The sequence below is a fragment of the Alosa alosa genome, chromosome 4, assembly GCF_017589495.1.
Source record: "Alosa alosa isolate M-15738 ecotype Scorff River chromosome 4, AALO_Geno_1.1, whole genome shotgun sequence".
NCBI lineage: Eukaryota > Metazoa > Chordata > Actinopteri > Clupeiformes > Clupeidae > Alosa > Alosa alosa.
Genome location: NC_063192.1, coordinates 8465230 through 8537318, shown reverse-complemented (window position 1 = coordinate 8537318; position 72089 = coordinate 8465230). Strand labels below are relative to the sequence as shown.

The following is a 72089-nucleotide window of genomic DNA, read 5'->3' as shown; positions in this document are numbered from 1 at the left end:
CATTTTGTATAAGCTGTAAGCTCTTTAGACAGGTATTATTACAGCCAGCGTAATAGCATTGCAATAGTCTATCCCTGAGGTGACAAAAGCATGGATTAATTTCTCGGCATCTGGTAAGGATAAGGACTTTCTTATCTTTGAAATGTTCCTTAAATGGTAAAATGAAGTTTTGGTGATCTGTTTTATGTGATTATTTAGTGCTAGGTCCTGGTCAATTAAAACTCCTAGGTTTTTAACACTTGTGGATGAGGTCAGTGGAAGATCACTATATGTAGCCTGTGATGTGGATAGGATATCCCTCATCTTTTTAGAACCTAAAACCTTGACTTCTGTTTTATCTGAGTTCAAAAGCAGGAAATTATTCGTCATCCATGTCTTTATATCTCTTATACACGTGTCAAGTTTGGCTAACAGGGTTAATTCATCAGGTTTTATGGAGAGGTATAGTTGTGTATCATCTGCTCAACAACAGGGGCCCCAGTACTGAGCCTTGAGGCACTCCATATTTTACCATAATCTGGGTAGATGGTTTATTATGGACCTGTACAAATTGTTGCGGGTTAAGGAAGGTATGATCTAAACCAAGCGAGTGCTGAGTCTGATGCCTATCAAATTTTCAAGCCTAAGTAGTATGTCATGGTCTAAAGGCAGCGCTGAGGTCCAGAAGGACCAGTTTTGATACAGGGCTAGGTTTTTTGAGGGGGGGCTTAAAGGAATTATCCGGAGTAAAATGCACTTTAGATCGATTTACGGGTGATTGGGAGTACATACGTTGAGTTGACATCCAAATCATATCATTCGGATGTGTTTTGAGAAAGTTCGATGTTACCGTTTGCAATGTAATGTTAGCGTGGAAGTGAGAAGGGCCTATTATTTCGCCGCTACAAAACGCTATTTTTATGGACCCTTTCAAGAGAGTTCCATTATCAGCATCATAGTTGGCCCCACAAGACTTCCTTTTTAACATTCCATATGTTATCTTAATGCAGAGGAAGTAGATTGAGGCCCAAATAGAACGTTCAAACATTGTTTTTGTTTACCTTGTTGAAAGGGTCTATACCTCTTCTACAGTTCCAAACAACATTGCACTTACGTGGTAGTGAGTAGAGGGTCCCTAAAGCCAAACCGAAGTATCCCAAGGTCTTTATGTGGTCGGATAGAGAGTCCAGAATGAATTTCATCAAGCCAGTACCTTTCCGGAAATGTTGCATAGTCCAGTATTTCTTTTGAAATTGAAATGAAGTTGTATGGACTGGACTATGTTTTTTTTTTTTCATATTTATTTATTTCGTAAGTGACCTTGGTATAAACGGGATAATGCCCTTCGATGCGTCCATTATCAGAAATAAATGGACTTCGCGGAAGCAACCATCCTCCGCTTCGCGTCGGACAGTTCACGCCTCCGCGTCGTCCATTTATTTCTGATAATGGACACCTCGTCGGGCATTATCCCTTACATAATCTAGAGCAAAACATTATCCAGGAAGGGGAGAGCAGTCTTAAGAAGGTGTGTAGGAATAGGGTCTATCTAGTAGACTAGTTGTAGATTTTGATGAGGAAATTGTGGAGGTGAGATCTAATATGTTGTGTATATGTAAATGAATTAAATGTTGTTCGAGGTCTCATCTGTGATTCTGTTATGTTTTTGCTATCTTTCAGCAATGGAATATGTGTATTTGGTGAAACTGATTGGTTATTGATCTTATCTCTAATTGTTTGACATACAATCATAATACTGACATACAATCATACTGTTGAAAATAACCGTTTTGTGAACTTTATTCAACATAGCCAGTGATTTAGGCAAAATTTATGGTGTTAATTACAGTGAAATATACAATAAAAAAAAAATAGGGTTGAAACAGGTAAAAAAAATGGAGACATCATTTTTCTCCATGCTCAATGAACTCTAAAGACAGTCCAACCACTCTCCAAAAATTAACATTTCAAACCCACAGAAACCATATAGGCCCCCTGACTATGAAGCCAAAAATCAAGGCAAGGCAGGTTTATTTAGTGCATTGCATGCACATAATACTGTGTACATATTTTATTATTTTATATGGTATAACATTATTCATACCCCTGGCAGAAACATGGAATCAAAAAAAGAAGTGTTTTAATTTTCTTTTAACATTTTTATGAAAAAATGGCACGTCTGAAATGATTCAAACCGATTTTAAATAATCAATATAATAATAATAATAATAATAATAATAATAATAATAATAATAATAATAATAATAATAATGGGATGTTTTTCAACCAGTGGGACCTGGTGACCCTATCAAAGTAAATGGTAACACTAAAACAAGGGGTAAAATAAGATTCTGGTGGAACAGATGAGGCAGTTTGCCAAGAGACCTGCTCCAATAGGCATTAGACCATTAAATCACAGAATGATCCAAAACATCAGATTAGATTAGATTAGATTAGATTCAATTTTATTGTCATTGTGCAGAGTATAAGTACAAAGCCAACAAAATGCAGTTTGCGTCTAACCAGAAGTGCAAAAAAGCAGAAAAGTGCAATGTGATATACAAAGTATAGACAGGTGGTGCATAGACAGGACAGAAGAAATATAGTGCATGTAAATGTTTAGGAACTGAGGAGACCAGTTGCTAGAGTTTTGAGAGTGAAATGTTGTCCCATTACTCTCCGTCGTCCCGATATACAGTAGGATTTCAGTTGCTCAACAGCATGGGGTATTCTTAGTCATTCCATAATGCACCTAATTTGACAAATCTGGACTGCAGACAGGCCATTTTAGCCCCTGGACTCTTAACTGAACACTAAAACAAGTTGGATAGGTTGAATACTTGGATAGGCCCTTTCCTTATTAGCCCAGATGAGTCCATGATTTTAAAAAAGAATGGCAAATTATGATTGGTATAAACACAGGGCCTTTTTCCATGTTACCTCAGTCCATTTTAGGCCCAGATAAGATGGTGGTATTTTCTGTATCATGTCTCAATACAATGTTGGCTGTTTTGACTGTTACAATCTTGGCTGCAGTTTTTGAATTGAGTATCAAATTGTGCACATTGACAATAGTCATCAGAGGTTTTCCTGAGCCCCAACAATGACAGGTCTGGAAACAGGTCTGGTGTTGATGCAGTGTCATCTGAGGTCCAAAAGACCATGGCCATCCAATTTGTTTTTCAGCTCTTTCCCTTGTTTGCTAAGATTTCTCTGGATTCTCTGAATGTTTTAATAATATTATGTCCTGTAGACGATGAACTCCCCACATACTTCACAATTGCATCTTAAGAAACAATAAAAATACATTGTTTCATCATTTGTGCACACAGGTTTACACAGAGTGAAGAATACCCCTACATCTTTACTTCTAAGGGACCCTGCCTCTCTGGGATGCTCTTTTTCATATTCGATTGTGTTGCCAGTTACCTTAATTTGTTGTGAAATATTCCTCCTTTTGTTTTCTTTATCATTACACAACTTTTCTAGCATTTTGTTACCCCCGTCCCAACTTTTTTTGAAACATGTTGCTGGTATCAAATTCGAAATTAACATATATTTTCCATGAAATAGTCAAATTTGTCATTTTCAACATTTGATATGTTGTCTGTGTCCTTTTTGCAACGAAATATGACTTTAAGAAAGTTCAATTGGTTCTTATACCAAGCTCTCCATGTCTCTACAATGATTTTAAACCGCACCTTTTTAGCAGCAATCGGGGTTTTGAGGCAGGAACTATTCTTTGCTCACTTTTTTGACGGATTGAGGCCTTGTCTCTGGCTGGGCCACTCTGAAATGTTGATATTGTTCGGTAACACTTTACTTGACAGTATCGACAAGAGTGATATGACACATACACTACATAACCCTAACCCTAAACCTAACCCCAATCCTAACCCTGTTATGACAAAAAACGAATGTCACTTAATAACAGAAGCGTTCTGTCATAAACATTTATGACTTGTTTATGACACGTTCATGACTGTGTCATGTCACTCTTATGTCGACACTGTCAAGTAAAGTGTAACCTATTGTTCTCTGTTAACTATTTCTTGCCTTGTTTGTCTTATGTTCTTTCCTGCGACTGTCACCTACTGAAGTCTATGCATCCCGGTGACAACCAATCCCCCATACTATCCATCCTGCACATAAACTTATTCTTAATAGTCTTATAATGTTACTGTATCTGCACTACAATGGTACTGTAGCTGTACATACTGTACATATCTGTCTATATGGTTCATACTGAATATCCATATTATATCCAGCGTTATCCAAAAACCTGAAATGGAACATCTTCCAGACGCTCAACCACTCTAGAATTGTCTGGGACCCCAAGTCAAAGCCTAGGGGTATATTAGGTGGTCAACTGAATGTAAGAAGTCTCAAGTCAAAAGCTGATCAAATCCATCATCTTTTATTGGATTCCAATCTGGACTTCTTATGTTTAACAGAAACATGGCTTAATAAAAACTCACCTTCATCCTTATTAGATGTACAAGGTGTTTAGGAAAGATAGAGTTGGTTCTAAGGGTGGCGGAATTTTACTTTTTGTAAGAGGTAGTATTCAGTGTAATGAAATGGAATTCTCATGTAATGAACTGGAATGCATTGGACTTAACATTATTCTTTCCACCCTTTTTCTCTTCTTGCACTATATTGCCCCCCCCCCCCCCCCCTTCAAAAAATTCTTTCTATGAAAACTTTGAAAGTATTCTGAAGGAATGCAACTTCAACAAAGAGGTGATTATCATGGGAGATTTTAATATAAATTGGGAGGAGAAATCATCAAGGAAAACACTTAAACGGACCACTGACATTTTTGATCTCACACTGGACCTACTAGAGTAACAAACGTATAGTAACAAACGTATCCCAAACTCAAATTGACCTGATATTCAGTAATAAGCCAGAGCGGATCATTAAAACGTTCAACATGCTGACTGGTCTATCAGACCACAATATGAGTCTCATTGCCAGGAAACTATCTAAAAAATGGTTCACACCACAAGAGCAGGTATCATTATCCCTAAAAACAGATACGAAGGCTTTAAAAGCACAGTTCAGTGAATTAACTGGGAGGAAGTCCTGACAGGGGAAAATTTGGAAGAGGACAGTGAACAGTTTTCAATTACATTGCAAAAAATCATTGAAAAATTCACATGTAAACAAAGACATAAAAAGAAAAAATAGGGTCATTCCACGTCAATTCAACCAGGGCCCACGCACTTAGGTCTCAAAAAATTCTGAAAAAATTACCAGGTGTACCTATGTTACCCAGGAGACACACTGTAAAATTACTCTTATGTAAGATCAATACTTTCCAAGATACAGCCAGTTTTACAGGGGGAGGGGGGTGTCGATTTTTTTCGGCCTCTTTTTTTTGTCAAAGTTCACAAGCCCACAGCGCAAGAACTAAACCATGTAGAAGGCTCAAATTTTGCATGCTGGTACATAAATAGGAATAGTATGTAGCAAAATCGTCACGTTTGGTCTGGATAATCCTGCATGGTCATAGCTGTCCCTCAAAGTTGAGACAAATTTTATTGGAGTTTTTGGATGGGCTCTGTTTAAGCCTTCAGAAGACATATTTGTACTCAACATAGGCTCTTGATTTATTTTCCTTACTGAGATAAGTAGAAACACTCTCACAAAAAACAATGAACAGAAAATAAATTCCTTCAGGGTCTGAACAGTAGACTTTACAAGTCTAAAAAATAATTTTGGTTCTCATTTTCAGAGCACCCAAACACCTTGTGGGAATATACAAAGATTTTTTAAATATTTTTTTTCTTTATTCTCCATGATCTTTTCTTCTCAAAGACACCAATTTGACTTGTCTTATGCAAACCTTTCTTTTTCACTTTCCACCCTGAACATGGGCAAAATGCACCATTGACATCAATATGTTTTGTATAGAGCTACCACAGGTTACTCTATACAACCACAGGTGGCAGTGTGGTGACTCTATATAAAACATATTGATGTCAATGGGGCATTTTATATATTGTCTATGTCCTTTTTCCTGATAAATATTGGTTTACAAGACTTGTATATTGTCACATTCTGTTTTTATTTGCATTTTACACAATGTCCCAACTTGTTCTGTTTTGGGGTACCACATTGTCTTACAACCTTTAGCCATGTGGCAGTATCATTTTCAGTCAGAACAAACATATTGATCAAGAGAAAATAAACATTAAATCAATATTTGTCAGGGGTATGAATCATTTTGTTCCTAACTGTATATATATATATATATATATATATATATATATATATATATATATATATATATATATATATATATATATTACCTGACATAAAGCACAACATTACAGGTCATAAAACACACATAAAAAGCCAAGTCTGACAAGTTCTTTGGTCCTACTCCATTTAGTGATTTAAAAACAAGCAGCAGTACTTTAAAATTGATTCTGTAAGTTACAGGGACTTAAGTGTGGGAGAGATATGATCTCTGATAGCAACCCATCACCTGCTATGACAACTCTGCCCGGATTCCTGGCCCGTGCTGCCGACCCACCACATGCCCTTTGACAAGTCCTATTCCCCTGGACAATTCCAACGCTGGACTATTTGATCTTTCTGACACTAAATTAGGATTAATGCATTATCATACCAGATATGTAATTATCCCACCTCTTGTAACTTTCACCTAGGTGACTTTAAACACCATGTCCTATTCTCTACACCTGACTGTCATATGCATTTGTCATGTATACAGACCTTACTGTCCTGTATCTAACCCTAGGCAGATGGGAGTCGTGTATCTGCTTGAGATTTCTTCCTATGTATCTCCAGTTCTAGGGAGTTTTTCCTCGCCCCTGTTACCCATGGGCCTTCTTTTCTTTTCTTTTCTTTTTTCTCTGATTGTCTAACACTCTGTAAAGCGCCATGAGACATGTATAATGTTTTGGCACTCTATGAGTACAATTAAATTGAAATTGAATTGAAATTTTCATGAGAACCCTCACTGCTGCATGTTGTACAACTTGAAACCACATGGTATTTTTTGAAAGGCCTGTAAAGAGCACATTGCAGTATGGAGATAAAAACATGGATATTTTTGTCATATTGTGTTGTAAGATCTCAGTCTGGCTATGTTTTTAAGGAGATAAAAGGCTGATTTGGTTATTACTTTCATGTGACTTTCAAAGTTTAAATCACTGTCAATTATGGAGACATTTTTGAGGCATCCCGTTGACTTGCGTCAGTGCATTGAGAGAGTCAAGAGGACCATAGTCATTAGTTGATAGATAAATTATTCACACACTGGTGTTGGATTCCTTTAGCCTGGGTGAAACCAGACGAACCTGTTAGCAAATTTGAATGTAGTCTGCAGGTCCATCTGGAAAAGAGCCCAATGACGCCTGTTTCCAAATCACCAAAAACCCAAGATCTAATCACAATCGCTTATCCAGCACAGAGTGAGCTTTATATAACGACAGATAGTGCATTCAACACAACCAATGGCTGCGCTGAGGGCGACAGGGTTAAACAGATATGGACATGTATTTTCCTTGAAACAACTGCATTTAAAATGTTTGTTTACAAAAAAGATTTGATTGCTGCACTTCTGAAATGATTAAGTCTTTCCAGACCCATTGTCAAACTCAATTTTGATTTGAAAAGATGACAGTGTTAATCAGGCTATGGATTCCATACTTTACTGTAACTTCTAGAATGTTACTCCACCTACTCCTAATTTCAAATATTCTTGTCTGTCAACTCAATGAGACGTTCATTATAAATTATAAAACAAAACACATTACAGTGTAACACAAAACAAAACAGAGAGTATTTCTTTACTGTGTAACTAAAGTTTGAAATGACTGTAAGAAATAAATTGACCACTAGGTGTCTGCCTTGTCTTTCTGTAGAAATTTGAGAAATGAGACCAAACATCAAAGGCATTCCACAAAGTGGTGATGGGGCCCCCTTTAACTGTATTTTTGGCCATCAAATGTGAACTGAGGTCATTTTTTGAGTTTGTGCAAAGGCCATGCACATTGACAAGAATCTTAATAAATGCAAGATTTAATAACACCAAAGAAATTACAGTAAAAGTACTTTTGATTAATGAACTGTGTTCTTTTCAATTTCAGTCATGAGACTGAGAAAGTATGTTTAGAGGATAAGGATGTCTCTGGGTAAAGTTCAGTGTTATCCAATAATGCTGATATGCATCAACATGTCCACAAACATTACAAACTTTTAGAGATTCATGGATACAAAATGCTCACCTGGGGCAAGCTGTGACAGTCTGGACTGAAGAATGTTGTCTGCAACCTAGTAAGTCACATAAATCACTGAGACAGAGCAAATATGGTGTGCACATTCATTTTATTCGTCCTGGAACTGTGTGTTTATTGATAGTGGAAGCAGTTTAGAAGGTGGGGAGAACCTGTCCACCCCAACCCCCACCCCCCTTCTGAAAAATTCAATATTCAGCAGTTTTATGTGGCCCTCGGAGTTGTTCTTGGTCATGGAACACAGGGAGGATTAATGTCATCACCAGGATGTAGGACATCCCTGCACACCGCGGGCCGGTCGAGCCTGTGCAGCTGGCGAGGTGTGAGGTTGGCGGCTCTGAATCATCCCTTGGAGCCACAACCAAGGCCTCTGGTGGGCTTCTTGTAAATTTCGGTTTCATCAACACCCCCCCTCTCCTCCTGCTGCAGCCCCACGGCCCACTGCCGCCACCCCCCTCTGTACAAACACAGCTTGAGATGAAGGCCCACAGCTACAGACCTCCCTTGTCAGCACCACCATGATGACCTAAGCTGACGACAGCGAGAGGAGAACAAACCCAGTGTGACTCTATGATTCCTGCCACCCGACGGACACATTTTGGCCAATAAATCCACTGAGCCGTTTATCCAGGAACTTTTTGGTTTGGTTTCAACTGCATTTAAAAAAAAAGAATGAAAACAAAACAAAGGCATTCAGATAGTTAACCAAGATGCAAATGTATACATGCAGGACACAGTGCTGCCCTCCACTGCTTATGGGCAGCCGTGGCCCACTGGTTAGCACTCTGGACTTGTAACCGGAGGGTTGCCGGTTCGAGCTCCGACCAGTGGGCCGCGTCTGAAGTGCCCTTGAGCAAGGCACCTAACCCCTCACTGCTCCCCGAGCGCAGCCATTGTAGCAGGCAGCTCACTGCGCCGGGATTAGTGCTTCACGTCACTGTGTGCTGTTTGTGTTTCACTAATTCACCGATTGGGTAAAATGCAGAGACCAAATTTCCCTCACGGGATCAAAAAAGTATATATACTTATACTTATGCTATAGTGTTTGTGAATTCTATACATTCCAGTGGTTATGTAACATCCACTGCTGGCCCTTTCGCAAAGGGATTGGGGCTATCACATATGATCCGGCACAGTGCACCATGAGCTGATGTGGTCCCATGTCTTGATGTGGAAGCAACACTCGGTCCTTTCAGGATCATCCAAAGGTTTGCTGTGATTATACAGCCAAAAGTAACCGCATTTACTGCAGGAGTTCTCAAATATCGCAGTTTAAAATTATGGTGATTTTTAATCAATCAGTTGCAAATAATGCAGAAATTCTATGACTGTGCATTTGTTTTGTGTGAATACTGTGCTGCCAAAAGAAAATTGCAGCCCACAGTTGTAACTGAAATCTTTAACTTTGTGTGAATTTGTGAAATCACAAGATATATCACAAAAATCTGGAGGAACTGAACAGCTTGGCCACAGTTTTCTCACAGTGTGTGCATCCTCTGGTAAATATACAGTGTATATGTAGGGTTAGTGTGTGTGTGTGTTTGAAAGAGAGTGAGAGAGCGAGAGAGAGAGAGCAAGTATGTGTGTGTGTGTGTGTGTGTTTGTGTGTATTTGAATATGAACTGGTAATGAGCTTGCCAGCTTTGACGGGAGACTGAGCAGCCGACTGAGCAGGTGGAGATGACTGTGAGAGGATCCGCCAGCACGCTCCCTTTTCTGTGGCTGTCAGATGGCGGCTCTTTAATCTAAAGCATCAATCCCACTCACACTCCTCTCATCTGCTGCCATTCACGGCCTCTTTTGTTCTCCCATCCCCACTTTAAAAAGCTCCACAGCAGCATGGCCTTTGGATTACACTCTCTTTCTCTCCTCTGACTTCCACTCTGTCTGACTGTCATTAAATGCTGTCTCTAGCTCTGAATTTTAGCCCAAATCATGCAAAAAACATCCAGATGTCTAGAACTTAATTTTAGTGAATAATTCCTAATTGACTTCTTTATCTTGAAAGTGACTATACAGATATCAGTGGTTGTTTCATTATTCGTTTCATCTTTAATGATGCACTTTACACAGCCTGAAAAGACAGATAAAAGGTATGTCACTGAGACTTTGACATTTGGATGAGAGCTCATCTACAGGGTACAGAGATATAATCACATTGGAATGTGCACAGCTATTGAGAACAATGTGGAAGGTCTCTCCAAAATAGGCCATTATTATCCATGTGGCATTTTGATTTAAAAAAAGGAAAAGAACGGCAATCATGTTGCACGCTGTGGCAGTAACTGGTGAATATGGGCCTCATTAGTACCCTCTATCTGAATCACCTAGTTTAATTATGTCCCTTTATCTGCACAGAGTGCATTACAGAAGAATTATAAATAAATGCTAAATCGTATGTCACAGTTTGAAAAGTGGCAATTATTGCTAATTAATAATTGTGTTTGACTGAAAATGTCAGAGATGGTTCTTTGTTTAAAAGGAACATACTAATAGGTTGTGGAAATGTTTCACCAACACATATTTCAAAAGACATTGTCACAAAAAGATACATAGGCTTGAGAGGATTAGAAAAAAACTGCACACACTTTTTGTGTGCTGCTAATGGAGAAGATATATTTGTTTGTTGACACTTCTGGTGAGAAGAGACCCAATCTTCTGTTGGGCTGTCAAATCCTATGGGTTAGGAGGCACCCTCTTAGAGCAAGAATATGAATTCTGTCTTCCAGTTATCCTCTTCAAAATTACTGTAGTCATAACTTTTCCTACAAAAAGTGATCTTATCACATTTTGGCTGGCCCTTTTTGCTAGCTTCCCCTATTTCAGGCAGCAGTGAGCAATGTCTGCCATGGTGGTGCTGCAAAGGACAGCCTTTCCCTCTCTGATGTAGTCATCATATAGAGTCTAGACACACACACACACACACACGTATACTTTGGAAAAGCTTACCATTCAGAGGGAGAACAGAGTGATGCAGTATGGGTAAGTATACAGGCATTCTATGTAACAGAGACAGCTTTGACACGCTGGCAGGGTGTTCCGCATTAGACAAGGTCCTTCCACACAGAGACAGGACCACAGCTGGCGCACTGGAACACTGCAAGCTAGGGATCTCACAACGACTAATTTCTATAGTCGACAAGTTCTTCATGATAGTTGTCGGCTAGTTGACTATAGTTGTTATGTACAGTGCTAGTGTTAACATTACTGCCAGTGCTACCTGTTGGCAGTGGCTATTTCATTCAGTTATCCATAGCAGATGTGTTCTTATCATACTTTAATACTGCTGTATGTACTACTTAAATGTCACTGTGGAACAGGTCTCATCTTCAGTGAAGTACTTCCATACATATAGGAAATGTCTCGCCCATTTAGCTATTTTGTTCACAACTAGTGGACAGCTGCCCACAGCACCAACTAGATTTTTTTAATACTCACCTAGTTGACTAGTTGGTTTGTTGATGAAACCCATACTGTGAGCTTTACACATATAGTTACCAGACTGCCCAGATTCTCTCAGAGCTTAGGTCAGATCTGGCATGGGCCCATTTAGCCTTTTTAGGGTCAGAGGGGCAGACCTGCGTCCAAGTTGATTGGTGTCTGGGTCGGGTTAGAGCAGTTAGCAAAGTGAGTGGGCATATGAGAGTGCACATGTTTGAGAATATGGTTTCAAGTCCACAGACTACCAATTGAGTGGCTTTTCACATAACCAATGCTATCTCTATCTCTATCTCTCTCTCTCTCTCTCTCTCACTCTCACACATACACACACACACACACACACACACACACACACACATGCACCTACTCACTCACTCACAAACAAACACACACACACACACACACACACAAACATACTCTCTCTCTCTCTCTCCCCCTCTCACTCTCTCTCCGGTGCAACTAGACGCTGGAAAATGAGGAATTGCTCTGAAATATAAAAAAAACATGTCTCTGAACATCGTACGTGAAGTATGCAGACTGGACCCGCTGCCAAAGTCCTGACCTCTAACAGGAAAATACATCATATTTTTACAGCGTCAGAGGTCTCTTTGAAGTAAATGAACCCAGAGTTACTGAGGAAGGAGGGTTTTAGCTGAGCTCCTGTTAAAACAATATGTGCAATATGCTGAAAAGCCTTGCACAAAGAGTGAGTCTGCTTGAGCTTAGATTTAACACTTGTTATAATTGAATCATCAGTCAAATGTGGTGAGTTGAATAAAAAGTCCATCCATTTCAGTCTCAGCAATCTGTCATAGAACAGGCAATGCATTATGTCCACTGTGTAGGGTGTTCCATGTCCTTCATCAAAGGCAAGCCCTACTCTAAGAGCCACACTAAGAAACTGTGAATCGACACTGAAGTCCACTGGAAACCTCAGCTCTGGATAATGTTATGAAATATGAATGTTCGACTATTTTCAAGCTGACACCTGAATAGTAATTTAATCTTTTGAGCAAAATAAGAGGAATAACTCTGCTGTGGGGAAAATGATTAGTCTATGCGCAGAGCAAACAATTTTGTGGTAAGGATACAATGTTGTGATTTCCAGACTCTGAGACACCTGAGGTGTTATTCATTTATCAAAGTCTGCTCATCTAATCTAGCCCGCTACTGACACTGTCTCTGTTTTGACTCTGTGATGTGTTTCACTGCATATCTGATCATACAGTCCAGCACTCAGTGGAGGGTCCATGGAAACATCTGCATCTAGATCTGTCACTGACCAAATGATGCATACAGACTAATGCATGTTCTGCAGCTGTTCTTTTCCCATGAGATAAGAATATGAAAGGTTTATTGGACTGTCACTTCCCATTGATCTTTCAACCTTCAACTGTGCAGTGTTGTATGCCTGAGCATCTGTGTCTTCTGGTGTCCAAGGTTTTTAATATAAAGTCAGATCACCCTATATAGTATCAGTCCATGACATTGTCTCAACAAAATGTACAGCATATGTGTCGGGGGACAGATGCAGAGCCCCCTGATACTGTTCAGGAACAGCGGTGAGCTCTGCGCCAGCACGCTCCAGCCATTAGCTCATGAGAACCTGCAGTGGATGCAGTGCTTCATTATAGACTGAGAAGAACAACATGTTCAACAGCTGCATCTTCAGACAGGTTTCACTGCTCCAAGGGAGAGACACAATACAGGCATGGACTCAGTATGGAAGGACGGGGATTTCTGGTTTCCAACCTACCCCAACATCCCCAGGTCATGATCAACGGCTCTGAGTGACATGTAAGTAATCTCTCACTCTCTTTCTTTCTCTTCCTATCTTCCTTGCCTCCACCAGACACTAAGTAAGGTCCACTTAAACAAGCTTTACTTGTATTTCAGTTGATGAAGGCTTTGGATAACTAATACATTTTGTGAAGCAATGTTTGTGAGGGCTGATTGAGAGGCCTTACATGCCCATTCCCTCTTCTCATCTTCTTCTCTTCAGTGGCTCACCCTATCATTGCTGATTTATGACAAAAAACCAGTGTTCTCTTTTGATGACCTGGTAAAGGCATTACTGGCTTATGTCAACACCAGTGTGCTTTCACACATCATTTCACATGAAACCGACAGGCTGTCCAGGGCTAATGGCCACATAAGGACGGGACAGGAAGAATGCTCTCGGAAGGCCTCTCCTCACCAGAATAATAACCGTTCCCCATAATCTCTTGTCACCTCCTGTTCCCCCAAACTCTCAAACAAGCACAGCCGGGATTGGGATCAGTGACCACACCAAGACAGTGAGCCATGACAGTAGGGCTTATTCACACTAAAGATTTGTTTTTAAACCTCTTAAAATACAGAAATAAAATGTACCACATTCATTTCTCAAAGATGCAGTAATTGACAAGAATTATCCATGTCCAGTTAAAAGGGGATGTCTTGTGCACAACACTATGCAAGAAGGGCAGGGAATATTGTGGTGGATCTGGACTCTGGAGTGGTTTCAGTGAGCTCTTAGCTCAGTGTCAGAGTGTCCCAGACAGTTTCCAAGTGTGGTAATCCCCATTTGAAATGGACGGCTGTTTTATAACATTATTTATTTATCCAAGAATGTAGCCATGGCCATTTGGTGAGTGACGCTCGTTGCCCCGGCGACGCACTGTGAGACAAACAGAATGGGGCTTGCACGAGCGATTTGAGCACGAGACTTTGACCACCTGCTTGTTAAAGATAGTTTGCTTGACAGCTCTCTAGAGTTTTCTCTGTATGCAGACAAATGTTTCCAGCCATCGGTGGACCATGTAGTTATAATGCCGACCGCAGACAAGAAAACACCAGAGGAGCGGCCAGATGTATGACCTGTGTGGAGAGTCCCTCTCAAATGTTTTAAAAGATTTTGCCTACAGACAGTGAATTGCGATGCTTTCATTTCCACTCCAGTCAGTCACCACTGAAAACAGTTGCAAGGGAGAGGCCAAACTAAGTGTGGTGCACAGCTTGAAGTGTTTTGTGAAAGTAGTTGTTGCAAAGCTTAAAGGCGCAGCTTGTTAAAGAGACTACATTATTTCACAGTAGGGACACATTGGAGGCACTATCACACTAAATGTGTAAACTGAATTATTTGGTCGTTCTATGTAGTTTACACATTGTGAACTGAAATGCAATGAAATGTAATTAAATATTTTAAAATAAAACTGAAAGATATGCTTGCTTGCTTACAATGACTTAGTCAGACTCAGCAGATCCACATTTTCCAGACACTGTGTAACATCTAAAGAAATAAGGGTCCTCTTGTCTATAACGTTTGTGGAAGGTTAAGGGGTCGTTGAACATGCACCACAAGCAGCACTGAGAAAAAGGAAACCCCAGCTGTTTCTCACAGACTGCCGCCAACCCACAGCAGACCTTCTGGGAAACAGCTCTCCCAAAAGAAACCCCAGATTTCTCATAAATGTGTTCACAATGTTGCATTTTTTTCACAAAACTGTGTTGACAAGTCTGCTCAGTTCCTTTGCTGTCTTCATCAAGTGTTGTGTTGGACAGAGAAAGTCATAATTGAAGCTAGGTATGCACATATTTTTGTTAGATATTAGGGGAGCTGAGAGCCAAGAGAGCCAATGCTGAAATGATTTCATGGAATGAAACCGCTCCCCTAAAAACTGGTGCAATGAGGATTTGTAGATGGTGTTCCACTTGGGGCAATGAGGATTTGTAGGTGGTGTTCCAGTTGGCACATTCAATATGAATAGAGGGCATATTTTCATTGAAATATTAACCTTGAAAAGGTCAACATAGTTGTGCTGTGTGTGTGTGTGTGTGTGTCTGTGTGTGTGTGTCTGTGTCTCCAGTCTAGTACTGAAGATACATCCATCACTAGCATTGCACATTATAGGGTTAGCGATGCTGGATGATGCATTGATATATGTTTATGTTTCATAGCAGGCACTTTTGTCCAAAGCAACTTGCTATTGCTTGGCGGACAGGCTGCCCCCACTTTGACAGTTTTTTAACAGTGTACTCAAAGAAAGATATGAAGATATATTCCCTGAATTATACAAATAGTGTTCGTCTATTAATTGTCTATCAATCGTCTATTAATCATTTAGCATCTCACTTACAAATAGGCAACCCTCTCATGTAGACTATTCAATGGTATTCAGAGGGCTGTCATCAGAAGTATGGTGGCTCAGATGGTAAGGAATAGAATAGACATCATCCTGTAAATGGTATTTCGTTTTTATGGCAGAGGTTTACTGTAACGCTCTCTTAAGGTATCATTGACTTGCCTCTCAAGTGGAACCATGATGTGGCACTTGACATGCCAAATGGATCTCAGCTGCATAATATACCAAACAAGCTTGACCTGTGTAACTCCTCTGTGCACCACCATAGACAAGCCTTGAACTGGGGAGGCAGTCGAGACCCATGATTAAAGTGCAAACATGGTCTCATATGTCATACGGACATTCTGTTGTTTTTTGTGTCTTGCCAGACAGGTGCAGTTTGCTTTGCATTCACTCTTGGAGGAAACCAAAGGTAGATGGAAGCCCATTACATCATAATGCTGGCAGCAGAGAGGCTGACATTTACAGCAAATGTCACAAAGCCAAGTTTGCCTTAAACACCTGGTGCACTGAAGTAATTTTGCCACTACACTGACCTTAATGACGTAAGCCACAAACTCTAATGGTCTCTGTCTTTTACACTCTCTTGCACAATTATTGGGTTGTAAACTGGGTTGTTGACTGAGTCAAACCTGTCGAAACCTGTCAGGCTGAAAGACTAGATTTCACATTTAATTTCATAGGGCTGTGTCGATATGTTTTTAGATATCCAGAAAAGCTCTTTGTTTGCATGACTCTTACTGTGGAGCCACAAAGAACACACAGCTCTGTGCGCAGTCTTGAAATGAAGTTCATGCAAATCTCTGGGACTTTCCCCCGAATTCTTCACCACAGCCATAATCTTATGACAAACTGTCTCAAGTTTAACCATCATCAATAGACTCTCGGTATCAATGGACCCATACAGTATGGCATTTGTTTTTTTCACAAATGAGATACTATACAGCCATCATGGCTTTCTGATGTCTTGGCTAACAAGGACAATGGCCTTCATTCGTAAATGTTTTGGCTCCTCTATATTTTTCAGCGTCGACGTTCCATAGAGCTGCTTTTGTCCAGCCTGTATGAGTGTAAACCGCTGGCCCTGTGGACACACATTCATGTGGCTTCCATCGGCAAACAACTGGCCATTGTGCGTCGCGAGAGCACGACTCATAGGGAAAGTGGAAGTGGAAGGAGCCCCACACCGTCACAGTGGAGAAGTTGACTGAGGTTTCGCTGTTCATCGAGCTGCAGAGACTGACCGCAGGACTGCAATTGGAGAAGGGCCTCTGAGTGTTCACGCCCTCCCTGTACATCCCCACCCCCACCACCACCTCTATGCCCCCAGCATTCCCCACCCCATCCCACCCCCCAAAGCTGATGTCTCAGCCTCAGATCCATGCGTGTGTGCCTCTATTGTGCATCTCTTGGTAAGAGCAATTGAGTCTGTTGTCCCAGCCCTTGCCAGTGGCAACTGATTGGTTTAAGTTGTTTTCTATAATGCCTGTCAAAGGCCAAACAGAGCATGTCTTATTCGCCTTATTCACCCTTGCCCTCCCTCCGCTGCTGAACATTTAACTTGTTTACCATCCTCCGACCAATTGCCAGAGCAGTAACCTGATTTTATCCCAAACGTATGATATTCCGTCATTTGTTTTTTAGCCTGATGTAGGCCAGAGATAGTTAAAAATTGATTACACATGATATGCTTCCTATTGACCTGAATGTTTTATTTGGGGTAAATGGATTTTCTGGTGCCTGCTACATACAGTAAGGTTTGAGGTGGAAAGTTCATCAAGTCTATGAGGTCCTGTCAAGTCCATCTTCCATCATGGTCACTCAGAATGAGATTTGATCCAAATTGAGAAGATCAGGAACAGGTCCTTGAGACAGTATGCTGCCTTGTACTAGGCGATCAGGAGCCAGCCTCTTACAACAAACAACACAGTTTAGATCTCACCAGAGAGAGAGGGACAAATGTAGTATGTATTTAGTTTTCCTCAAGTTGTCCCATATCAACAGTCCTGTTTTTATCCACCCAAACAGTACATGGTTGGAGCAATGACAGCTTCTCTGTTTACAGGATTCATTTGTGCTGCTGTCACTAAATGGGCTGCAACAAACGCAGCGCCATGTGACAATCAGATGATGCTACTTAGAACTATCTTTTCTTAGAATAGATTATACTGTCTCTGGCTATAGGTCTGTGACTTGAAGTTAAGTCAGACTGTGAAGCCAGTAATGGATGATGAATCTAATTTATCATTCCTTTTCATCTATTGGTCATTCCCAAATATAATCTGAAATTGCTCTCAGAAACCACCAAGTCTGAAAAATAGTTATGGTTATTTGCTGTCAAGTGGAAGGATAAAAACTCTTTTAACAGGAATGCTCATCATTTTCTCAGAAATCTCAATTTCCTATCATTTAAAAGAGAGGATCATGGTGCTCTTCCTTCTCCATTAGCCTATCATTTAAAGCTGACAGGCTAAGAATATTGGTGACCCAGTTATCATAATTTGATTTAGAACTGAAGACGACACATTGTTTACTGTGAATCAGAGGTTTGTTAAAGACAGTGTGTGATAACTATCTCTTGAACAACAACTATTTAGTTCCAAGAAGCCCTCCTGTGTGTTAGACAACAGTTAGCCTCAGTGCCTCAGAAGGTTCATCTGACTTAATAATGAAGTTAAAGGAGAATTCTGGTGTGATATTGACCTAAAGCAGCAACTGTAATCCATGCATTTCCACGGAATTATTTTTGGAATCTGATCCCTTATCATACCTGTCATTCGTACTCGTCGCTCGACTTATCGTGACTAAATTCAAGATGGCGGCGAACGGCAAACTTCCTCAAGGTACTGTCTGTATAAATCGTCTTGTAAATAAACTACCAGTGCTTTTTCAGTTCTGAGGGCCAGATGTACTAACGCGTTTGCGCCCACTTCAGGCGTATTTGTTTCGCAACATGCGTGTAAAATCATTGCGAGGTATGTACAAACAGGCCGCAATGATGTAAAAACGCAAACTGCCTGTCGCGGGAGCTGAACATGGCTAATTGCGTTTTTCGTGTTATGCATATGCATTCATGGGAAGATCCAGGGGAAAGTGGGAGTTTAGCGTAAAAAGATGGGAGGGGAAGCGTAAAGAGCGCTTAATTATGTATTTCGTGGTATGTACAAAGACTGCTCCTGAAAGCACACGTCTATTCTGCGCCTAAATACTTCCGCCTTGTAAAAGCAGGTGTTAATCCAAATTGCAGTTCAATGCGTCAATAAGAGAACCTTTCAAAGATAACAGAATCGCTATTTAGAGCACCAGTTTTGTAAGTATTTGTACTATCAAAAGCAACCTTAACTTTCGTTGGCTTATTGAATGTCTTACTTTCACTTTCAAGTCATTCACTTTCCTACTTGCTGGATTTGATCAATTTTCCATAGCCTACATGCACAAGTACTTTGAGTAAAACTTCTTCATTCTCCCTGCTTGTTGACATCTTATCATGTATGGTATAATTTCATGATCGCTAAACATTTGATTCTTTTTAATGTTGTCATCAGTTAACTTCATTCAACTGCCTTGTATAGGCTCTGCCATTCAGTTGTGGACGTTCGTAAATTGCGTTTATGGGCGGAGAAAGGCAGAGAAAGGCACAGTTTACACTAGTTTGATAAATACGACGGAAACTTGGGTCTGACAGTGTTCGCAGTCTGCGGTTTATCTATGACGCTGATAACGCTACGTTCGCAAATGTACGAACATCTGGCCCTCAATGTCTCGTTTTAAATGTCAAGGCCCTCGGAAGTCTACCAATAAAGTATGGAGCTACTTTGAGCCTCGTAAATGGTGTAAAACAGTGAATTATTTGCATGGCTAGGCCGATGCCCGAGGCACCCCCATCAAAAAACTGTTGGTAGCATCGGCTAACTAGCGCCAGATTTCTGAGTGCAGGGGACAAGCCGAGATGAGCTATGAGACATACGTTCACACTCGGTATCATGTTTCAACACACTTTAGGTCAATATCACACCGGAATTCTCCTTTAAATATAAGTCTGTGAGGCACCATGCTTATTTTGTTTTTCTTCAGACCAGTTTGTGCAGCACAGTGATCGGATAATTTTCCTGTTATGTCACGGATATGACAATAAGATTGTCATCCGGGACAAGTAAAGGTTAATTTCCAGTCCTTTTTCCAAGAAGTACTATTCAATGAATATTAATTCCTTTAAACAGTTATCTGTTTCCATATAGAGCATGACAAATGGCAAAACCATGCAAAATTTGCCATCCCAGTCTGATGGAAATGTTATGTGGTGTGATCTGAGCTCTCTAATTGCATTTGAAATAAAGAAAAAAGGGTAAAACTTGTTCTCAAGGGCTTTTTCCTGTTATATTATGATCCTAGATCAGTAGCAAACATACACATGTACAGAGCCATTTTTCCTACATTATCATGACCAAATGCGCGTGTTGCAATTATCAATTGTACCAGTGGCCTACCTTTATGAAGGTTTACCATATCAATTGGGAGATAAAGTTAGATTTGGATTTCCCATATACCTCAGTCATAAAGCAGGATTCCATGAGTGTACAGGCGCAATGCCCACACAAAGGTGGTGACAGGAACAGCATGTTACTACAGAGGGAGGCATATTGGCTACATTCTTTGGGCACTCTCATTCCCAATGGTATTATTGAAGAAATGAATCTGAATTGTTATCTGTAATTGAACAATGGAAGCGCTTTGACGCATGGAAAGCTATCCTTGTAGATATTGTATGCAATGGTGACGTTTCTACACTCTGTACATTATTCAGGTTCATTGTGATTTGGAGATAATGTAATGGCTCCCTCTGATGGGGAACACTGGGTATAAGGTCATAGGTTAAGAGGTTAACAGGTATTTTAGGCACACCTATCTGGGCATGGGTGAAATCGCCATTATCACGTTAAAGAAGAGCTTTTACCTCGAAACGTCCGTGGGGCGATTAAACGTTTTATAAGGAACTGTGAGTGCTTTTTCTATTCATTATGCTACAGTAAGGATTCGGCAGTTTACTTTTTTTCAGAGGGTGTTGAGCGTGTTTTTCCATTGATCTACAGGTGCAATGCCGCCATTTCCACTTTATCTGAAACGGAATAGGAATCAACAGATTAAATATTCAGTGGCAGGTAGGTCTACTCCAGGAAATTACATTTGGGGACATCATCATAGAGTTCACTGAGTATCAGTGGTACAAAATTGATGTAATCTTCAAGTTTATAGAGGGGAACATTCTGTGATGTCTATATCATCTTTTTATAGATGGGTGTTTGAAATTTATACAGACTACTCCAGGGGAAGCAGGAACTCTTGAATGAACATCCCTATTTTATGATTGATTGAGCGATAATATAAAAGTTGTATGGCAGACTGAAATCTCCCATCAACACACCATAAAACCCATTACCTCACATACTGCACCCATGGAATGCCCTCTCCTTTGGTGTCTTAGGATGATAGGACTATGACCTGGATTTATAATGGGTGAGGAGACAAAGCAAATAGTAAGTATGCAATAAGTTTACTACAGGTCATGCACGAGAATAAACCTGACATAGCTCAAGTTCATGAAGTTACAGTAAGGATGACATATCAATTTGTATCAAAATCCATTTCTGCATTGTACTTTACTTAGATATTTTTCATAGTATTAAAAAGAAACAACAAATATGTTTTAGCTGGTCAACAATGAAAATGTTTATTTATTTATTATTTTTTGTCTAAAATCTAGATTATATCAAAAGTGTGCATAGTGGCCCTGACCATTCTCTGGGCCACTGTGGCATATTTTTACAATGTGACATCAGAACTATTTGTTCACTTTGACCCCTCATGCAGGCTGGCATCAACATGGCAAGAAACCAAAGGGTGACAGATATCACACAGAGACAGTGTGAGTGAGTGAATGAGTGAGAGTGAGAGAGAGAGAGAGAGAGAGAGAGAGTTTAAAACATTAGCAGATGTGCTACTGCTAACTGACAGCTCAACTCTGAACTGCTCTTGACCACCCTCACTTTCACTCACACATTCTTTCTTTTTTTTCTCTCTCTGCTGAAATGGCATATATTCATGCATTTTTTTACCGGTGGCTTTATTTATTGTCTTTATTCTGATGAAAGTGAAAAGGCTCATCAAGGTCACATTGCACCCATTATGCTCAACATTCCAAGTTTTTTTTAATTTGCTTGAATTTTAAAGGAGCTAGTTTGTGTCAAGACCAGTTTTCCCCCTTTGCTCTGATTTAATGCACACCCCCTTCTCAACTTGACAAGATAACAAAGCAAGGAAAAGAGACAGAAAGAGATAGGGGACAGAAAGAGAGAGAGAGTGTTAGATGAGGGCATACAGGTCTTAAGCTTGAGGTTTTGGGGTGTGTTCATCTAAACAGTGTCATATGTCTGAGATCTAACCGTGGTTGCCAGCTCCATTGTCCCAGGTCCAGTATAGGAGCTGCCACCTGCATGTGTCTCACATTACCCTAATGTCTTAGCACAACAGAGAAGGAGGGCTGAGCCCTGGTCGAGGTACCAAGCCATTACAAGGGACGGGCAAAATGACAAAACTAAGGATTTAACATGTTGAAGGCAAAACATTTCAGGCAAATACATTGTATTTTCAGCTTCAAAAACAATGTTCCAGAACATTTCGAAACCTTTCTGTGAAGATGCTCAAATTTCACACTGATTAATGAAATATTATATATATTATTTATTTATTTTATTTATATATTTAGCTTTATATCATTTTATTAAGCATGTGCATCAGACACTACACTTCTCTCAGTTTAAGCTTTATAGAATGAGCCGCCTATGAGAGAAGTGGAATTGTTGTCTCATAACACCCTCCATTTCCAGAGGCAAACATTCAAAACATGCATGCAGCAAGGACACTTGGAGACTGCAAAACTTTTTTCACTTCAGTGCAATGGAGTAGAGAGGCACAATTATGCCCACTGGACATCACACTGTCCTACTGAACACGAGTCACAAACATGGCTTTGTACGGGCACCAGCAGGCCAGCTGCACTTCAGCATAGTCATGCCCGCCTGCCCGGCAGGTCTGAATCACTCTGCTGCACGTCTGTTCTGTCCACGGCGGGCGAAGCGCCCCAGCAGACACGGCCACACTGTCCACCAGACTGCCACGCTGTCTCTTACATCACACCCTCGCACAGCTCCGAGGCCCTGGTATTCTCCCAGACACCGGACTGAGGGGGAAGGAGGAGGAGTGTGTGTGTGTGTGTGTGTGTGTGGAGGGAGGAATGGAATTCCACTTTAAGGAGTGAAGAAGAGTAAGTCGTGTTTAGGGCAAGCAATTCAACACGTCTCGCTAATACACTCTCTTCCTCTCACTCTCTTCCTCTCTTCCTCCGTCTCCCTTAGTTTAGTGGATTAATTTGACTAAATTACAGCATGCGGTCACCGCTGTGAAAATAGCCGAAAAACATCATGTTGTGGTGTCTGGCTGGGGCTTGTGATGTCTGGCCAAGCGGGAGAGCCGGGGACCACAGGCAACTGTGAAGAATGCTCCTCAGGAAGCGGCTTCGCTCGCATCCCAGAAAGGACGTGTGTGTGTGTGTGTGTATATGTGTCTGTCTTTGTCTGTGTGTGTGTTTCGGTGTTGTTTTCCCCCCTCTGTCTACTCTGCTTCTTTCACAGCCTTCTTTTCAGCATGCTTTTAATCACCATTCACAAAGAAAGAGAGAGAGAAAGAGACAGACAGAAGGAGAGAGAGAGACAAAGAGAGTGGGGACACTGTGTGAGGGTAGTACTGATGGAACCCACTCTGTAGTGCCAAATAAGAGTTTCCTAATGAAATGCCAGAAATAGCATCCTCTGGCCGACTGTCATTAGTGCAGGTGTTTTGGAGACTGGCTGGAAAAGCATGTTTGAGTCATGGTGACAACAACTTTTATTACCTCATTTCACAGAAATTTCTCAAGTATCCTAGTTACTTTAGAGTCTACAGCTGTGTAGGAATGAACATTCACTGAGACATTCATAATATGTGTGTGTGTGTGTGTGTGTGTGCAACAGAGAGAAAACATAATAGAAAATGTGTGTGTGTGTGTGTGTGCCTTCTTGTGTGTTCTTGGAATGAACCTTCACTGACTCATTTGTACGAATTGTGTGTGTGGGTTGGATAGAAGTTCACAGGGAGTGCTAAAAATCATCTCCTAATTACCCTGTCAGGATCATTCACCTCTCCTCATTAAAGTTCATGAACTCACTGTCTTCAATTCAAAGCCATGACTCACACATCAGACTTTGTACAGTAGCACTGGTCAGTCTTAAGACTGCACAGATAGTTCAATAAACTATACAACTATTATACTACTGAACTATCTGGAACTAATCCATATTTAGGTCCTCCACTGGGCTGCCACAGATCTCATCTGTACACGTTAGACATGTGGGTTAGTATGTCCACGGGAGGAGGCTTACTCCCCACCCTCTTTTTTAGAAGTGTCCAAGCTGTGGTTTACACCATTTAATCATCGTCTGTTAAGATTAAGCTCCTTCTTAGCAAACCCCAGACAGACGAATGAGCACATATGAGACAGAGCACACACATACACAGAGAAAGAGAGAGAGGGGGGGTAGAAACACACAAACACACACAAACAGACACACACACACACACACACACACAGGGAATACACTCCAGCAGTCACAAAGAACCCACAAGATTTCAGCACAACAAGATTTACCAAAGAAGTCGGCATGAGTGTGCTCTAATGGTGAGTGGATGGAAGTCATCTGTTACGACTGCCTGTGAGTCACTGCTCCTTTCAGATCAACCCCGAGTCAGACTCACAGCACGGCACAGCGCAAAGAGACTAGAGGAAGAAGAGCAAAAGAAAGCAAGGATGAGGAGATGAAGAAAGAGAAGAGTAGAGGAGGGGAGAGAGGCAAAAGAGAAAAAGTGTGAAGGGATGGAGGAGAGAGGGAGATAAAACCTGGGGGAAACAGAGATTCTGACAGGGCAGAGGAGGAAATATCATGCAGACTGTGTAGATGAAGCAAAGAGGTTCTATAGAAAGCTGCTGCCTCACTGCACATAGCCTGACAGTCCTGACCCTGGTCAACCCACCCAACCCCAATGCCCCCACCCCACCCTTCCGCATGACGAAGAGCTGGCATAATTGGCCGCACTAATGAGGATAAATTGACTGCCTAATTAAATAGGACGCTTAAACAAACAGCCTCTCCATTAATCAGTTGTGTTTGCCCGCTTTCCACTTCCAAGTGCACTCTGGCAGCCATTTGTGGGCAATTACACTCTTTTCTGCACCCACTGCTTGGCCACTTACGGCGCAGAAGCGCACACCAGCATTGTGCCCAGTGCCTCACCCTCCACTCCTGGGTGGTTTGCCGTGGAGATGCCCTGGAGTTGGGCATGGGTAGAACCAGACACAATACTTCAGCGCGACATTAAAGGGAAATAAATTGTCCGAGGAGCACATTATCAGCCTGCTGTGTCCCTTTAAGGGGAAAATAAACAAGTTAGTTGCCCTGTGAGGAAGTAATTACAGTCTGTGAGCACTTTGTGGGGGAAAAAAGGAAAACTCCACTACCTTCGAATTCCACATGGGCTTTGGCTACGCGGCAGGTTGAAAACGTGGAACGTGGAAATCCACATGTGCTCTCTGCACGTGCATGTCTCATTACAGAAGGGAAAAAACCTGTATTGCAGGGTATATTGTTTGTGTCATGTGCTCACAAAGAAAAGAAATACACAGTTAGTCCAGGCGGTGAAGAGTACAACATAGTGCCAAACAATAAATGACCTGCAAGCTGAAATCCTGCCATCCTGTTTAGAAGGACTTACAGAAGGATACCCCATGCTCAGTTGTGTGTACCGCTAAATGATTTACAGCAAGGTTGCGAGAAAGAAAAACTTTAGCGTGCTAGCTGCCTGGTGCTCGTCTTCTCATCCATACTTAATGCAATGAAAATGCATCCTACAGGTAAACCCTCCACCCTGCCTGCCCCACAGTCAGACTGGACAGCAGGTGATCACCTCTCTGACACACTCGCTACTGGAGAAACCCAAGATGGCAAACCCAACATTTTCAGTTGCACCAACACTGGCTTCATTGTCCTCTTGGACGACGTTAGAGCTGTGCTCAAGTCAAGAGTAGTCCACTCCAAACACATGACCAGTGTGCTAGTGATATTCACCCATCATGCCTACAAAGAAGCATGGCAAAGGTTAGCGGTGAAGTGAAGTGCAGAGCTGCAGCATAGCAACTTCATGTAGTGGATCAGCGAGGTTGAATAATCCTTAGAGGAATTAAAGCCGCTGTTGTGTTTTTTAGACTGTTTTATTTTTGTCCCTTTATAATAGTTTCTTCTGGGCTGAACACATGGCAGATATGACTTTCCTAGTGAGGGCAGCGGAGCAGTGAAGCAAAAAGACAGAGAGAGAGAAAAGCAAGCATGCATGCATGCACAGATGGGGCTTTGGTGCCAGGGCCTCCCTGCCATGAGCCCTGTGTCACGTTTCCCCGCTGGCACCTGGCTCTGGGAGGCGCTGTAACCAGCGTTAGCCAGCCATGAGGACTCACTGACCCCACCTCGGGCGTACTACTACTACTACTACTACTGCTGCTGCTGCTGCTCCGGCTGCTACGCTATGCTAGCCACACTCACCCAGCCCAGCTCTGACAAATCCCCCTCTGTTTCGCTCTGAGAGCGGGTAGAAGGATTGGATGTGTGGGGGTGTGGGAAATTGAGGAGCCCATCCAACAGGACTGCACTTCAGTCAGTGGGAATGGAAATACTCACCACCATTCTCTACCACCTGTTGTGTAATCTTCAACTAAACCTGGTCATGACTTGATCTGAAGCCAAATCCCAAATCTAAAATGATTTGTATTTCAACAGATGACTTGTTGATCTGAAATGACAGCCTATCAAAATAAAACTGGGACTGATGGCGGTCTTACTATTTTATTTATGTGTGATCAAAGGCGAGTTGTGTCTGGTAGGTTTCCGGCTGCTTCAAAGTGAGGAATCAGTTGCAGATTGAGATGATTCACCGGAGGAGCAGAGGTTCTACCCTGTGTCATATGAGGAGCATTAAACTTTATGAACCAAGAGAAATATCTCCTGTCATGTACTTACACATACACAGAGACACAGACACATACACACACACACACACACACACACAAATTTACAGGAAAACCAGTTGGACATTTATCAGCCTGGGGGTGAGCAGAATAACAGTGTGAGTTACGGCACACCATAATCCCATGCTGTTTCATCCACTGTAACATTTTAGACAAAAACTCCTCTCCCCTTCACCTGATGAAACCTGTTGTCTAGACATGGCGGGAGCTAGTGATAAGCGGACCAAATTCAGGCAGCTGCATCTGCTGAGGAAGAATGAAATTTCAGACAGACGTCCTCCTCCTCCTCCTAGAGGCTCCACATTTCTGGTAATAAATCCTAAAGGTGATTGGACAGGCCTCCCGACTTTCCATTGTGTTTCATCTCACAAAGTTCATCCACCAGAGTTAAATAAACATCTCAGACAGACAGACAGGCAGGTGGGGAGAAAGATATAGGGATATGTCAGAGCTGGGCTGGGTGAGTGTGGCTACAGGGAGTTGGGGTGGGGGTGACGAATTAGTAAAAGGAATATCTAATTCCATCCTCTTTTCCTGTAAAGAGCAATTCCATGCAAAACTGTCACGTCCACAACGGCAATACAATGCCATGGTATAGTATGCTATGAATATCCTTGACATTTAAGAATTCACTCTTCTTGGTTGTAGAACTTACATGAAAAAATGTGAAAAGAGAAAAACTTTTCATAATCATTCGCATCATACAACCATGGCATTTAGTTGGCATTATGGACGTGACAGTTTTGCATGGAATTGCCCTAAAATGTCCTGCAGCAGTAAAATTAAGGGCTGTTACATTGTGTTTTTGTGTGTGACATATTCCTTTTAATAGTAATTAGTTGGTTTCGGGGGAATGGGCAGTGAGAGGGAATGCAAAGATGGCAAAACAACAGCAGAAAGCTGGCAGAGAGAATGTTGATGGAGTTGTTTCGAGGGGCCCAGGGCTTAGAGAGGGGCATCCCCCTTTTTTTCCCCCCCAGAGGGCAAAGCCTCAATGAGCGGGCATGTTGGCACGGGTCTTGATTCGAGCATGCCAAAATACTAGCTCATGTCTGAGAGAGAAGAGAAAAAAGAAATCGCACAACACAAAACCTTCCTAGCTTCCATAACCACATGCTCCCCCAGAAAGCATGAAGTGCTGGCAGTGGACAAAGCAAACTTGGCAGGTGTGTATAGACACGGATGGCGTGTCTGGCAGGCCCGGGAACAGATATGCATTCTTCAGCGTTTAACTGGAACCGTGGGCTAACGCCTTACTTAGCTGTCACAGCAGCAGATAGACTCAGCCACTCTCAAGGACTGTGGGGACTGCAGGGATGTGCTGTTCTACTGGCAAGACTTATTGGCAACCATCTATAGAAATTAAACATTAGAAAATGTTAAAAACAGACTATAAAATAAAGATAAACTTAAGTGAAGTAAATTGACTTAATTTCTGCCGATGCAAATTATGTCTGTTAGAAAGGAAAGTGAACAGTGAACATGTTGAGTATATATTCGGTGGTGAGGTAACTTTATGGCAAATGTACATCTGATCTTAATAGATTCCATCAGGCCCAGGCTCAGTTAAGGGTGATGACCCTGCAGTGGTCCCCTGTGGGCCACGGCGAGCAGGCCAGACAGGACGTAGTCCTAGGGAACTTATCACTAGTCATCCATAGGCCACATTCCCAGCCTGTAGTTACAGGTCAGCTATGTCACAGTGTCTGCACGCACGCACGTACACACACACGTTTTGGTTCCTTTCATTTCTTTTGTTTGTTTTTCGTCTAGCTCTACCATATGCTATCACATTTCTGTCGGGTCACAGTGCAATCAACGCATATCATCATTAAGGGGTAATAATCCGGAAAGGTCTACTTGCCAACCTCCATGAAGACTTTTCCTCTCCTTTCATATGCTTGCCTCCAGGTTTCTCAGCATTGCAAGTGGTTCATGCTCCAACATCACCAACCCTCCCCCATGCCCCCCTTTCTGTCTGAGCCGCCTTCCCACTGCACCTCTTAAAACATTCACATGGTAATGATTTTCAGTGTCTGGTTTTATCTGGTACCTCTCCACTCCAGATGGAACTGGCTTGATCTAAACCAAACATTTTCTCCCGTGATTAAATGCTTGCAACCCTTTTTTTTGCCTTATTACCACTGCTCTTGTAAATGACGTGTCTGAGTTTACTGTGTATGTCCCAATGCAGCCGCATTGACTCCAGACTGAGTAAAAAACAAAATAATGACAGCAGGCCTCAAACAAATACTTTATTTCTTTACACCCCCTCATAGAAGCTTCTAGATGTTTGGCAATTATGTCAATATCAGAAAATGCAATAATATTTGCTGAGGTGACCACAGAGTCCATCAGAGGAGTGTCAGAGCTCGCACTTCGGCATAATGTACCGCGGGCATGTTCCCCCAGACAGAGGCACATACTCCTCTCTCATATCTCACACCTACTCACTAAGTCATACCGATTCCAAATTTAGCAGGGCTGCCGGTATAGCACACTTAGGAGCATCCTGCATGACCTCATGCTTTAAAGCCTACATTCTAAAACCACCACTAAATATTCAGAGGCCATTTCAGTTTGTTTGTGGGACCTAAGATTGAAACCATGAGCTCAAACCATTTCATTCTTTGGTGCTCATTTAGTGTTGTATTTCAGTGATAAACAATTGTGTAAACATGTTCTAGAATTTTCCAGGAGCTATAATCCAGTCTGCTGTACAATACTTTAATCTCTCACTTTAAACATGTCTCGACAACATTATATAAGTCAGCCACATGTAGCAGCAAATTAATGTTTTGATCTTGAAGCCTTCAACGGCTGACATGTATGCCGTTTTGGCCAGAAGAATGTTAAAAGGTCTCACCTGTTTTGAAATCTCTGACTACAGCTCCAGCTTTCGGTAAAATCTTATTCCGAATAATTACAGCATACATGCTGACACAGCAGGCAGATAAACTTCATTGTCTGTAAATGCAGACAGGTTTCTTCACCTCTCCCCAACCACAGCACTGTTGCATATTACCACAATGCTGAATTTCTCTTGACGTCATGGTGTTAGAGGAAAAGTTTAAATAAAGTTAAAGCTGACACTGAGGTACTGGTCATGTCAGTGGTTTCAAAATGAGGTCACCGGTGACAATAATTAGCTGACCTTTAGCACATTATGGCCTGGGTGTTAAAAGCTACTTTTCAAAATATGACATTTTGAAGCTCTAAGCAGAGAACCTATAAGAATTCAAATTGAATTAAAGGAAACTTTCGGTATTTAGCACTTTGAGTCCCTTTTCTGGTTTGTTTTGGATGAACTAGAGTGGTGGACACCGAAATTGTGATGATTGGTCCTGTCTCGACCTTTCTGACTCGTTTTGAATCGCCTTTGACTGCTCAGGGTGGCTTGCCAACAGGCACACTGTAGTAGGCTACTCAAAGATGTCCTAAAACAACTCTTAACGTTCGTTTTCAAAACTGTGCAACTCACCGAGTGGTTAGTGGTGTCCGTTGATGTTCCAAAACAAGTAGGGTAGCATGACATGTTTCTGTCATGTTTTATTTGGCATTTTGTAAAATCCCTCTGATTTCTGTTGGAAGACTCATTGCACGTTGATATTACTGCGCCACCGTCTATGCTTCAGGTTCAAATATTGAGCGGAAGTTTATTCACGGTTGTGAGGTGTCTGAATAAATAGTTCCACAATAGGCCTAGCAAATAAGACGGCTGGAAATCATACATTGCGCTGATATATTTGCTGTTAATAGTCAACGAACTCCACGAACCACTCGGTGAGTTGCACAGTTTTAAAAACGAATGTTAAGGGTTGTTTTAGGACATGTTTGAGTAGCCTACTACAGTATGCCTGTTGGCAGCTACCTGAGCAGTCAAAGGCAATTCAAAACGAGTCAGAAAAGTCGAGACAGGACCAATCGTCAAAGTTTCGGTGTCCACCACTCTAGTTCATCCAAAACAAACCAGAAAAGGGCCTTAAAGTGCTAAAACCCGGAATTTTCCTTTAAGACATGAAAAAAGGAGACTATTTGAAATCTTACCTGAGGTTAAACACTACTTATAAAAGTATTTGATATAGTACATATTTGTACAAAATCATTAGTACTTATAATTTAGTACATATTTGCATTTTACATCCAAATATGTAAAACTTTATGCAGCTTTCCTCGCAGTAGCATAATACAGTTAAGTTTGTGCTGAACTCTGACACTAAATTCCCTGTAGCAGCCACCTACAAGAGCAGCAGCCTCTGCATCTGTAGTCCATATTTCTACGTCTACCTTTGGAGACGCAGATCTACTTAAACAGGAAAGGACACGTCGCTCTGGCTCTCCATTGATCCACAGGCAATCTCCAACTGCCCCTGCATCTTGTGATAGTTAGTGTCCTCCTTTTCTAAACCGTTAACAGAGCTCTATACATAATGACTGGAGCAGTGTCTTATGTAAAGGCCCAGTGTGGGAATGCACATCTATCCCAACATGGTCCTCTATACATTTGTGCTATGGCTATCACCAGGCCATTGTGGGGATGAGCATCCAGCTCTTGTGATTCCACAGGGAGCTGGCACCCATAGATCGCCAACTGAAAGGAGCATCCCAGCTGGGGCAGAGAGAAAGAGCAAAAGAGAGAGAAAGACAGAGAGCAAGAGAGGAAAGAGGGAGGAAGACCGAGAGGGAGAGGGGAAAGTCTGAGTCCTTTCTCTGGGCCAGTTACATAACTCCTCAGGAGTTGCCGATTCTCAGGGAAAAGAACAGTCCTCGTTCTCACCCGCACACCTCCCCAACCTAGCTATGGGTTCAAGCTCACTATTTTTATATCAGTACTCAGGTACGAAAGGGAAAAAGTGAACAAGGCCTTGTGTCAAGCCGTCACCGGGTGGGTGAGCACTCTGCCTCACTCTGCTGGCCTTTTGTTGGTGGACACAGTTATGTTATTGTTATGTGTTATTTTAATGAAAGCAGACAGCAGACAAACTAATATCATGTACTAGGAATTATTCCATAAAGGACATCATTTTAAAATCTCATTTGTCTCTCTCCGAGGAGGTGCAGGGTGAAGGACGCCTCTCTGTGCCCTCAGATATTTAATGGGAGGTTGCTGAATTTTGCAGAGCGGAGTGGAGCCGGTCTGTGGTCCAGGCCCCAGTCCAGTGGCTGGTCCTGCAGTGAGATTTCACACCAGACGAGTGGCTGTTTACAAGAGCTTATTATGCTTGTGCACATGGATGACATCCTCTGTGTGCCATCACGCACATAAAGGCAGCCCACCTCCCTCTCTCACCCCGATGAAAAAACCCACTCACAGGGAAAGCCCTCTCTGGCCAGTGACCTCGTCGCTTACGAAATAAAAGATTGGGATTAGAAGAGTTCTTTTTTTTTAAAAAAGCCCTTGGGGAAGAGTTGCTCAGTTGTCCTCATGTGCTTTGGGGTTTTTGGTCATCAGACACCCAATTACAAAGGGAGGAACTTAGACACAAATGTGGTGTTATCTTGGTTACTTTAGTCCTCAAGACAGGTCTTACACATGGCCTGTTGTGCAACAGACTGATGAGTGCAATAGTATCTTTCTTTTTGCCGAATTCCAGTCACATCAATGGTAGCCAACAACAACCAAAAGTCCAATGTGCCTTTTCCCATAACACAGGGGCTCAGAGGTGATGAGTATGCTTACTCAAAGTGATGGGCTGGTACGAGACAGCTGTTTTCTAACCCAGGAAAAATGGCGCAAGAGCCTATGGCCCTGAACATTTTGAAACAATATTGAGCCGAAGGAATGTGCCTTGCCAGACACCCAAACACGGAGCCGTTCCAGCCAAACGGCATACTTGAAATGAATGACCTCATCTCCAAGTAGCACATCACTGTGTATGCAAACACAGCGCCATGGCAACAGGCGGCTGGGTGACGTGTGAAGCTGTGATATAAAAGTCACTCGGTGTATGGCAGCAACAGCATTACATATTCACTTTCAGGATGATTAATCAGCCAGCAGAGTTGTTCCACTGCATCATATCAACCTATTAACTATAACAAATATACAGTCGAGACAACGTTTGGTCGTGTCTGTGGGATAGCTTCTCTACTCCTCGCCGACCCCCTGAATTGTTATGTCTGCAGATAGAGTTTCCACTGTGTATATTTGAGACGTGAATAAAACAATTGGTGACAGTGCAAGTACAAAATGGAGGGGGGTCATCTCTTTCCACCAAAGGAACAATGATTCAGCCAGTCAACCGAAATAAACAGAGCTGCAACACACCATGCTGTTCAAGTGTACACAAATATAGTCTGTCTGAAGCAATATGCAGTCCCTTAGGAATGCAACAAGCAGAGATAAGTCATGAATACCACCAGGACCATGCCTCCCAAAGTGCTAAACTCATTTAGTCATTGTTAGCAGTGTACCATATATTGAAGAGCAGCCATTAAAATAATTATATGACAGGCATATTATGTCACTTAATCATAAAACACCATAACAGGGGCCATCAAAAACAAGCATGTAGAGGGGGAAGTAATTTATAATAAACTTTATTAGAGTTAACATTATCTACATCACTGAATACAAGAGAGAATGATCACCTGCAGGCAGAGAGGGGCTATAAAATGCGGCCAGCACCTCAGTCGTCCATACTCAATTACATGAACTCAAACCACAGCTGGCATTCTGCAATTTTCATTTTAAAAAAAGCCTATGAATGACAAAACAAGTCAGAGAGAGAAAGAGGAATTAAAAACAAACAAAATAAAAAGGAAACAAAAAAAACATGACTATATCTTGGCAAACGTTCACCATCTCTGCATCAAGTTTAAAACAGGCCTCTCGTATGATCACAGAAACAAGTTCCTAATCATCCAATCCCTCACCCCAGACAGAGAAATATCAAATGGCTCAAATGGATCGAGAGTGAGCCACCCAATGACAGTGTCAAAAACAAACAGAGTGCAATGTTGCCACCAAAACTCCATTGCACTGAAATAGCATTTGGTGACAAGATTGCCTACATATAGTCCTGGCCTTGGCCTATCGTAGACCCTGGTCGTATCAATACACTTTTTCCCAACATATGAAAACAAAGAGAAAAAAAAAAAACAAAAAAAAAAAAAAAAAAAAAAAAAAAAAAACACACACACACACACACTGTCTTTAGACATCCAAGATGGGCTAAATGATTAAAAATCATTGATCAAGTGATTGTACATTAATTTTTCATGACACATTAAAAAGATAAGATGGGGTGGGGTGGGGTGATGCTGGGCATGGATGAAAGCTGTGCAACTTACATCCAGGAGCGACAGGATGCTACAAATTTTCACAGTGACATAATCCTTCAATCATTCTTTTGAAAAGCACTTTTTTTTTCAAAATGGTTTCCTTAAAAACTACCCCCCTCCCAGTAATGCTCTGGTGTTACACTTACAGGCACTTATGTTGCAGTGGGAACCTGAACACTAGGGTATGGGGAGTGTAGCCAGGGGTGAGAAGGGAGTGGGGAGGGGAGAAGGAGGAAATGTCCACCCTGGAGCTACCTCATAGTCCAGAGAGGTAGGGCTAGCTTGGCCCCGTGGTGGATGAGTAAACTGCTGGGAGATTGTTACACCTCCCCAGCGCTCCCCTCCACATCTACAAACAGTTCCCCACCCACTGTTCTCATACATCTAAGAATAAGCATGATGTACTCTTTACCCTACGGTAGCTAATTTAATGCATATACAATGACAAGAGGCGTGTGTGCGTGCATCATGTCTATATGGGGTATTAAAAATGAAAGTACCACTTTTGAAAATGGCATCTTATGGGCTTAAAATTGTGTCCCAGTCCAAATGAACCATTTTTAGCCAGCAGTTTGGCATGTAGTGACCAAAAGAGACTAGCATGCCTCATAGGCATCATACTGCTTTACAAATAACTCACAACTAACTAAAGGCAAGACATAGTGCCAGCAGATAGACATACCAATGATCAGCCACACAAGCATGTCAGATAGTACCAGACGGGCACATCACATGACCATGACATCATATCCATTCTGCACAACTGGAACGGCTTTTAAAAAAAGGAAAAACAAAATGGATGAAGCAAGGGGGATGAAGGGCGGAGGATGAGGAGGCCATGGCAGCCATGGATGGGACTCCACCAAAGCTCATTGCACTTTCAACACACTGACAGGTGTGAGACTCGAGAAGAAGCCATTTTGTTTTTGCAGATGTCTTGGACCAGTGCCTGTACAGTGTTCCATAAGCTTTAGTTTGATACTACAAAAAAAAAAAAAAGATTCCAGTACATGATCATCAGTATGTGACTGTAAACACGTCAGAAACATTGGACGAGAAAAGTCCTGGGTCAGACTTTGTTTTAAAAAAAAAATAAAAACAGGAGTATTGTACCAAATCCAGAGTCAAAGAAATAAAATCCAAGAGAGAAAGAGAAAGAGAAAGAGAAAGAGAGAGAGAGAGAGAGAGAGAGAGAGAGAGAGAGAGAGAGAGAGAGAGAGAGAGAGAGAGAGAGAGAGGTATGCCAGGTGCTGAGGTAAAGGCACTCCCAGCATCATTGGTAGAGCAGGTAGTTCTTGAGAGAGGCTGGCAAAGGCAGTCCGTGAATCTCGCTCAGACGTTCCCGTCCAAGCGCGACGCGCACCGAGCGCCGGCATAGGTCCATCAGAGGCAGTGGCTCCGCTGTAGAGAAGCACACACAGAGAAGGCTATTAGACAGACGCACACACACACGTGGATGAATCACATAGGACTACAGCAACAAAACAAGGCAAACTAGGGCTGGACTAAGGTCAACCAGCAAAATGGCTCCAGCTTGTGAGAAAGTGAACTTCAGTTAACCACTTGCAGCATCACCTGCTGAGTTTGTGTCGATCCACCCAACCAACCTCTCTAACCCCCATTCAGATGCTCACACATTGCCTCAGGAAGCAGTCGTCTGACAAGCCCCAGCCCCCCACTCCAAACTTAACACGCGCACACACACACACACACACACACACACACACACACACGCACACAAAACAAAGAAGTGAACAATGTGGCGAGGCTGAGCCATCTGGGAGCCGACAAACAGGGGGTGTTCAATGGGAGGAAGTGTGCAGCAGACAGACTGACATGAGACAGACACCACTCGCAGCCCAAAAGGCCTTGATGTCATGTGGGTTGACTAATGCGCTGGCTCGCCGCAGACACGGCCTCTCGTGCTAAACCAGAGGAGAGAGACACAGTGCTCCAGTTCCCACTGAAAAAACAAGAAAAAAAACAAGTGCTGCACCTGTATCCTGTGATGAGGGGCTTGGCGTTAAAGCTCCATTAGCAATATCTTCCTGTGGTCTGACAGTCGGTCACGATGAATAAAAAAAAGAAACAATAGTAAGAGAAATGAAAAGGTTCCCACCACAACACGGACATTAACAGCATGGCTCTTAAGGCCATACAACCACCACCACCCATGGGCAAAAAAGAAAAGCGTCCCTAAAAGGAGGATGGATGGATTTCATTAGGGCCCACTTTACTAGAGGGCATGCTAATGGACACATGCTTTGAAACCTGCTGCCCCTGCTGCATCGGAGCGGTCGGCAGGGACGAGTGAGTGAGTGATCACGAGCAGCTGGGTCCCCTGAGTCACTGGGCACACGGGGCAGCGTTCATTACCCAGACACCAGACTGCTGAGGTCATCACGACTTGACCAAGCTGTTTTCCATCACCTCAACTCTGAGGGACTTTAGAGGGATATTTGATACATTCGCAGGCCCTGAGAAGTTTACGGCGCCAAAGCTGGGGAAAACGCAGACATACCTGCACAGCTTGGAGCGTTATGTTAAGGGACTGAGGCCTGGCTGCTGTAGAATTATCACACACACGTGTGCATACATGGACTGATACAGGCCATGGCTTCAGGTGTAGATGGATCACATGGAAAGCAATCTTGACTGATTTGCGGTGGAGCACAGCTACGACTGTCGGTTCCACGGGACACATTCATGGAGCCTGGGTGTAATGTGGAACAGCCACCGGGGTGTTCCAGTGGAAAAGGGTAAAGTGTCCGGATTAATGATTGCCTTCCTGGAGCCACTGGCAGAGATGGAGGAATGATGTCACAGACACATACACAGTGTGGCCCTTATCAGGAGCGCTAACCTAGTTTACATAATTCATGGTGGAGAAACAGGAGCCAGTGCACCGCTGACGTCCTGCTCCAAAAGTCAGTGCTGAGCTCCAGCGAGAGGGGAAGAGACACTGTTCCATGACAGAGGTGATCAACTCAAGGCTGCATGAGGATCTACTCACGACTCAACTGAGCCTCTCCGTGTAAACACCCATAAGTCTATGGGTGACTCTACACCACATATACTTTGGAGTTCTGTTCTTGCCCCTCCCTTGAGAAAACACTGACACACAAAGGTCTGTTAGGTTCAACACATTGTTCATTTTAGTAGACACACAACATGCTCTAATGATCTGCCGTCATTACTAGTTTTCCTTGTTTCATTATGTATGCCTACATCTTACTCATGGAGGTATTAGACGTAAACAAAGATCCTTGATTACCGCTTTAACCCTCTCTGACGTAAAACTCCAGAAAAGAGTATTTACATAAGTGCTGGTTGATGAAATATCTCATTGTTAACTCCACGTGCCACATTATGCAATGTCTCATCTTAAATTAAGTAATCAATACACAGACACACAAGAGTTCTGAGGAGAAGGCAAATACTCACGATCAAGCCCATTGATGTACCGCATCCTTATTTCACAGTGTCCCCACACCGCACTAACTACAGGGTACAGCTTCCTGCCCTTCAGTCCCCGGAAAGCCACCCCCAGATACTGTCCGTCCACCATAAAACTCAGCGTGCCCTCGTCCATGTCCAGCACCACCAGAAACGAGTCCGGCACTAGAAAGGTTTCGTCGGACTCCAGGAAGGCTGGGTAGGTCTTGCTGGGCTGGTTCTTCCCGTCATGGTAGAGTTTGTTCCGACCCAGGTCCCAGCCCCAGGACTCCTGGTTGTTGCCCACCAGCGCCGTGTAGCCCACCGAGTGAAGCGGCGCCTCGCCAGTGGCCACGCCGACCACGGCGTGCGTGCCCCGCTGCCGCATGGCCCAATGGATTTCCCAGACGTGTAGGCCGCGCGTGTAGCCCACCCGCCCGCGGATGGCGTCTGTGCTCTGCGCCACCGGGTGACGGTGGAAGACGAGCTTGTTGTCCTCCTTGACGAAGATGTTGAGCGAGCGGTCATCATTGTTCCACGAGTGCTGCACCTGAATGTCCGCTCCTGCCCCCGGCATGTCCAAGAGCATGTCCAGCCGTGAGGGCTTGGCGTAGTCCTGCGCCTGCAGCTCCAGCTTGAGGGGCCGCAGCGCCGGGTCACGCATGTCCACTGCTTTGATGCCTCCCGGAACCTTCTGCCCCATGCTGGGCTGTTTTATCCTCCCGAACACCCAGGCCCACCCCCCTCCTCCGTCAGGGCTGGTGATACAGGGAGAGAGAAACAGAGAGGGAACAGAGGAGGGGGTAGAAAGGGGGGGAAAAATGTCTGCCGAGGTCCAATGCTTCGTGCTACTGTCAGCCAATCAAGAGGGCCAGGTGTCACAACTTGCTGGGAGACCAAGTCAGGACAGATGCACGTCAAGCCCACCTTGGGAGATTAGAAGGGACATAAAAGAGCAGAGACACAGGTCTGTGTTAGCTAATCATTACACCGGTCAAATCTCCACCATCAGTCACTAAATTTGCTGTAAAAGCCTAAACCCCACACACACACACACACACACACAGGGCACCAAAACAAAGCACTACACAACACAGACTATACATGCAAGTGAGTCATCCTGCAGTTGCATAAGTTGTGTGTGTGGTTTCGTAACCGTCAGTGGTGCGTCTGTGCACCTCTGTCTACCAAAGTCTACAAGTGCTGATTACTGTACAGATGAAAAAAGGCAGAGTTTGCCAGCCCCCACATGGAAATATTCACTTCTTAAAAACTGCTTTCACAGTAATGATAAACAATATCAGGTCTTAAGAGCTTCATCTCAGAGAGTTTCCACAGAGGAGCAAAGGAAAACAGGTTGAAATTTCAGATTGGATCAAAAAAAAAAAAAAAAAAAAAAAGGAAATCTCATAGGGAGGAAAAAAGAGCCATTTACTTTTATAAGCTTGTCTAGTCTGCAGATAGCAGGAAAAGCAATAAGAAAATGTCTGGCTTAAAAAAATAAATATATAAAGAAATCTACGCAGCCACGTTGTATTCAAGGAAACCACAAGTGACAGTATTTGAGCCGAGGAGCGAGGAGCGAGTGCACTGACGCAACACACGCCGCTTTCTTTCCTCTGAAAAATTACAACACTTTTCCACCATTTACCGCATCCCACTGCCTATGCAATGTCAGCCATTTACAAAGGTAATGCCTTGCAGAATGTCAACTGATTCATGAATGTTACCTTGGTCAGAGCGCGATCAATAACCCATCAAGGGTAATGATCGTGAAAGGTGATGCTGTTGGCATTAACATGCAAAAAGTTAATTTTTTTAATTAAAAAAAATGAAATAAACAACAGCAAAGAAACGGTGGTCTCCTGCATGGTCGGTCACGGAGTGCAGACGTGCCAGGAATGCTGCAACACAAACAGCCCAAACAGAATGGGCCGCTGGAGGGGCCAATCTGTAATTGAATTGTAGACAAGAGTTCATTGAGAAGTGTCTTGGCTCTTTTTTCCCCCCCGACACAAGTAAACAACCATTGGAAATGGGTCATGCCTCTCCAGCGATGGGCCAAACAGAGGCGGCCCAGGAAAGCAAGCAGAGGGTGGGCTGTTTGGGGATGTAAACAATATCTTTCTCAATGCCTGTCCAGTCTTTAGAAAAGTTGGAAACATGTTCATTTGCACACTCTTGCGCACAAGCCCTTTAACCGTTCCCCTTTCCTTCCCGGGCCTCAGGCTAACACCACAAGCTAACTCAGTCTCCCTCACCCTCTTAGATTACACAACCTCAAACTCAGTTCATATTGGCTCAAACATGATTAGTTGTGTAATTAGTTTGTTTGCGAGCTTTATTCATAGCCATAATCATGTGCATACGCCCTCTGTAAACAAAGGGCATCCGCAGAGTAAACGTGAAATGTGACCAGATGGAAGTGGGTGAATGACCTAGATGGCAATGACACCGCACTACCTGGGTGTGTGTTTAAGTCATATGGTTTTACTTTCTTTGCCTGAGGGTCTTTCAGCTGGTGGGGGTTCTCTCTCTGGTCTGCTGCTGTGCTGGTGGGCTGTAGGTAATGAGGAAGTGTGTGCTGTGGTGTGTGAGCTGTGTGTGTGCGTCCTGATTGAAATGTGAGGGTCTGTGTGTGTGTTTGTGTGTGTGTGTGTGTGTGTGGGGGTCATGTGGATTTTCCAGGGCTTGTGGGCGGTGGGGCTACAGATAGAGGAAACACTGGTGCCCTTTGTGTGGGCCCCCCACCCATCTAGTCCACATTTCATATGCACACGCACAATTGGACTTTGGTCTGAGCCCCTGCTCTGTTTAAAAGCCCAACCTGGAGGTTCATCCGACCCGGTGAAACTCCTCATCGTCACCCACCCCCACCTCAGTACAGGCGGAAGAGAGTGAGATCACGAAGCCAGCAGGAGATGGGGTGGACAAGAGCTTGATGGGACAAGGAAGGAGACCAAGCTGGGCAACTGTGGAAAGTGTGAAGACAGGTCTTGTCATGAACATGACTGACGACAACAAAGAGGACACATCATGTGGGATATTTTCAACAAGGATATGGAGACATCTGGCAGGCACATGTTTCATATGCCGGCTTGCCTAGGCCAGTAAGGAGATTGAAAATGCCTGCACAACACATTGTGAGCAAAACTGTCACACAGATGCTCTATTCAGTAGAGACAATTGGATATACTGGCTACTTTCACTGGTTAAAATACATAATTTCAATATCATCCATACACACTCTGACGTGACGAATGTCACTCAACATGTTGCACTGCCTGAACTCCAAGGCTGTTCTTCTATAAATATGGACTCAAACCACCATTCACTTCAGCTTTCAAAAACATTCACTGCCTGCCTCCCAGAATAAACACTAGACACAGTAAGTTGGCAGCTGAAAGTGTGTTGATTACAGAGTCAAACTGGAAGGATCAATTTGACCACATGCTCAATATTTCTGTGAAACAGCTCCTTAAATGAGTGCTTCATATAAGAAATATACAGATAACATGTTAAAGCTTTCCAATAACTTGTCCACATGATCATAAAGTCCTTCATATTATGTCCAATATTGGAATGCAAAAGCAGACAGTATTCTAAGAGCAGTCAGTAACATACCTGCAAATTCAGAAGGGCTGAAAAAGGTGACATATTTCCTCATGTTATGTTGGTGTCTTTCTGCTCCTCTCGTGTCCAAGTAGGCCTACCCCTGGCTGCAGCTTGCAGATCGGGGCTGGGCTCAATGTGGGGCGGAGCGCAACGTTGAGCTCAGCCCAAAATCAGCTCGTCATTCCCTGTTGACCTCTCTGTGTCCGTCTATTTACCCGGACTCGGAGTTCAATTTTTCTCAAGGAAGAATGCTTAACTCTATAAAAGCGTATCCTCCTTTAACTACTGCCCACGTTAATCATGTCCGCCCCCCCTAGCGTTCTAGAATCTGTGCTACACCATCGGCGTTTCTTGGGTAATTCTAGGCCTAGGCTACGCTAAAAGATCATTACATCCAGTCTGCATAAACATAGGCCTATGCTATAGCAATAACATTATCAATGCATTTTATCTCTAGCCTATAGGTATTTTCTTTATAGAATACTTTATAAGGTCTGCTAAGAGTAGAGAACATAATATTGGCCTATAGCCATATTGTTTACATAAACTGAATTGGGTGCGGCACAAAAATCATATAACTCGCAATCCGAAGTGTTCGCGCGATAAAAATCAGTTCATTTTGCCATAGAGAAGGGTGTTACAACTTATTTTCATCATGTTAACTTGAAACAGAGGGACTGAAGATATGAATGACATGTGACTGAAGTCCACACGCTCAAATTTCACGAAGCAAACTTAAACAAACAGTTACTGTTTAAAAAAAAAATAAAAAAAAATCGCGATGCTTGAATTTTGCACCTTTTTCTTAATATCTCTGGTCGTATTTAAGTAGACCATTCATATTTGGATGGCTGTAAGATTCTACATAATTAGCCTACATGATGTGTCTATTTACGTTTCCGTAGTAGCTACACCATATCCGCTGTTATAATTGTACCTCTCCCCTACGCATTATAGGCTACCCTACCCAGTACTGTTAGCCTAACACAGAGAGTCTAACCTCCGTGTTTTGAGTCGAGGAAATGCTTTTATAGATTTAAGCATTCTTCCTAGATTATGTTGAGAAATATAACTTGGACAGTAGGAAACAAGGTAGGCCCTAGGACATGGTCAGCGTGAGAAGACGTGCTGAAGGTGGGCTGAGCTCAACGTTGCGCTCCGCCCCACATTGAGCCCAGCCCCGATCTGCAAGCTGCAGCCAGGGGCTTCTCCTCGTGTCTATTAAGTCGGCGCGTAGCCTACTGTACATTCACTGTCACGGCGGCGGAAGGCTGCAATGATCACATTCCAACTAAAGGGGCGGGTCTCAGCAATAGGTGCGTTATAAGTATGTATAAGTAGGCTATATATACTCTTTTGATCCCGTGAGGGAAATTTGGTCAATAGCCCGTGAACAAGCAATGGAAATAACCCGTGAACAAGCAATAACTTTCCAAGACAATATTAAACCTATTAAGCCGAGCTAAATTCACAATCGCACTCAGTGCAGAGTCGTTTTCTTTCGCAAAGCAATTCAAAACGGCCAGCTGCGGGAACATGAATTTGCGAGTAAACACTTGTTAACCTCACCTCAGCAAGTCTTTCCTTTAACACGCCGAGGGCAAGGGAAAAGTAGCCTAACAATATGACGTTTTACCTTGAGTTTATAGTCAGAGAGAGTGTAGCATGTGGCCAGTGTTTGTTAGCTAACATTTTCTTTTTTCCTTGGTCATATCGCTGCTACAGGCCATAGCCATAGGCAGGCTATGCGTACAAGAAAGTGAGAGAGATAAAGCCCGCCCTCAGAAACAACTGATAGGTAGGTCTTCAAAAAATGAATGGCAGTACAGAATAACCTCTGACTAGTTTGCAGGTATGCAGTAGGCTGAGGTTAACATTTCTACCAACCTGTAGAACCATGACATTTTTGGAGGCAGTGGCGTCTGCTTGAACTCACCCCAGCCCAATGGCACACAGTGGTAAACTCAAGGCACCCTCCACCTCCCTGCTCCGCTCTGACAGGTTCCTGCCTGCTCAGGCACCTTTGCACGGGCGGAGAAGAGAGCCCGCTGTGCACCCACAAGCTTTGACTGGTTTAACCGCTCTGCTGAGTGCGCGGGTGGAGCACCCAGGCCCCAACAGGTGCCATCAGGGTCCGACCATATAGCGTGACAGCAGAGGTGCTGCCAACAGGCCTTGCATCGGCCTGCATGACTAACCAGGCCAACGGAGCCAGACGGACTACATATAATGCCCAACCTGGAGCGGTAAATTCATTAGCTTGGAATCTAACATGACGTACTCACACCCCCACCTCCCCATGTACGATGCCACATAAGAGTAACGGTCATCGGCCCGGATTGAGGAGTCATGCCAATATAAACACACACACACACACAGGAAAGGAAGTGATGAGGGAAGTGTATTCACTCATGAGAAGCCACAATATGACGCTGAGTGCCGCTGCGAGACGGACTTCCTGACTAGACAGACACTGGTGTGTGTGTGACCGCTGAATCACCGGTGGCTTTGAAGCTCCCCATCGGGTGCCTCCTGAAGGATTTGAGGACAAGAGAGGAGACTAAATATGTGCAGCACACAGAGAGCAGCCCACAGAAACGGCGGGTGATGTCGTCCAAGAAACATCTCACTTGCCATAAGGGCCGATTACAGTGCATACGGGCAGTCTCGTCACAAGCACACACATGCTCTGTTGAATTCCTCTACTTGGAATCTCATTCAAATATTAGTTGTTCTCAGTGCGGAAAAATCTGCAGAATCTGAATGTTTCCCCACCTGTGGTCAGGAACCATCTAGGGCTGCACTTAGGCGAGGATCACATCAGCCAGTGGCAAGCGGCAGCGGCAAACATAACGCAATGCCCAGAGTATAATACGTTTTATCTCGTTCCTAAGCAACACAAACGGTTTGTCAATTGAATACGCTAGTATTGCGCTAGAACCAACGCTAGCGTTATGCCAGCGTTGCCACCGATCCGCTGCCGAAACATAGAGAACAATAGGAAACCTGCCGCTTGGCGCTGGCTAATGTGATCCCCGCCTTACAGCTTGCCTAAAGGAGACCTACCACTGAGGACTTCACTCACAGTCAGGGAATACAGGAAAGGCTCATATGACCAAGTGTTTCCGCTAGATCTTTTTTTTTTACAGTGGCGGCAGCTCCCGGGACGTCACGTTAACCCATGCATTAAACCACATTGTCACTTGAACACTTGACTGCCTTTATTTGGTGCAAATCTCATTTACTTTATAGTCCGCGATTCACATTAGGCCAACTAGGCCATCACCGCGAGTGCATACAACATGTTTTGCAATTTACCTTCGTTACTACCAGCAGTCGTTGCTTTTTTACTGCGTCGATTCGCGATTTAGTGCTCATGTAACAGCGGTGGAGACATCCTCTCTCCAGTTTCATTTTTGCTGTTGTTGCAAGCGAGCTTAGGCCTATAGACTACGACATGGGAAATACTTTATAGGCTACGATCAGCTTTAGAAATGAATGGGTTTTCCTTGGCCTGCATGGCTACACCTTTCCACCAAGTTGTGCGACAATTGTAGTTTTTGCGATGTTGACAAACATGCGTAGCACATGTAAGCTCTTGATAGCGCATGCCACTAACGTCTATAAGAACAATAAATGTATGGAATAAAACTAGACAGGTAACGCGGATTAGCATTGCTGTTTATTCTTAAACTGCAATTTTCCGCAGCCAGTGGAGGACATTTAGCCTACTATGCTTCTGGACAATATTTTGCATCTCCTCTAATTATGAAGCAGTGGCACCAATAAATGAAGAGGAAACACTGAGAAGAAAGTTAATGCTTTAAATAGGCTACATGTGAACTGAAACTGGACGGGCCATAATAACCTCTGACTAGTTCAGGCTACTCATTGTTAAATTGCAATGTGAGCGGCAGCCAGCAGGGGAGGATACGTCAGAGGATTATTTAAAAAGCAAATGTGCTGTCCTGATTCTGATACCGTGGCGGTATTAATTAAACCGTGAGGGGCCGCCATGCTGAAATAAACTTAGAGGAAACACTGTGACCAGACTGATTAACATCACCTAGGCTACCTTTAGACTAAAGGGTATTGCCACTGAAGGTGGTACATCTTGATGGAAAAGTGCACTGAGAAGCTGCTCCTTATAAAAATTCTAAAAGCTTTGTCATAATGGTAACAGTGATATGGAGATTCTTCTAAAACATATAGTTCCGGTCCTTGATTGTGATTGGCTGAATCACGTTCGATGCCATTGTAAAATCCAACATAAATTACAAACGGTAGGTAAGACTGCATGTTTTGGTGGCTAGCTGAGTAGTTCTGTATTTCAAGGATTGACAGGCTAGAAGTTCGCAATTCAAAATTCCACTGGAGCTCCAAGCGGATTTGTAGCCTACATGTAGCCTTCAACACTGTTTACAGCTCTTTGAGTCACTGTAACATGTATTTTTTAGTACATAGCTAATTTAGATACACCTATGATGCTTGTGTTTCTTTAGGAATCCGCCGTCTTGGTTTGTATAGAAATGAATATTAAGTGACACACGTAAGAGGTTGGAAATACGATGTTTGATGGCTAGCTATTAAGTGATCTAGTTGGAAATAATGGACAATAATGGTTGATAATAGGTGACATTCCTATTAGGGGTTTGCACCGATGTCACGTTCTGGCCGGTAACTATGGTAACCCAGCACGCGCGGCCATATTGACGATACTCAGGCCATCCTTAAAAATATTTTCGTTTGCCGTAACCCGACCGACCCTGTCAATTTAGAACCGACCCAAATATTTATTTTTTTCCCCTTTTAGTCCGACCGACTTTCCGTTTGTAAACTTGCGTTAATACCGACCGATTGTTTTTTTTACTCTAAACAACCAATACAAATGCAATAAAATAATATTTATTTTAGTAGGCCCAAGTATTGTGAATATAAATTGCCTACATGCAAACGTGGCTCACTTAAAAAAAACACCTGTATGCCATCTCTACACCATTGGTTTTACGCGATGTCACACTATGGCCTACGCTTCGTTTCATTCACACAAACTGATAACGCTGTTACGGTTCTGGAAGAACTGTGGCCAGATCTTTTCTCATCCCTTCTCCCCTAGTCTAGCGGTGACCGTAATGGAGTATTGAAATTGGTTGTGGTCTATTCAGCATTTCTCAAAATATGGGTCCGCAACATGGAGACTGCTGGTCCGCATGAGTCGTGGAGGAAATTAGGCCCGGTGCTTCATCTGATAATTTGCTGCGCCGTTGATTAAGAAACCGCGGATCGACGAAAAAAGAAAAACAAACGCTTTCTGCTATCGATGTCATTAAACATGGAGCCCTACAATTAAGTGGTGGTATGAGCATTCATTCAATGTGCGCCTGCGCCGAGAAAACTGAAACTAATCGATAACGTTGGTATCAAAGCTCCGCTTCAACCTGTTGGAAGGCTATTTATTTATTTAACGAAACTTAATAGAACGACGTTGTTTTTTGGAACTTCCTTAGAAACAGAGCAGAGACTGTAAAATACACTGTATAGCATTGAGTATTGTATAGTCAAATTTCAATATAACGTGGCCAAGAGCTATTGTAGCCTTCTTTCTGCGTACATGTAGATGAGCCCTATGACCCAAAAGTCTGCCATGACCGGGCCTCAGGTCAAAGAAGTTTGAGAAAGGCTGGTCTATATAACCTGCATCAGAATGAGTGCAGTGGTGCTTGAAGGCACGGGTTGAAGACCCAGTCAGTTACGCCACAATATGCACATTTGTGTAAATTCATTCCTACGTAATCACCATGACCAAAATTGAATTTTTTTTACTTTGAATCTTGAAAAAAAAAAATATTGACCTACCTACCGACCCATTTTTAATTGTTTTTGGCTGTTACTGCAAACAAAAATATTTTTAAGGATGGCCTCAGTGAATGAAGTACAATGGAGTATTATGCACTTTGGATATTTTACGTGATTGTAGCCGTGTCTAAACAACAGAAAAGCTCATCAAAATGTGTCTAAGATGCAAAAGCATATAGGGCAGGACTTGGACCACAAGAAAAGGCGCGATATTTCAAGAAATTACGGATTATTGGCAGCGCAGATCCATATGAGTTGGGTGAGGGAGACAAAGTACCAAGTTCAACCACAAGCGCCCCCCTTCCTCTGATAACTTTTGGCATTATGGTCCCTTCTCCCTGGTTTTTTAATAACTTTTGGAAGTCGATACCTACACCAAATGTTTCTCAGTCTGACCTGTTGGTACAACCTAAAACACAGCAATAATAAACCATTTTCCTTGACGATGTTAGGGATTTACTTCAGTGCCTAATGCTTTCTAATGAGGCGAGTATCTCCAATATGGCGATGTCCAGATCTGATGACACGCCGTGCAAACCCCTAATAGGTAAGACAGTACATCGATGTTTGGTGGCTAGCTGGTAGTTCTGTATTTCAAGGATTGACATGCTAGAAGTTTGCAATTTAATACTGCAACAAATGTTTTATTTGTTTATATATTACAAAACGGTAGGTAGGCCTATCGGTGTTTGGCGCTTGCCAAGGTTCAATATTTCAAAGACACTTATGCCTCCTTCCTGTAATGCGTTGTCCTTCAACAGAAAAAAAAAAAAAACTCAGGCGAATTATCGAACAGCAAACAACATTCTGACCAATTGAATTCTGGAAGTGCAACGGCTAATAGACCAATCAGAATGTATTTTATGACGCATCATGCAGATCTGGTAACCCATGCAGATCAGGTACCCACACTAGTGTTCACTGCAACACTCTCCAAGGGTATTTCTCAATAAAATATTAAACAAGACAGCATTGCTAACTAGACGGTAATATTAGACAGCTTTTGATTTCTGTTGTTCTTGGCTGCTTCAAACTATTTCAAACAAAGGCACTCCCTGCGGTCAGGCACATTGACCGAGTGCAGGTTATCTCTGTGCACCAGACAATAGGCTACAAGCTGTGCAATACCACAGCTCTAAATGACAGCAGCTCTCAACTACCAATTTCACTGTTGCATATGATGGACAATTCATAAATTCAAAAATACTTTTCAATATAGCTTTCTGGTTTAATGATTGACGACTACTAAAGCCATATATTAAAATGGCATCACTTTGGAAATTTTGGATGAGAGCATGAGCAAATACTGTATAAAATGATTAACTGCTGTGTGTCAATTTACATTATGAACTTTACTGAATAATGACCACAACATGACAAGGTGTATCTTCTATCTACAATAAACAGGTCCATGTGGGTCCAACGGGGCAACTACTGAAATTGTAAAAAAATAAAATAACAATGAAAAATGACCAGGAGCTGCAAAAAACATACAGCAAAAAGGCAAATGTGGAGGGGGCAGAGTACAAAGGAAGTATTCTTATCTTAACACTGAATAACAACAATCTTCTCAACTGCCATGACTGACATCTGTATGATTTTGATGAGATGAACGTGAGAAAAACATACACTGCAGAACAGGTAAGACAACTCGCCAACAAAGGTCCTCGGTGTCAAGTCCATACACTCCAATAATTCTGGCATGTGAACAAAAGGAGTTAATGACAGAGTGGAATTTAAACATCAGTGATCTAAATACATCGCCATTCACTGTACTGCCTTCACTTAATGCTTTCAGCGCCAAACGCGCTCCCATCTCAGAGCCTGCCGAGCTGGATTCCATCCTGAGACACTCCCCGTTCTCCCTCTCAAGGCAGAAGTTCTTTCAAAGCGGGGAGGCTCCGGCATAAAACTGGGTGACCTGTGTGAGCACGCCTGGCCTTGTCTCTCCATGATGATGCACACGCAAGGAGAGGAGAGAAGCGCAGAGAGAGTGTGTGTGTGAGATTGAGTGTGTGTGTGAGAGAGAGAGTGTGTGTGAGAGAGAGAGAGAGAGAGTGTGTGAGAGAGAGAGAGAGAGAGAGAGAGAGAGAGGTGTGAGAGAGAGAGAGAGAGAGAGTGTGTGAGAGAGAGAGAGAGAGAGTGTGTGAGAGAGAGAGAGCAAAAAAGAGAGAGAGTGTGTGCAAAAAGTATATATATAGAGAGCAAAAAGAGAGACATATATATATATATATATATATATATGCGTATATATATATATATATATATATATATATATATATAATATTTATTATTATTAATATTTTTTTTTTTTTTTATTGATTATTATTATTGTTCTTTTTATAATAATATTATTATTATTTTTTTTTATTAATATTTATTATTATTATTTTTCTATTATTATTATTATTTTTATATTATTACTATTAATATTATTTTTTTTTATATTGTCCGTTTTTTCTTTCTTTACTATTTTTTCTTTTATTAATATTACTACTATTCTTTTTTCATTATTCCGGTTTTTTTTTTCATTACATTATTAATATTTTAATATTAATATTATATTATCATTCTTTTTCTATTATTATTATTTCATTATTATTATTTTTTCTTATTATTATTACTATTAATAATTTATCATTTATTAATATTAATATTGTCATTATCATTAATAATATATTATTACACATTATTTTTTTTCATTAATATTAATATTTTTTCATTATTATTATTAATATTTTCTTTTTATTTATTATTACTATTAATATTATTTTATATTTAATATTATCATTATTTTATTTTTCTTGACATTAATTATTTTTATATTATATATCTTTTTCATTATTAATTTTTTTTTTTTCTTTCTTTATTAATATTTTTTTCTTGTATTAATATATTACTAATTTTTTTTATTAATAGCTTTCATTATTATTATTTTTTATATTACATTATTTTATATATTATATATATATGCGTATTATTATATATATATATATAGTGTGAGAGTATATATATATATATATATATATATATATATATATATAAAAAAGTGAGAGAAAAAGAGATAGAGATATATATATATGAGAGAGAGAGAGTGTGTGAGAGAGAGTGTGTGAGAGAGAGAGAGTGTGTGTGAGAGAGAGTGTGAGAGAGAGAGAGTGTGTGTGAGAGAGAGAGATGGAGATAGAGAGACACTCGTGAGTTGAAGCCTTGAACACTAGTGATAACCTTTATCATCAAACTCTGACAGCCCTGAGTGGCCTGGCTGTGGCATGGCTGTAACCTACTTTCTGATCGGGTCTGGCCAGGGCAAACTGCTGAATCCAATCTGTTCTAATTCTACTGGCAGACCACACATTGTGGAGTTGGAAGGGAACTTGATATAGGGTTATCCAACCCAAGATGTAATATGTGGGGCATCTGGCAAAAAAAATGCTGAGCAAAGCTGTTCTGTTCACATGCATGCACTTCATACAAGCACCACTTTCCTCCAAAGTCCTGAACAGACAACTCTTGCATGCATAATAAGAAAAAAAGAAAAAGGACTCAAAATACACTGCATGTCTGCATAATGAGCAGGCAAATTAGTCGAGTTACATAACTTGGCAGGCAACTGCCACTCTAAATAATTCTGACAATCACCAATGAGCTGAGCTGAAGTATGTTGTAAAAGCACTACGCTCACACAGGCCAAAATGACATAAAGGTGAATCCTTAATGCATGAATGCAATGTGACCATATAGGCAGACTTAATCTAGGCTGAAGAGATAGAGATCCTCATCATAACAAGGAAAGTGGATGTTTGAAACTGAAGGTCTTTGATCCCATTCTGTACGTTAAAAGGTCACTTTATAGACATGTGATAACAGCTGTCCTGTCTCAAATGGGGCAGGTCAGAGAGATGCCACAGACAATATCAGCTGCATCAGCTGACTGAGAACTGTCATTATTCAAGAAAAACACTGGAAACCAAACCAGTGCCTACAATGCCTGTTTGGATTGTGATTTTAAAACATCTAATTTGCAATTATGTGGAGATAGGCCATGCCTCATTAGGTGGGTTTACATTAAGTTTTTTTTGTCGATCCGAAAAAAAGTCATGCCATCTGTTTACAATGGGCACATTCTATTCCAATTCGGCGCTTACAGACACTCTAGAATCTTTGATCGGAATAGCTGTTGTGGCTTTACTTTTCCTTGAGAAGATATGGCTGTTCAGAGTACACCACCCCTTCCTTCCAATTGAAATTCTAACCGAATCAGCATTTTTATTCCAATCAAGGTGTTAATCATTTTTATTCTGATTGAGCCATTTTTCCAATTCGGAATGAAAGTGTCAATGTAAAGCCACCTATTGAGGACAGAAATAAGAATTACGTAAAGGCAGCTTCAGGAACACAGGTCTTAGCACTACAGAAAAAAGAAAAACAACCAAACAAAAAAACAGTTCCACCTTTAAGTTCCCAACATTCTGCCAAGAATCATGGACAACACAATGCATGAATCATGTCAGTTTAAGGAGTCTAGACCAGCCCTAGACCACTTCCTGTCTTCCAGATATTCCCTGTCATTTCCAGGTACCCGATGGACAATCCCACAAACTAGTGTGATGAAATACTCACAATTACACCTCACATTTTTACCCAGTAGGCCTATTCAGGATTACAGCTACAGTAATGGTCTAACTGGCATAACCTCAAATTTGAGTATTGCACATTCACACAACCACTTGGCTTAAAACAACCAATGTTCCTCAGCATTACCAAGGGACCTGCTTGGGCCTCTGTCTTGAGGAAATTGGACAGCAAAAACAACTTCATGTGGAAGCCTTTAGATGAACTAGTTTGCAGCCACTGGCACAGGCTTGCATCCATGGGGTTTACAGAACAGTCTGTGACAACACACTGGCAACTCTAACTGGAAAATGTTAGCTAAAATTAACTGTTTGTGTGAAAAGGAATGTGACCATGTTTCTTTTCAAATTCTGTAATCTAGGCTATGGTCTTTCCCAACACAATAGGCTAGAGAAAGACTATAGGGTTCTTTCCTGGTGAATTTTGAGCGACTGCATGATGGTCTACTCTACTGTATGGAGGTAGACTACAGGCTTGGGTTATCGAGTCAGGCTAGAACTTTCACCAGGTAGACTAGTTAGTTTATGCTTGTAGTCTACCTAGCGAATGAAATGCGTCAATGGTCACAAGAACGCTAGTTCATGTTGTCTGATGAGGACACAATTGGCCTTTGAACCAACAACGTTACCTAAACTGATACTGTAACAGAGCAATAGGCTTTAACGCAATAAATTGCCACAGAACCTTGTTCAAGTCAGAATATGAGTGTGGCTGGCTGAAGGCCATAAGTGAGGTGCCATGAAGCGGCCGAAGTGATCCGAAATAAAAGTTCGACAAACGGTCCAAAAGCGATTGCTTAAAAGGTGACGTCAAGCCTGCACTTAAACGCAATATTATTGCTTCAAAATCAGCTCGGTAGGAGGAAACAGTTCAGACAAAGGTCTGACAACGACCGACACTGAAAAGGGTTAACAATTGGTATATTATTTGGAACTTTGCACGAGCTTAGATGCGCAAACCCTTACAGTACTTGCGCATGAAGTGAAGAATGAAACTGTAACAATGTTGCCTCTTCAAAACCGAAAGACTACTTTTAAAGTCGGTGAAAGGTAGCCTTCTTCCCTCTCTAAAATGAAACTGAAGTGTGGTTAGGTTGATAAGGGACAACGGATAGCACTTGATAATCAGTAGAACTTGTCAAGTAGGAACATTTTTCTTCAGAAAACCAAACAAATGTGTCTTAGCCTACGTCAACTGAGTAGCCTATCCCACAATATCGTTAGCCTGCAAACATAGGCTACATTAAACCTTTCAAACCCATTTCTATCCAGAGTATGCTATACATTTAAGACAGCTTTGCCGTGTTTAAACAACATTTGTCGTAGCCTATAGCCTATTTGTCTGCATTTCAGACAACATAACACAAATATAGCCTATATTAGCCTACCCTTCTAGTATTTCTAAAATGTTCTCATAAAACAGGAAGTGGTGGATGCATTGCCTACCAATTTATTATTTACATTCGGGTGCGGCGGCAACAAAAAAAAAATCTAACGTTAGCTTGTAGCCTATCTTAGCAAGCCTATGTAGTTTAGCGACGCAGATTCTTTCTAAAACAATTCAAAGCGTCTCTAAAACAGCATGCCCCCCTAAAAGCTGGTAATATGATCCGTTTGCACATGCAAACATTCCGAATTTAGGAAGACAAAAGCTTTTAGAAAAACGATTAAGACATTCAAACTTACCTTTACTTCTACAAAAGTAAGAAAACAAATCATAGGTGGAAAAGGCGATGTAATCAAATCTCGTTAGAAAGAATAATTCTCCCGTGTTAATCCATGGTTGGTTTTATCCTTGTGCTTCTTTCCTTTTTTAGGATGGACTGGTATTGAGTATAATGATGGCTGCTACAGCAAGAGAAACATCACTCCTGTCACGTGGTAAAATAGCTCCCAGCTGCTAGTATGAACCTCCCTACCACAGTGCTTGGTTGATTAGCATATTTCTCCAGGCGCGCAGTTCTAATCTGCAAGAAGAGACCTAATCAGTTAACCTGTGCCTTTTCCTCACAAGGATCGTGATGAACAGCAGCCAATTGTTGACGTAAAAATTTTCACAATGCCCACTGATCAGTTTTCCGGACTCCCATTAAAACGAAGCATATTCAAAAATGTTCAGATAGTTTAGCATATTTTATAGGCAGACGCATGCGATTAAAGACTACAGCATTTATTTCAACTTGTAGCCTAATTATTATTCAGTTGATCCCATGCGCAAAAATATTTATTTCAGACATTTCAAAAGTAGCCTAGTCTAACACATTATGTTCCTAATCCCACTAGGGGGCATTAACCATGGTGGAAATTAAATACTTGTTGAGCTTATTTGTAAAGATAAATCTGCCAGTGTTTGCGATAGTAGAGTAACGACATGCCCACAGGACACCTTTGTAAAGACTGGCAGCGCAGCTTTCTGCCAGTTTCCGGGTGATGGAGACGGAATAGTTCCAAACACTGGCATTCTCTCTGTTCATTTCCCATGCTTGCCAAGCATGTTCAATGTTAAGTTGATCAAATAACAGGTTTTTAAAACAGCACTAAAAAACTGCTGCTGTCCTTCCAAACCAACTGGGCTCACGGATCATTCATCCCTGAAGCATTACATTTTAATAAATTAGGAAGGGAAAACAATTAAATCTCTATGTGTGATAATACTGCACTTCAATACCATATTAAAATGCCACTAACCTCACTTTACTATTCCATTTAGAGAAATGTGGTGTTGTGTGGGCCTATTGCTTTTGTGTAAGTGTGTGGTTGTCCTATTGTTGCTTGTTGTCTCCGTATCTGACGAGCTGTATGGTGCAAGATTAATTTGTAAAATGATCAATAAAAACATCTATCTATCTTTATCTCTTTAACCCTTTAACTGGCACACCATGATAAAAGTGATGAAAAAAATATTTTGTTGTTTTATCTTGCTCTATTAGGCTGTAGTATGAAAAATCTGTGATTTTTTTTCCAAAGTAAGTAAGTATACTTTTTTGATCCCGTGAGGGAAATTTAGATCTCATTGGTGGGCATTTATCCCAATCCGTGAATTAGTGAAACACACTCAGCACACAGTGAGGTGAAGCACACACTAATCCCAGCGCAGTGAGCTGCCTGCTACAGCGGCGCTCGGGGAGCAGTGAGGGGTTAGGTGCCTTGCTCAAGGGCACTTCAGCCGTGCCTACTGGTCGAACCGGCAACCCTCCGGTTACAAGTCCGAAGCGCTAACCAGTAGGCCACGGCTCCCATTCAATTTCTATGAACCTCTACCAAACGGTTGAGGTGCCAGTTTAGGGTAAAAGTCAGTTATCTGACTTTGGCATGAGATTATTGTCTTTTTCCCAAAAAAAGTGGTATTATCTTGTAGCCCAGAGTTTAAGAAAAATCATGTTAACAAGAAATAAACTCATTCCCACTGTACCTGCAGACCACTTAAGTGAATTTACCATTGAAATGAATGGGATTTTATGGATTTAGGTGAAGAATGTGTACACATAATACATTTTGGTCTGTACCATGAAGAGAAAACTGATTCAACTATATAAACCATATATTTTCTGAAAGCTTAGACCCTCAGGATGTGATCTAACATGACATGAGACATGTCCCACCCTCCTCATTAGTATGCAGCCCATGCATAACACATTGGGTATTGGTACAGTAAATCGGTATATGGCTGATACCTTTGGGTCTGTGCCATTTAGGAAAAACTGGTTCAACTATATATACACCATATATTTTCTGAAAACTTAGACCCTCAGGATGTGATCTAACATGACATGAGACATGTCCCACCCTCCTCATTAGTATGCAGCCCAAGCATAACACATTGGGTATTGGTAAATCGGTATATGGCTGATACCTTTGGGTCTGTGCCATTTAGGAAAAACTGGTTCAACTATATAAACCATATATTTTCTGAAAGCTTAGACCCTCAGGATGTGATCTAACATGACATGAGCCATGTCCCACCCTCCTCATTAGTATGCTGCCCATGCCTTACACATTGGGTATTGATAAATCGGGTATGTGGCTGATACCTTTAGGTCTGTGTCATTTAGGAAAAACTGGTTCAACTATATAAACCATATATTTTCTGAAAGCTTAGACCCTCAGGATGTGATCTAACATGACATGAGACATGTCCCACCCTCCTCATTAGTATGCAGCCCAAGCATAACACATTGGGTATTGGTAAATCGGTATATGGCTGATACCTTTGGGTCTGTGCCATTTAGGAAAAACTGGTTCAACTATATAAACCATATATTTTCTGAAAGCTTAGACCCTCAGGATGTGATCTAACATGACATGAGCCATGTCCCACCCTCCTCATTAGTATGCTGCCCATGCCTTACACATTGGGTATTGATAAATCGGGTATATGGCTAATACCTTTAGGTCTGTGCCCTTTAGGAAAAACTGGTTCAATGATATAAACCATATATTTTCTGAAAGCTTAAACCCTCAGGATGTGATCTAACATGACATGAGACATGTCCCACCCTCCTCATTAGTATGCTGCTCATACATTACACATTGGGTATTGGTAAATCGGGTATATGGCTGATACCTTTAGGTCTGTGCCCTTTAAGAAAAACTGGTTCAACCATATAAACCATATCATTTTCTGAAAGCTTACACTCTCAGGATGTGATCTAACATTACATGAAATATGTCCCACCCTCGTCATTAGTATGCGGCCCATGCTTAACACATTAGGTATTGGTAAATTAAGCGTATGGCTGATACATTTTGGGCTGTACCATGGAGGAAAAACGAATTAAACCACCTAAACCATACATTGTCTGAAAGCATAATACCCTCAAGATGTGAAGTGACATGGGTTTTGACATTGGTCACCCTCCTCATGACATGATAGCCCAAAACGGTATTAGCCACTATTTACCAATACCCAATGTATTATGCATGGGCAGCATAATGCATAAGGAGGGTGGGACATGTCTCATGTCATGTTATATTACATCCTGAGGGGTCTAAGCTTTCAGAAAATATATGGTTTATATAGTTGAATCAGTTTCCCCTTCATGGTACAGACCAAAATGTATTGAATTGCATTGCATTAGCATAGATTAGCATAGCTAATAAGCCTATTTGATATATTTCATGTGTATGCATGCTTTTTAAACATATATATGCTGTGTTTAGAGTACATGAAATACATGGCACTTGGCTGTGACATCAGAGTGTCACAACTCTCACTTTCTTTATGGCTCCGGGCCTATCTATCTACACGAGCTAGAAGAACATATGATTGGGGTTGATGGTTTGGGAGACCATAGTCATCCATAGCTAGATAGTTGGATTATCCTTCTTAAAATTCCAAATGGTTTTCTTACATCAGAGCTTGAGAGAGCAGCTTCAAGCCGACATCAAACCACCATCACTTTCACAATCTCTTTCCATCATTAGTCATGACTGTCATTTTTGATGAGTGTGCTCCCCTCTCTCTACCAACCACCACCTGTACTCATAGCACACCCTACTCTCTTGTGGTCTGCACCGAACTCCTCTGCCTGAAAACCATATGATTCAGTAGACGAGCATTCTGTGAGGTAATACCCAACCAGGCGGTCTACAGACACACTTGTCTGACACACTTATTTGTGGATTTTATGCAACCCGTCACACCCCAGCACCACGCCTTCCTGAGCCTTGGCCTAGTTGGGTTCGGCACCAAACGTTCCCCTGCATCCCTCCCATCGCAAACATCTCATGCCTCAGAATTGCCCAAGTGCTGTACATGCTCTGATGGATGGGTTGGAAGAGAGGAAGGAACCAGGGAGTTTAGTGAAAACCTGGCAGTGGACCACTGTGTTGTAAATGTTTAACAATGTTGAATGTTACAGCTGTTGTGGGAGCTACAAACTGTAAAACGTCTTTACTGTCCCCCTGCGTTGGTGCTGGCGGTACATAGAGCTGATTCACTAACTGCTTGCTCTGACCGTCCTGGTTAGAACTGTTGTTTAGAAACAACAACCAACTATTTTGTAACATACTATTTAAGTTATTTAAGATGCATGAGGAGGCTAAATGTTGTGTATAGTTCTTGTAAACTTTCTTCATTATCCTAGTGATACATCACTGTATATTAAACAGATGACTTGATGTTGGGGAAGAGTCAGGGGCCGGGCACAGCTGAAAGCAATCCCAGAGAATGGATGAAAGCACATGAATCAGTTGGTTGTTGCAACAGTATCCGTGCATTTGAAGTTACACTGGCCGGATTCAAGCATAAAGATGTCTCATACAATAAGACGATTTAGCTTAGCAAAGGCCTATTCCCCCGTGTCCTTTAGTGCAGGCCCTTTGAAGTCGACAGCAAGGGGAGTAAAGGAACAATTTAAAACACCAGAGGTAAAGACAAAAGGGAAATGAGGAAATACATCTGATCCCTGTCTGAGTAACAACCAAGACACCTGAAGTTTTGTTGCATTACTGAACACAGGCCAGAAAAACATGTGGTCATTCCTCGAGTGGCGCACCAGAACACCTCTTGACTTTGTAGGCCTGTTTTGAGAACTTGAGTCCTTTTTCTCTCTGCTGTGTGCGCATCCACCTCTGTGTGCCATGTCCAGTCCAGTGTGGTGGAACATAGCCGCATTGGCAGGCCCATTCCCACACAGGCAGCAGCATAAGGCTACGGTGACTGGCGGGGCTGCAAGGAATGACTCAGTTCTGAAGACTTTTCCATCAGGGCCTCAGCACTCAGCGTCTCACGAGAAACACCCACCATAGAGAGAGAGAGAGAGAAAGAGAAAGAACCTGGCAGAATGCAACATTGTGACGCTACTCCCAACTGTCAGCTATGCTCACATATTTAATTCTCTAGTCACTGTGTGGGAATTTATTTTGCCTATACTGTGAATCACTGGAAACTGGGAGATTGGCATGCTGGGATATTACGTCTTGGAGGCAGTCATCATGAATCAGTTTGATTAAATGGCACTCTGGCAAGTTCTACTGAGTTTTTCTCCATGGCCTGCTTTTCTAGTGTGAATCAAACACACAACATTGCAAGCAACTATTGCTAAATACGCTGGCTTGGTCGGTGTACCTTTTTTTAAAGGGACACCAGGCAAGCCTGATGCTTTTCCTCGCTCGGTCTGAAGCTCTTTTCCTTTTCTTTGTGTCTTCTGTCAAGGGTTTTCGCTGCTTCTTCGCAGGCTCTGCCATTATACACACGTTTGCAACAATCTCTAGCGTTTCGTTAGCCTGCCTCTGTGCTGTAAACTGATCCTGCTTTGGTCGGCGGGTAGGATACACCGAACTTGCAAGTGGAATATTCTTCCTTAATCCATTACGGGGCGAGAGAGCCTTCATTCGCCCCGTAATGAGTCATTTAACCATATACTGACTTACGAAGATGATTAATTAACACGAAAACGTTGCCTGGTGTCCCTTTAATAGACCATGGCCATGGTTTTATGTGTGTGCTAGTGCCCCCAGTTTTGCAGCAGCAGCTCTTGCTTCATGTCCAAGCTCCATAAAATAGATCAAAAAAGGGCTGCGAGATACAGTGCCCCTTAGTGTGCCTACTGTCTTAAATATGCTGTTAAAAGATGATTTATATCTTAGATGTGTCGGGGGGAGGCTGCCATTAATTTTTGAGCAAGTTCAGAGTGCAGCTGCTGAACACAAGAAGGTCCAAAATGTCATCTGTAATTTCTCAACAACAACAGCCCGTGGAGATGGATAATTACTCCCAGAGGAGCTGTGTTCAGAAGCATTCATAGGCATTTTCCTCTCCCCCCTGCTAAGAAGTCATTAGGCCCCACTGGTGTAACAGAGAAAGAGCTTTACTGCCACCCTGTGGTAGATTATAGCATTACCGTTTACAGTCTAATAATTCTCTAACCTCATTGCATGAGAAATATATCTCATAAAAAATACTTTGACTAAATTGAGAATGTTTTGTACTCCAGTTGATTCCATTGAACATGTTACTCAGAAACCACACAATTGAAAATGCCACAGAGCTGTAAACATTTATGTCAAAGATTTTAGACTGGCATGGAATGTCAGGATTGGCATGGTGAATAGCAATGGTGGCAGTATGTACAGTATGTCTGTGTGTGTGTGTGTGTGTGTGTGTGTGGGGGGGGCATTCACACAACACACAATAACATGCAACCATCACCACAACCTTTGTTAGCTTTCTAAATAGCGTTGTGTGTTCTTTGCATTCTTTTTATTCAGACAGCAACTAAAATGAGCATGAAGATGACCTTTTAAAAAACACAATTGAGTTTTTCATGAATGAGATGTTTTAATGGCTTTTTGGAGCCAGAATGTCCCTTGTTTTGCTCCCTTGTCCACAGAAAGCCAGGTTGAACACCTTCGAAGGTAAAGTAGCTCACCTTACTCTGCTGGCCGCAAGGCTCACTCCTGAATTAAATTACCCTCCGCTCAGCTGTCTCCTAGTGAAATTCACATTTCCTGTACATCCACAGCCCCTGCAGAAGCAGCACAGACACAATGTGCTAAGCAGGCTGATAATATTGTGCTGCAGGGAAACAACCATTCAGGCTCAGCCACAATGGAAGAAAATGGAAAAGTTTCCTCTTAATTTCTCTCTTCTTCTCCTCTTCCTGCATCTTCTCTGTCTTGCTCTTCGTCTTTCCCTGAGCTATTAAAGGCGCTACATTTTACAGTAATCAATACCAGTTTGCTTGAGGTGCTTTTTTTATTGGCCTTTCATTGGTTTTATGTGTGTGCTAGTGCCCTCAGTTTTGCAGAAGCAGCTCTTCCTACTAGTGTTTTATGTCTAAGCTCCATTGATCAAAGGGCTACGAGTTACAGTGCCCCTCATCCTTATTAAAATAAAATAAAAATAAAAATTCTACAATAATAATAATAATAATAATAATAATAATAATAATAATAATACATTTAATTTGTATAGCGCTTTTCAAGAAACTCAAAGACGCTGTACCGTTTTTACATTTGTACATAACAAACAGACAAGGGACATGGACAAGGTTACATAAACAGAAAGAAAAACACACAGGTACTCGGACAAAGCAATGAAAAAAGAAAAGCTGAAAAACCAGGAAAAAGCAAGTTTGAAGAGGTGAGTTTTGAGGGCCTGTTTGAAGGATGGTAAGGTGTTTGACTGTTTAATGTGGTCGGGGAGGGCATTTCAGAGGCCCTGTTGCCCCAGGTCTGGAGCTTGATCCTGATGTCTTGAGTGTGTTTGCATCAACGGACCCGAGGCTGCGGGTGTGATTGTGGTGGATGAGAAGGCTGGATAGTTATGGAGGGGCAAGGTTGTTGGTTGGTTGGTTGTTGTGTGTTGGACTAGGAACTCGAGTTGTCTGGCCTCCCTCACATCACTCCACGTTATATTGGTGAATTAATCCTTTCTAATTGAGGTTGCAGGTGTGGTTCCAATTTTTTTAGTGTTGGTGAATGGTGACCCCTAGTGGCTTTTGCTGAACAAAGACAACATACTTTTTTCAAATCATGTAATAGATTGTAGTATGCTATTGTATTGCAAATAAACAAGCATTTTAGATCGCATTCACCCTGGTAGGCTACTTTTTTGAATTGATGAATGTTAGATGCTAGGCCTTCGTCTCGTAACTGTGAGGGGGGACATCAAGATTCAGCCAGTGAGAGTTAGCAGAAGATAGGCTGAATCACAATGTCCCCCCTCAGACATTGATGTGTGTCCCCGCTAACTTCATGAGGGCTTAGGACTGTCCCACTGTGGAATTGCGAAGTGCACAAGGGCTCGCTCGCACTCTTTCTGTGGCCTTTATGTAATTCGGCCAAGGGAATTACTAACCATTCATAGCGCTGAGCTGTGAAACATGGGCTACCCAAAGGTCGGCTGGAAGAATGTAAAGACTGCTATGAAACGGAAACGTGTTTGCAAGTGTTTTTAATTTAAAAACGTCCCAGGTGCTGTCCCATTACTGTCATTATGCCGCTTTCATGATACATCAGATATTCAGAAATCCTGACCAAATGCTGACCAGTGGGCCACGGCTGATGTGCCCTTGAGCAAGGCACCTAACCCCTCACTGCTCCCCGAGCACCGCTGTTGATGCAGGCAGCTCACTGCGCCGGGATTAGTGTGTGCTTCACCTCACTGTGTGTACACTGTGTGCTGTGTGTTTCACTAATTCACGGATTGGGTTAAATGCAGAGACCAAATTTCCCTCACAGGATCAAAAGAGTATATATATTTATATATACACATGTGACTGAAGAAAAATGTACCGACTACTGTCACTATCGTATCGTATTCTCCAACCACAGTGGCCTCCCTTGCAATTATAGTCTAGATCAATTTTTAAAAGAAATTAACACTGAAGGCAAATCATGTTAATTTTTGGCATACAACATTTTTAGGGGTTTTGAAGGGTGCTGAATTCAAATCTTCTGTATGCCAGGCTCAAAAATGTCCCATAATGCCTCAAAATGGAGAAATCCAATATGGCCGCCACCAGGTCAAAATCTAATTAATCACTTATCTTTTGGACTGTACAAGGTAAAAACCTGAATGTAATGTGCTTTTATAGGTTTTCACATATAGGGAATTCAATGTCATGCTCAGATTTAAGATCAAGACTAGAGAAAATGCTTGAAATTAATGTACATGGTTAAAATTGTTGTCTCGGATAATGAATAATTCATGAAAAAAAGAGGACCATGAAACAGGTTGATGGCTTTCTGAAGAATTTACTTAGCCTGGGTATTCCCATGCTGCCTTGCGCGCGATTTGATTCACACTGCTAAGGCAGCCTGGAGACCATGGAGCAAATTTTCACCTGAGATAGGGGACCAATCACAGAACAAGGGGGAAAGCAAGACGATGATGAGCTATGCACAGACGCATTTGATAGACATCCGTGGCACCCAATAAACGGATCTGGGCATTTTTTTCAAATACGAGAAAATGAACGTTTGGTTCCCAGACCATGTCTCATTGAGAAGTGGTGGCGCTAGCCAGGCTAGAATTTACTTGAAACATGTTTAGAAGCAAGGTTGATTAACATATCTTAACCATCTATTTATATTATTTATCTGTATTTATCTATTTATCTGTATTGTAACTATATTTACCTATTTATTTAGTAATTAATCCATTATATTCTATTGAATTCTTTAAACTTCTTGGTATGAAGAGGTAGGCTACACACTTAGGCTATCCTAATCATCCTCATCCTCCTCCTCTCCAGCAGTGTTCTGACAGGTGCTGCTGCAGCTGCATGACTCCATGCATAACATGCCACTTTTCCTGCAACTGCAGCGCTGGCTTAGACATCCCTTGAAGCAACCACAGGAGGTGATCTCCTTACAAGCTTTTGGAATTGGTGGAAGAGATAGTAGCTGTGGCACCAACTGATCATCCACATTTATCCATCCCATTTCAGGAGCTGGAGGGAGATCAGGGTGTGACATGTCAGCCTGATTCCATACCATGGCTTGGTAATGATCCTGCATGATCTGGAATTTTGCTGCATCCGAAGTTGGTGGTATAGTGTCCTGTGAATGACCAATACAGAATAACTTGACTCTCGCTTTATCACAGCATCTAAGTAGATAGGTAGATGAGGTAGATACTTCTATCAAAGTATCTACCTCAGGCACACCGTAGATCTTACAGGTTAACGCCTCAGTTGACCTCAGTATATCTTCTGTTATAGGGCCCTTCCCAAGGCCAAGAAGATCAGTATGATGACTGAGAAACACCTGCCAGGCTGTTTTCTTGCTGTGGCCACTGAACTGAGACACACCATCACAACCAGTGACAGCATGGAAAGCAAGTCATGTTTGTAACTGATCAGGAGACAGACAGCAACTTGGGAATCTCATACACAGGCAAATACTTAGGGGCCTTTGAGGTGCCAGCATTTATGTAGAGATATTTACATTGCATTTTCTCATAGTGTGCCAGAAGCAGAAGAAACACATGTGTATCTCGTGCTGACACAACAATTGTTTCCATGTGAGCATGCATGCAGTGTAAAATCAGACGTGTCGGCTTCCTCATGGTCAGCCTGTAGAGAGGAGATTGTGAGCGTGGGATCTGATGACATAACAGTGGTTGCCTCTGTAAACCCCCCAGACACTACAATCACTGGTTCTCCTTTTGGGCTGTGTTTGATGAGATGGTTTGAGAGGAAAAGAGCCAGATCCGCATTGTCCTCAAGTGCCATAAAGTTGTACCAATCTTTTGGTAAAGCCACTGACTCATTTTCACTTTTACGACATATGGGTTGGTGGCGCTGTTTTCTCTTAATCCTTGTACCTGCTTTTAATTGATTGTTTTTGGTACCTGTCAAAGACTACATCAACTCTCTGAAACGTTACTCCTATCTTGCAAACTGTGTTTGAAAACATGCGGGCATATTCACCAAAAGTTGTTAGGTCAGGTGATTTTCCAAGTGCCATCACAAGTGCTTGGCCATTAATGAGCAAGCAGCTGGGTTTAGCCAGGGTGACATCTGCGGAGGTTTGGACTTCACCTTCACTGTCAGAATGTTGACCATTATAGATTTGTTGGTGGAATGGAGACAGCCATTAGTTGTTGTCAAAGACAGTGGAATGGACATGAGTTCATGCTGGAGGATGTTTTCCAGGTTGATCTTGCGCCCCGCTCTATAAGCTGTTATGAGCCTTTGTAGAATGCTCCTGTCCACTTTGATAGTAGTACTTTGCTTGCCCTTGGAATGTTGCACAACTTCATGCAGTGAAGTAAATGTCTTAGCTTTATAATATAAGAGGCAAATTTTCCTTCTTCTGCTCAACCATAGTAAGCAGTTCTAATAACTCATTTATGCGTTTCCTGTATTTGAACACACTTTTTTTGTTAGTCGGAATTTTTAAAGTCAGGTCTTTCGAGTTTATGGCCGGCATTTAAAAAAAAAAAAGACAGAGATGGGGAGGGTTTTTACTGTACTGCCTCTTCCTCCGTTGCTTCTACCTCTGTGTCACTGGCTCTCCGCACCCGGGGTCCTCACCTGTTCATTACAGTGCATGAAAATGCACTGTTCTGTTATCCGAAGTCTTCTTCTTCTTCTTCTTCTTCCCACCAAATTTCTGCGTCTAATTCAGCTTTAACCGTTTAACGTAGAAACTTCGTTCAAACTTTGTAACGTAGGTCTTGAAAAGGACACGTGGGGAATGTATTTTTCACTTTTGTAAACTTTATACTTTTTGAAATATTAATAAAAAACAAGCTTATTTTTCCCCATAGACTTTGTATTAGCATCACAATGGACTAATTAACTTGATTTGCACCTGTATCAACTTCCAGCTGCTCACTACTAGGACCCATCAAAGGGCCAGTTAAACTGATTGCACCTGTTTCAACTGCTTTCTGCTTAACTAGGCCAACTCTCTCTGTGTCTCTCCATTCTACAAGGATATAAGGCCTAGTCCACACGTACCAAACCGATCTTTTTTTCCTCCGTCTTCCCTAGAACCGTATCAAGAATATTTGCGTCCAAACGGATCCATCTCAACACGACTCAACACGTTACTTCATTCCCCAGGCCTATAGGTGGCACTGTGTCTGTACAGAAATTCACCAAAACTTGCGCTTTAAAAACAGACAGAATAGGCTACGGCGAAATGGCTAGTGCAAGGAAACCAGAATTGTTTGTGTGGACTGATGGTGAACTGTCAACTGTAGCCAACTGTAAAACTAATACACTTTATTTTACGGTTTGTGAAGGGTGCAGTCCCGTCCTTTATTTGGCTAACGCAGGTAGGTCTATTAATCACCTTTACTTTCTTTGGTTGTAGGATAGTCCGTGATTCACATTAGTTTTGGCTATCACCGCAATAAGGCTACTAAACGCAAGGCTTACCCAAGTTCTAGGCTATTCTGTCGCCACATTTATAATATTGCTATAAAACCTTCGTTAGTAACAGTCAATACTTTTGCCTGCATCAAATCGTGCATTCGCATTCAGTGTGCTACCATCGGCTTAACGTGAGTGAACACCGGGAAAAACAGTGTTCAGTCCACCAAGTCATAAGCTATCGGCGCTGCGCAGCATCAGTTGTGATATTTATCTTAACGGAGTGTAATCGTAGGTAATGTCATGTATGAAAACTAGTATTGTTAGGCAATACTATAAGTGCAAGTCCAGGGCAGCTGAGGTGTGGCGATGACATCATCGATACGCGCTAGCAGGATGTGCGGTTTCGCTGTCTAAACGAACTCAAACGGGCTACGGTTTCAGATTTCTCCACTCTGGGACCAGGTTTCAGAAAAGTGCGGTTTCGGGCAGTGCGTTTACAGGATTCGTTTGGACGCTCAGCCAAGACGAAGCAAAACCTCTGCGTTTAACCTAAAAAGCGTCTCCGTGTGGACAGGCCCTTAGGCACATTCCATCCAACTTTCTATCCATTCATCCTCTTCAAACCATTCACTCATCCACCCATTAAACTATACATCAACATCCATGAAACAATCTGCCTATCAACATCCATTACACTATCTACATTCAACTTTTAAACTATATACTCTGTCTCAGGCTTTAAGCATACAATCTGGCTCTCTTAAGACTACTATTTCCTCTGCCCACAACTGTTTCAAAATACATCTCCTCACTACAATAATTCACTATTAAATAATTTAACTATTTAAACTACTCAACTATTTAACTGTTCAGCCATTTCAACTGTCAGTTGTTATCAACTATGACTCCTGCCAACTGTTTCCCAATAAAAGTTTGTTTGGCATTTTATGTTAATATACAGTATGTTTATATTTTCATGCACTGGTAATTTCCTCGAAATTACATTTTCTAGTTCCTATTAAAAGTCCCTATCTCCGGTTCCCTCCTGCGCCAAGTTCACCCACTGAATCATCACCATCTCCAAGCTCACCTGCCTCAAGCTCCCTCAGGCTGCCACCTTCTCCTGACTCCCCTGGGTCCTCTCAACAACAACAACACGTTACATTTATATAGTGCAAAACAACTGGCTTATTACTCACACTTATGTTTTACTATCTGGGTGACATACACATATTGTTCACAAATCTGTCTAAATCTGTGTTAGTGAGCACTTCTCCTTTGCCGAGATGATCCATTCACATGATGATCCATGGCATATCAAGATGCTGATTAGACAGCATGATTATTGCATTATTGCACTATTCCTTAGGCTGACCACAATAAAGGCCACTCATCATAATCATGATGTCTAACCCTGAGGCGCCAGCAGGAATAAATGCTATGGTACGCACAGTCGCACACCCATCTACAACCGCCCCCCGCCCCCAACAAAAACATTCAGCGAAAGATTCAAAGCGCTGATAATATTTGTCCGTTTCACGGTTTTAGGTTTGTGCATTGGTCAGCTAAAAAGTAGCATATAACATCCACATGCAATATCTTTATAACAATGCGTAACAACGACCAATTCATTTGGACAACTTTATACAGCCCTATAAAGGTTAAAGTTACCTTTAGTTTTTTTCTAGCGTACTGTTCACGTATGGCTTTAAACATCTGTAATGCTAGTCTAACGTTTTGACAAGCACACCAATTTTGCCGCCCATCTGAAATAACTCCTCTAGCTGACTCCATCCTTTGTTTTTGTTGTTAAAAAAACGGTTTATATCCATTATGAGTCTTGAGTTAGTGAATTAGCTTAACATTGTTTGCTGATAACCAGCAACCATACTGTAGATAGTAAAAGAAAACAACATGTAGCCTAGCCTACAACTTCTGTAATTGTTGTGTGCGTGTGTGCGTTATTCTCGAGGTTTGACATAGCGTTGTCTGGTCATCCTAGCTCAACTCGTTTCACTAAAGCCAATCCAGGATGAGTAGGAGCGACTATGTCAAGCCAGGTGTAAGTAATTCAGGATGTGTGCGCCTTCTCGTTTCTGCTCCAAAGTGCCCACGGTTGGAATAAAAAAAAAGCGCGGAAAATAGCGTCATTCACACAAAGTGAACAACTGCTTTTGATATAGACTAACAATGAAGTAAAGTCATCCTTTTTGGAATGGGGAATCATGGCTATTTCTGTAAAACAGCAGAAGTAGGCGTGGTAGACCAACTGAATGCAAATTTACGTATGCACCCACGTGTGAGTGCTTCCTTGTCTCGGCACGCAACATCATTAAGAAAGCGCTTGCCACTGCAAAGATGCACATAGTATGAAATATTATAGTTGAAAATACCTTCGAAAACTTGCCCCTCCACTTCCTATCAACTACAATAGGCTATTCATCAAACGTCTATCAATAAAATAAGCAAACAATGAGTACCTAGGCCTATGTTAATAATTATAAGGCGATCACAATTAAAATAATATCCATATGGTAGTAGGCAGACAATCTGTTTTGTTTTGCGAGCAAATACAGTTAGCAAATAGTTTATAAATGGAATAAAGCTCCTTAGGGAGGTCTGATGTGAATGACAGCTAGCTGAACCAATAAGACCACATAATTACCATTAGAATTAACTTAGCTTGGCTGTTAGCCTGGTCAGGTGCAGAGAATAAATCCCCATGGTAACTTATGTGCCATCTCTTTTGTGAAACCAAGTCAAGGCTAAATAAATCCAGGATAACATAAAAATCCCAGCTTAATCCCTTATCTAGGTTTTGTGAAATATCCCTCTGCTCAAACAAAAGGTGTGCGCATGCATTTAGTTCTGCATTGAGTTGATTCTGATGTGTGTTTACGTGTTTACAGTAATTGTAAATAGCCTACTGTCATGCAGTTAATGGGATACTGTGCAGAGTTGGGAAGTTATGGTAGGCCAATTTGGTGTGAATACACACACAAAGGAAAAATTGTCTCTCGTTGAGTATCCAGTGTGTACGGCCGTACACCTGCAGGCGCCCCTGGTCTAATCAGCATCTTGATATGCCACACCTGACACAAATTCTCAAACAATATTTGAGAGAAATAGGCCTTTTGTGTACATAGAGAAAGTCTTAAATCTTTGAGTTCAGCTCATGATGAATGGGAGCAAAAACAAGTGTTTGTGTTTATAATTTTGTTCATTGTATTAAGCTCCCTAATTAATTAGGTATATGATGTCATGTTAATGACTGTCACTCTAATCAGGTGACTAATGTGATATGTTCTTCCATATAAGTAGGGGCCCCTGGGTGCAGCTCAAATGCTCAAACATGGCTGCTTTACAGCGCATCATAGAGCTCAATAATAGGAGAAGGCCCCAGAGAAGTCATTCATACCAGATGAATGCATACATTTGTATGTCCTTTAAATGTCCATTCAGATGAGGCAATTTTAAGAAAATACAGGCTGCCAAGACAGACCATCAGGCAGCTCATTGACAGGTTGGGTCCCCAGCTCCAGCAACCAACAGGGCGCACATATGCACTTACCCCAACAGTGCAGGTGTTGGCTGCCCTGCGGTTTTATGCCACAGGGAGCTTCATGGAGGTAGTCGGGGATGGTCTGGGCCTCAGTAAGCCCTCGGTGTGCCGTGCTGTAGCAGCAGTTACACCTTTGCTGCTATAGTATGTGCAATCCATGAGCTTCCCCACCACAGCAGAGAATATTGTGCAGGCCAACCAGGCTTTCCATACGATAGCCCAACTTCCACGGGTGATTGGAGCCATTGATGGAACCCTCATCCCTGTGGCCAGTCCGTCGGAGATGAGCCCATGTTTATTTGCAGGAAGGGGTACCCTGCCATCAATGTTCAGGTGATGTGCGATGCATGTGGCCTGTTCACCAACGCGTGGTGGCAAAATGGCCTGGGAGTAGTACCCATGACTCCTTTGTGTGGGCCAACTCTGGGCTGCATGAGCTGGCCGAAGATGGGCGGTTTGGCGACAGCTGGTTCCGGGGTGGCAGTGGTTTTCCTCTTTGCCCCTATCTGCTGACTCCCGTCTTGCCGCCAACAACACTAGCGGAGCAGAGGTGTAATGAGGCACATGCTCGACTTGTACCCGCAGCGTAGTGGAAAGGGCCATTGGGGTGTGGAAGTTATGGTGGTGACCGCTCTGCTACACAACCTGGCAGTGCAGGCCAATGCTCCTGTTCCCGACGAGGAGTGGCTTCAGGAGGATGTTCCACCCGAGCCAGGCAGACCCATCCTGCTGGAACAGAAGTTAGGAGAAGCCTCATTAATCATTTATTTGCCAACTGATATTGGTTCAGTTGTACTACATTTATTTGTTTGGTTTCTTTCATTTTGTCTTTTTTTGGCTAACAAACGAAAATGTACAAACAATACATGAACATGTAGCTAAGAGTGGGGGATGCAGTGCATACAGACTTCAGGGATAATGAGGAGCCACAGGCTGGCAGCAGAACAAATGCTCGAGTCTACCAGCGAGGGGAAAAATAAAAAAGATGCACATTTTAAAAGCGCGAGCAAACTTTCAACGTTGCTATACTAAGGAGGCAACTCTTATTTTAGAGACTGCTCAAATGACTCTTTTAACCTGTATGGATGTGATAAAAGCTGTGGAGGATAAGGCGGGGGAGCTGGAAGGCTGGGAGTGAGTGAGACAGCAGGAGTTTGAAATCACTCGACTCTGAAAAGTAATCTGAACTAATAGATGGAGTGCGCATCCTCTGCAGGAGAGACATGATGGTGTCATTTTTAAATCTGCCTGTGTACAAAACTGATGAGATTACCTCCAGGCTTTTAAAATGGGGAGTTGTTCCCATTTTACCTGTGAAAAGATGCTATATACCGGGAACGAGTTGCACGGACGGCACTCACTTTTTAAAAGTAACATTCTTTAGGGACAATGTATCCCTATAGTTTGATACAGAGAGGGCCGGGGTGTGTCGGTTTAACACTAGTGTTAACAATAACAACTAAAGTGTTCTCGTTGACTGAAAGGGAGGGAAATCGGTGATTTTGTTTGATATTGACATGGCAACGAACCGCGAATGTAACAATATTGTGCAGGCTACGGTTATGGAGTCAAGTGAGGTGGAAAGTTATATAGGCTAAATTACTCAGATAGACCTACAATATTACATTTTGAAAATGAACGAACTAAAATAAAATACAACCGCATCAGAGGGATCAAAGAGCCGCGGGTTGCCGACCCCTGCTCTATATCCTGGTTGCTGAGCTTCTGGGCTTGGCAATTAATGCAGACAGTGGAATAAGAGGAGTTCCGGTTGAGGCTTTTAGTGTTCTGAATTCTGAGACTAAAATATACTGATGATGAAGACAGTATAAATAATAGTATGAAAGTTTTAGATTTTTATTGCAAAGGGTCTGGAGCAAGAATGAATGTGGGCAAAACTGAGTTCATGAGGTTAAGAGGGGGAACTCTGTCAAGGGTGTGCCTTTTAAGGAAGTTCAAAATGACTTAAATTCTGGAGGTTAGAGTAGGGCCGGATGAAGTTTTGACCACCAAGCAAACATGGGAGGAGATGATTGGCACAGCAAAGCAAAGATTAGCTTTTTGGAGGAGGAGGAGCATCACGCTCAAGGGCAACATTTTAGTGCTGAACTAACTTTTTGTCTAAGATATGGTAAGTCCTTGGCTCAGTCTGTTTGCCAATAGCTGTTGCAAATGTTTTTAAACGTGTAGTGACAGATTTTGTCTGGCAAGGTAAGCCATCAAAGGTAAAATAGGATACTCTGATCGGGGCAGTGGAGGAGGAGGGTCTGGGATTGCTAGACCCCATCCTGAGGCTGAAGGCCCTGAGTTAAAACAGTTAAGAGCTTTTTATCCAATAACAACATAGAATGGAGAACAACAACAACATACGTTTTTAGTAAAGTCTGAGTAAAGTGGTAGAGTATCTTCAGCCTCATGGATGGGGTTGAAAGATTACATGGCTGTTGGCATCCCAGAATTTTATAGGGAAGTTTTAAGGGTGTGGGCAATATTTAGAGAAAGTTTAATCATAAATCCAGTGGGGAGGGAAGCAATTTTAAACCAACCGTTGTTTTTAAACCCAAAATTGAAAATTGGTTGGGGGTCCTATTGGAAGGTCTGGTACAATGCTGGTTTTAGAACTGGTTTCAGAGATCTTTTTTATGAGATAAGGCCAGGGCTCCTGCCTTTTCAAGCTTTTGTGGATGACCTAAAAGAAGTAAAGGATGACTACGAGACAGATAAAATAAAAAATACTTCATTAGTGCAATACCAAAGGAATGGAAGGAAAACATTGAAAAGAACAATGATACAGGAAAAGAGGTTTTTGAAATTGTTTTTAAAGAAGGGAACAGGTGTTTTTGATGTGTTTTAAAACAGTTTTATTTATTTTTTAGAAATCTTGCTTTTATAGAACCTGTGTCAAATATTTATTGTTTGAGAAAATTTTTGTGTAAAGAGGATA

The 72089-nt window shown here is 42.1% G+C and overlaps 1 protein-coding gene across 2 annotated transcripts; it reads right to left on the bottom strand.

The window, feature by feature from the left end:
• Positions 1-33508: 33508 nt before the first annotated feature.
• On the bottom strand, positions 33509-54394 carry spsb1 (splA/ryanodine receptor domain and SOCS box containing 1). Of its 2 annotated transcripts, none has more exons than XM_048241563.1 (3): positions 53495-54394; positions 37713-38630; positions 33509-35669 (listed from the first exon to the last, which is right to left on the bottom strand). In XM_048241563.1, exons 2-3 carry the CDS (start codon positions 38404-38406, stop codon positions 35542-35544), a joined length of 822 nt encoding a protein of 273 aa, XP_048097520.1. In that variant the 5' UTR covers positions 38407-38630; positions 53495-54394; the 3' UTR covers positions 33509-35541. The 2 variants fall into 2 exon arrangements, with proteins under 2 accessions (XP_048097520.1, XP_048097521.1); XM_048241564.1 differs by lacking the exon at positions 53495-54394 and adding an exon at positions 44094-44845.
• Positions 54395-72089: the final 17695 nt, after the last annotated feature.

Coding starts and splice junctions, on each gene's coding strand:
- spsb1 (XM_048241563.1), bottom strand. CDS start 38,406: ATGGGGCAGAAGGTTCCGGGAGGCATCAAAGCAGTGGACATGCGTGAC. Junction 35,670..37,712: donor GTACATCAATGGGCTTGATC/GTGAGTATTTGC, acceptor GCTTCTCTACAG/CGGAGCCACTGCCTCTGATG.